Below are 72,089 nucleotides of genomic sequence, written 5' to 3'. Positions count from 1 at the left end.
ATGAAGAACCAAAAATCAGTTCAGATGTCACTTTTCTGTTTTCAGGCCAAAAAAAAAAGTGAAGCTATATTGCCTCTTCAATGTATATTGTGATAATAGGAAATGTAATTAAGAAAGTCAACCATAAACTTCACATACCATCAGAAGCAGCAGGCATTAAACTCAGAAGTTTGTTCTTTATTAAGAACAGGAGCCTCCATTCAGTCTTGTCATAATCTGGTAGTACCTATCTGATAGTCTAATTACTAAAATTATGAGCTTGCAAATCACACTTTTTAGTTACTTTTCTCTCCTGACACCTGTATTAAGTAACCTATCCCACATGTTTATAATTTATTGCTCTTTTCCATGTTTCATGACTGTATTTGATCAATACTGCTGCACAGAGAAGCCAGAAAATGCTACATAAATTAAACCTGGAAGAGAAATTAATGTGCCTGCTTATCTATCTTCACAGGCAAAAGGGCATATACTGAACAAAAACAGTGAGACACTGTGGCAGGTAATGTTGTAGTGCTCCAAAGTTAAGAGCACACTCCTAGTTACTGAATTCCTAATGCCAAGGAAGGAGCTGAAGATGCTGTACAGCAATCAGACAGAGGTTAGGCTCCTGCATCACATATCACAAGCAATCTGAGCCCTGAAACATTTTCACCAGACCACAAGAACAAATAAGGAGGAGAATATGTCTGAAATCCTTTTCCATAAATGAAAATAAAAAAAAACCTCCTGTGGCAGCAAGTTCTAAAACTTTGATTCCTGCTGTGTAAAGAAGCACTTCCTCCTCTCTATTTTAAGCTCCCTCGTACTAGTGCATGCTCTCTGGTTCCAGTAGTGTGAGACTGGCAAATAACAGTTCTACCTTCACCTTACCCGCTGCGTTCAGGAATTTTAAACCTCAGTCTGTCATCCTTCAGACTTCTCTCCCCAGAAAGAAATCCCATCCCTTTAGTCTCTTCTCAGAAGACGGCAGCTCCATCTACTATCATGCCTTGTCACTGGCCTTGAGTTTCTGGGTCATCTCCTGGATCTCTCAGTCTTGATTTTTCTGACCCCTCAAAGGACTAAGTTTTGGAAAGCCCCCATAAGCTGTTGGTTGTGCTACTGTTTTGTAAATAGCTGACTAGGAATAGTTCCTAGGAGCCTCTGGCTTCCTCATGGATGTTCTCATTTGAAAGCCACACAGCAGCAATGGCAATCCATTTTTCATCTCTCTCAAGACAATCGCAGGATGCCTACTCTGTACATTTGAAAGCACCTTCATGGGGACCTGAGCTAGCTTAACATCGTCAGGACTATTATTAAGCCATGTCAAACAGCACACGAATTTTTTTGTGTCATTTTGGGTTTTTACCTTGCCTCAAACAGTCAAATACCTTTCTTTGAGCCTTTCTCCTGAATTTAATGATGAACATGCATTTTAGGCAACATGATGCTTTCTTGAATGCTTGCCAGCATGCTCAGAGCCTTTCTTATTTTGCATAAAATAACCACAATGATGTCATATACTTGAATCCTAAGAATAAATATACTTTTTTTTCTTCTTCTTCTTCTCCAAGCCCCCTCTATGTATAGATTTAGTGTGTTTCATAATGCTCTCAGCTTTTTTTTGGCAGCTGTGCTCCGGAACATTTTTGGCATGAACACTTACTTCTTGGCACTAATGCAAGCTTTTATTACACTATATATATTATTTCTTTTCAATTGTTCTGGTTTACTATATAAATGTGTCTCTTACAGTTTTCTTTCATTGGAGTACAGTCAAAAGGCTTAAGTTCTTGCATTAATAGGCAAGGAATTTCCATGCATATGCTTTTCTTGCATTCAAAGTCTACACATTTATCTGCTCCAAGTGCTTTTGTTCATAAAATGTGGAAAATACAACCATGAGAACAGGATTTTTTTTCTGAAATAAATCAGTTCAATAAGCTTTCTCTCTTTGATTTTGTCAATGTATTTGGGAGCATATATTATGGTGGGGGATAAAGTCCTATTTCCTGTCATCTACTGATGGGCAATTGATTAAGATAATCAAAAAGATGCTCCATAGTGTCAGGTTTGCTGATAGTATAGAGAAGTAGATCAGTAAATATTAGGAAATTAGGAAACCCTTAATTCACATGTATAAATACACTGTCACTATTAGTGTGTTTTGTGTTAATATGCCATATTGTCCAGTGGCAGATGTATATAGTGCATTTCTGGACACTGTATGTAATATCTGTGCACTAGCAGATTGCAGTAAGTCAAAACTAGTACCTCTCCTTATCAAAACACTGAGAGTAACATTTTTTGATGAATGCATATTGGAAGTTACTCATCTTCCTTTGAGATTATATCTGCTTACACATTCTATTAGTTTATTTACAGTTTACTTAATTATTTGTTGCAGCATTTTCCATGAATTACAGTTTAGCTGACTGTATAATTTTTTCCAGCTCATCCTCAAAAAGAAAAAGGTGGATCTGTTTTCTCTATCTTTTGAACTCTCAGTCATGCCCTCCCAAGATCTGAAAAATACCCATCTTCAACTCTGGAAGTGCTCAATCCAGTTCCTAAAACATAACATGGAATTATGCTTAATATTATGTCCTTAAGAGATGGTCAGCATTCCTCTACATGTTTTTTTTTTCCCTTGGACATTCTCTGAGGAGAATGTTAGTTCACAATTCCCTAGAGTTTATTGAAAACTATCTCAAATCTTCTGGGTCTGTTACACCTTTCTCCTTATTTTTCTTCCTATCATTGTGACTTTGGATCACCATTGCCCAAGTTGCATTCAGTTATTAGTAACTCTGTAGTGTAGAGAATAAATCTCTTCTGTTGAATCCTTTACTTTCTCTATCAAATCCTCAGCTCATTCCATGAATCTACTGAATAGCTTCAAAATTCCTCTGCCAGCAAAAGTTCATTTAATGCCCTGGTAAAACCACTCAGTTCCCTGATTCAGAGAATTTTGTTTCTTCTTTATCCAAAGTTACATCCACCTTGCCTCACTTGGCTGTCTGGGGTGACTCAATGGCTCACTATAACCCTTAGTCTGATATACTTTTCAGCTTTTGCTGTCATGCCTCAGATATCTTTGGGTTCAGCAGCATTCTGGACTTCAGAGTAGATATATCTTTGAGTGAGATCAGCACTCCTTCCCTTTTCAGCTTCTGACCTCTCACATTAATATAACTATTGATGTTATTGTTTTAGTTGGTATGGTTTAATATTTTATATTCATATTACCTATTAAAGATGATGTAAAATAACACATATTTAGCATTTATTATTGTATTTTATTAAATTTGTTAGTACTAATATCATATGACTTGTGTATCATGAACTTTATCTTTCCATTATATCATTAAATGTTTATTATACCATATAAGTCATACTGTTGATCAAATAATAAGGCTTCCAGGTCTATTTATACTCCACATTTCTTGTCTTTAGACAGCTAACATAATCAGAAAACTGATTCTTCTATTGTTTGGGGGTTTCATTTATTTAGTTTTTGTCATGTCTAGAACAACTAGATGCCATTTATTATTTTTTTTTCAAGTTTAAAAAACTGTAAGTTCTTATAAGCCTCTTACATTAATAATGAACATATTTCATTCCCAGTCAGCAACTGTGTATTCAAACCTGAAGTAAAACCATCCTTATTACGAGACAGACACACCTTTCAACCATCCTAGCCATCAGTCCAATAACAAAAGTGAAAAGTCAAAGATAATACAACAAGAAAGTATTTTCAATAACGTACAAATTTAAAAAATAGACAGTCAACTATATTGTCAGAAAGAGAGTTTTAATCTTGAGAAATTAAACATTATTTAAATTAGATATTAATTTAATAATTTAGAAATTGAAAATATTAGTTTATACAGGCCTCTGTGGAATATGTCTGAGAGATTATAAGGGGAAATGTTAGGGGTTGAAATTACAATAGAATATGTATTGGAGGGATTAATTTTAACCATTAAAAAATACTTTTGTAATAAAATCTATTTGTGTAAACCCCTCCGATAATCAATATAGAAAAATAATCACCTCTACAAACTATGTCTTCCCATCCTGAGACATGAAAGCATCATGATTTAGTCTCTCAAATTGCCTTTCTTCCTTAACTTCAGAAGTAAAAATGTAGGATGAGCAGCTCAGGCTGCATCCTAGCTTTTAGACAGCTAAAATTGGGTAAGATTAGTCTGGCCTAATTAATAGCAACTTAGAACAAAGGAAACTAAAAGACTCTGGTGTTCTTCAATGGGAGAAGTAATAAATAATAGGGATAGAAATTGGAGGCTATACGAAGAAAAATTGATAAACAAAGCAGCATAATAAAAATACTACTTTCCATAAGAGAAAACAAGTGCAGATTCAGTGCCAGATGGGGAAAAAATATCAAGATCAGGTCAGAAATCACGAGCCAAGAGGCGGCGAGAGCAAGGCACTTTGTGCATGTGTGAAATGAAGGACATGGCAAGAAAAGCTGAGGAATCAGCACTGGCTAAATCAGTGGTGGGTTGGAGGCTTCTGTGCAGAAGTGAGAAGCAGGATAGGGACAGCAGTCTGTCTGCAAGGGAACCATGGCATGGTTCGGTTTTAGAGAAGGGACAGAAGAGATGGTAGAAGAAGTAAGGAGGAGGGATAAGAAAGCAGTAGTGAGGAACTATGGAAGAATTTTAAAAGTTTGAAAAAATGAAAGCTAAGGAAGGACTAATAACAGGAACGATCAATGGCATGAAGCGATTAGATGTTTTGTATAGATGGACAACCCTATGTACATACAGAGAGACTGGAAAATACTATGAGAACAGTGTGTGGGACAGACAGGACCCATTTATACCTTGGGTAACTGAGAAACATCGTCTTAGGGAAAAAAAGATGTCCATGTTTCAGTATCAAGGGGATACTAGTAGTTAAAGCCATCAGAAAAGACATGCCACCCTTTTCAGAAAAATAAAATTGCTTATTTTTCAGTTGAAATCTACAGTGTTTTAGCAAAGAGATTTTGTTGTGCAAGACTTCCACAGTCCTCACAAAATAACTGCAAATGATATCATGTTTTGATTATAAAATGTAATCCAGAGTGATTTGTTATTGAAAAACAGTAATAAAGAGATGGTTGTCAAAACAAACACTCTTATCTGCTTCTATAATTTTATTCATTATCCTTATAGTACAGTACTAATTAATTAACAGTATTTCCCTTCCCCTCATCTCTTCTGCTAAAAAATGGTATGACAACTGACACAACAGTCATATTTTTGCCCTCAATTGTCTTTTATTACATGTTTTAAAATGTGTTACTGCAATTAGGGAAAACTTATGAGAAGCTAAATAACATAACAATAAAGAACCTCAGTGATACAGACATTATTATAACCTGTAGAAAAGATAAAATACAGCAAATGGAATACAATATGTTTCTTTTCCAATAAGGAGAAGGAGTTTTCTAACATAAGTGCCAAAGTAGAAGTTAAGCCTTTTTTCTTTCTATTAATGAGACTACAGGGTTAATCTGTTGGATATTAACTCTGAAAATAATCTGTATGGAGAAGATTTTTCAAAGGTACAAATTGGATTTCAGAAGTTTTATTGATTTTAGTAGAAAATGAGTACAAAGACAAACACTTCACTTTGAAAAATCTTCCCATCTCTGTAGGTGTATGTCTATATGCAGATGCATGTATTCTAGTGTGTGGATATACACATGTATGTGTGAATATGTGTGTGAATATATATAGATATATATTTATATACTAATGCTACCTTCAAATGGCTATGGAAGAATCAATGTCTCCGTCAATCAGGAAAATTATTGTTAGATTTACAGTGGAACAGAAGATTCACTTTTTCCTTTTAACCTTGAGTTGAAGTAATATAGATCTAAAAGCAAGAACAAGGACATTTAAAGCCATAAACTTCAAAAGACTTAATTAATAGTAATAAAAGTAATAGGTAAATGACTGCCATCTATCAAGAGCAGAAGATCAAGTTTGCACCCTAGATCATATCCATTTGGAAAGCAACTTGGAACAGAATCAGTTTAGGTTACAAGAAATTTAGCCAGACAACTACTTGCATAACTAATTTGGCATGCATTTCTTGTAATTTTGTACATATTGAGATTGGATTTTCAGTACTTCTTGGCAATATGCCATTGAAGTCTCTGTATAATAAATCTTAATACCTGGGCAGGAAATGGAGACAGATATTAGCATTTTTCTAGCTAGTGCAATGCTGTTTCTGGACAAAGTTTGCAAAAATCTTCCGGGTAATAATTTGTTCCTATTCAGAGGTATATGACATGAAGATATTTCCTCTCAACTTCAGCATGTAAAAGTTATTAATTAACATTTATATCTAGTCTAAGATGACATTTATTTCTCTGCTTAGCTTGCAGCTCTTTTAAATATTTTGAGGTAGAGTGATGTGATTTCACAATTATTGCACTTTAAGAAGCCTATTTAACTAAGAGTATAAATCTTTTACACAGACACCTGACATTCATACTACTGCATTAAATAAAGAGCAAACAAAAAACACTGAATGCAGGAATTAGGAAATTGGGGTTCAGAATGTGTAACAGAAGTAACTTCAGGTCCCTCAGCCACTGATGTCTTCGAAATGTACTGAGAGAACAGTCCTAAAAGAAAAATGTTTCTGTTGTCTGCTGTCCTAGTTTTTACCAAGCATAATTGAACATAATGGTCTGAAATGAAAACCAACTATTCCTAGAGAGCAGAGGGGAAGCCTATTAGACTGCCATCAGGAAAGGACTTTGATGACTTTAAAAGAACTTTTAATATCACAAGTAGTGATACAGTAGCCATTAAATGTTCCACACCCAACCTCCCCTCCAGTGGACTGTCAGGATTTGAATGATGACTTCAAGTTCCTGAAAACTTGCCATTTCCTAGTTTTTATTGCTACAATTTAAATAAGAAAGAAAAATTCAAGCTGGGTGAACTCAGTGACTTATTAACCTGAAAAGAATTATATATTTATGGCATTTGTATGTGTTTTGATCAACAGATTTTTATGCTGCTCTCCTTGGACTCTGTTACATATTGTGTTTTAGAAAGTATTGAGAAGTTTGTTACCATCAGAAACCAGAGACATTAATCTAAACTGCTTGTGTTCTATTAAACAAACATTTGATAAAATTACTCCAAGATTAATAAATGCACCTTCAATGACCTGTGGTGGTATAAGACCAAAATTACAGATGTTACAAAAATACATATTTTGCAAGAATGATGAAGGATATCACTCAATGAATTTTTAGTTGCTTGGAATACTCCTGTCCAAATGGCACGAAAAATTTTAGGCAAAGACACTTAAATATACAGGCTTTCTAATGATAAAGACTGATGACAATTTTGTTCAGAAAAACAAAAACTTTATATGATCAAAGTGGCATTGTGTAATCCCTGCTTTAAATATAACCACTTAACACTGACAGATTTGTGAACTGTAATATCTAAGGTTAATATCTACCAAGTAATATCTAGCTTTCTGTTTTTAACAGAGCAATACATATGGACATATGAATATCTAAAAGCCATAAATTTGTCCCATCCTTATCAATCCTATTTCAAGCAATTACATGCACAAAAAATCAGAGAATACAAAAAAGGAATTATTAGGACTGGAAATTCCTCTGGCTTTGAATAACTCAGGTCTCAGGCACAGTTACAAGCTTTGTTTGTTCACATTAGTGTAGTGAAATAAAAGTACTGGATACTCTTGTTTATTATAAATGTTTGCTTTGGAATATTCTAAAAAAGGATACCAAGGTTGCCAGTATAGAAGATGGAAATCCCTGAGGAAAACAGTATTGATAAATAAAAAGACCATTCATATAATACACATTTTTCCTCAAGTCAGAAACAGAGATTAATCAAGATGAAGTTATACCTAAGAGAAAGAAAACTGCATTGTGAAAATTCAAAGAGTGAGAAATGAGAACAGACAAGGTCAAGAGATTGCCTGTGTCAGGAATTTTGAACACCTCAACAGCCTCTGAAGTCTCCCCCAGTGTCCAGGAGGCTGGCAGCCTGTGCCCTGAGCTGGTGCCTCCAGGCAGCCCTGCACCATCTCCTGGGACAGAGAGCCACAAGGATGCCAGCCTGTCCCCAGCCGCTGCCCCCATTCCTGCCCTGCTCACCCCGTGCAGGTGCTGCAGATTCACCCTTCCTGGTGGCAGCGTGGCACTGCCTGCCCTGCCAGCCCCCAGCCCTAGCACAGCCCTCTAGCCCTCCTCTGCCCAACTGCTCCCTGACAGTCAGGAATATGCTAAGAGAGATGAAAAAAAACAGTAACCATTTTCATGATTGCTATTCGTAAAGAATGGCTTAAAATGCAGATGTACTAGTCTGCCTGTCTTTCTATAAATAAAGCCTAATATCTGCCACATCACTCAGAATTGCCTGCAGGGTAAGCACAGTACGCCACAATAAGAAAGTCTATCAACACTTCTGGCAGCAGTTTTTATTTGAAATCTTGGTATTCATTAGAATACATTTCCACGTTCACTAACACATCAGCAGAATCCTGTTGTTTTCACAAATGAGTTATTTCTTTCTCTTCAGTCGTATTTCTCTGAAATTCATATTCAGGTCTTCTGCTAACATTCCTATTTCATATTTTATTTCATGCTTAACATACTGTAATGACAGATATGCAAAAATGTATCAGTCACTCACCATAGTGTACATATAATTCTCTTAAATTTGCTTTAAAAGTAAGTTCTGTTCCCTTACAGAAACACATAAAATACTTTCTACCAATTGATAGATTAAATTGTTAAAATGAGTTATTACAACTTCATTTGTTATAATAAGGCTCTCTGTGGGAAGCTAATTCAGATATAAAATTATGAATTCTAATTTAATTTGTGGAGAAACAAAAAAGATGTATTACTGAGTGAATAAAGTGGGATGAAAAAGGCCACTGGCAACTACCATTTTACAAACCCATCAACTGCAGAACTGTGAAAGATCCTCTACTTTGCAAAAAAATCTCAAACACAAGGGCTACCTTACAGCCTCATCCTCCAAAAATAAGAACAAGTAATTTTTTCAGTTAGTGTTTGAAAACATAAAGATAGTTAAACTCTTAAAATAGTTATCTATCTATTCATGATACATACAAAATAATATGTTTAACAAGAGGTGTGATTCCAAGCCGGGAACTTGTTTTCATCTCTGTTGCTATGTTACTTTTTAGTTCAAGATTCAGTTCTGCTATTTAGCAAGTGGCATTTCTCTGTATCTAGAGAAAAAAGCAAACCAACAAGTCTAATGGTTAAACCATCATTTCAGTTGTTCTGGTCATGAAAAAATTCCATTGAAAGCAAAACCCCTTTTAAAACCTACTGTATTACTATGGTTGGAAACTCTGAAGCACAAAAGACCGTGCTTGGTGAGACATAAGCACCACTGCTAATGAATTTTTAGTCTACTGATATTTGTGAATTACCTGATATCTCATCCTACTTCTTGTTCCCCTTATAATTCCTTTTGTACTTAAATTTTATCAAACTACCATAAGTTATTTTTCCAGGTAAGTAATTCCCAAACCTATCTTACAAAACTCCAACTATATCTGTGCTTATTGAATTTTTTTTTAATGTTTGCAATAGCATGACTGGTTCTTTCAAAACTGCTGTTCATTCAGATCCACTTTTTTACCTCTCATCCCTTATTCTTTCAATGCATTCTTCATCAAATAATTATTTAAAACTTTTTCACTCTTTTAATCTTTTTCCTCAGTGGAGAAATGTAAGCATCCGCTTTTATTTTTCTTTGTCTTCTTCTCTGAACGCTTTATTCACAATAATTATTTTTAGATAACAAGCAAGCTTTTAATTTGTTTCGCTGACCAAGATCCCCCAAAGCCTGGAGGCACCAATTCCTTGACATAGTCCGGCCAAAAATTAGGAAGTTTTTAAGGCTTGCAAAATTGCATATAATAAAAAGTTTCTCAACACTATCACATATATCGCTCTTTGCTTTCTGAAAAACAATCACCACAAACACCCTTTCAGTTTGAGATGACAGAATTGAAGCAGTTTTTCCACTGTCCCTGGTTTGGGTTCTATTTCTGTTAATTATCTCATTTCCTATCATATGACTCATATGACTCTGAAGTGCAGATTTGTTTTGCTGCTAAATGCACTCGTTTGCCTTGTTGTCATTTTCACCAACTTTCCTCCTTGTCACCATGGTTCATACATGCTGGCTAGTGACACAAAAGGCCTGTGTGCTTCTAAGAAAAACAGACTTTCTATTCCTTGTTTACAAGGATGTTCTAACTACTGCTAGTGGATTTCTGAGCACCTGGGGGAAGCTTCCATCCAAGCTTTTTTCTGCAAGTTGCTTACAAACTGCTACAAACAGTTTCAACTAACCCAAAGGGAGACTTCAGAGCTTGCTCTATGTGCTTGGCTCCACCAAAGGTTAATACAAAATGAGCAACACCATTTCCCTGCAGAAATGGTGTAGTCTGAGAAGGAAACAGACAGCATTTTCCTAACTGTGTTAGATCATCAAGGAGTGAACTATGTTATGTGGTAAGATAGCTCACCACGGAGCTTCAGTTAAAGGCTGCCAAAAGTGCTCATTATTATCATCTTTAATTGAATCTGGTATCAAGAAGGAGACAAATTTGACTGAATCTTCCATGCAGCAGATGACTTCTTAGGGCATTTTCCTGGTTTAATTCTTTGGTTCATAACCAGATATAAATTCATATGGTAATTTTACTTTCATTAGGACACATAATCCTCTACCCAACCAGATTTTTTGAAAGATGTACCCAGGAATTCTTCATGAAAGTTCCACCTCTGCATCGAATTAGTCTGAAATCAGCTGACAGACTCAAAAGTTATTAGAACTTCAGGAACACACATGGCTGACAAACCTGCTATGATGACACGAATAGGAAAGTCTTCTTAAGTACACATAGGAAAGTCTTCTTAAAGAAACACAAACTTAAAAGAGAATAAAGAACATGTATGCATTTATCAAAATTCCTGGGCAAAGTTTGATTTTTTTTTTTTTTATGATTCATGAATAAGTAAATATTCCTTATCAATATCCTTATCCTTCTTGTTTCTGTAATATGGATAAAAATTCTAACATTAGTCATAACTAAAAGTAGTTGGAATTTTGAGGAAAATCTAATACTGGGGTAAGTGTTAGAGGGCAAAATATGAATATTAGAGTGATAAGATCAAATTATAGAAATGATAAATGTTGTTGTCTCATATCTGCACAAAATACAATGGGAAACTGTAGAAAATGCCCAAAGTTTCTTTGGTTCTGTTATACAATTAATTCCTTTGTGGCTACACTAGAGAACTGTCTACTTGGCAATTTGATTGTATTTATGTATTCCATGTACTACTCAGTAAATGCTGGTGTGGGATTTCTGTTTGAATAATTCCATAATGAGCTTTGGAAACATTACCCCTTGGGTAATGGCAGTAACTTATGACAACTATTCATACTGAAGACAACTGTTTAATTAAAAGTATTTTTTTCCTTTAAAGACGATGCCTGGCAACCACAAGTTTCTGTATATTAGCATAAGACACTTACTGTTTAATATAATATATCAAGTGTAATGAAGGTACATGCTGTAATTGAAGAAATGAGCCACTGGTAGAGTGAGAATTAGCCTGCATGGATAGCGAGAGGCAGTGAAATGAAAAACATATTTCTTACTCCTTTTATTAAATTGAAAAGTCAAACATTGGCACAATGAATGTTTGTACAATTCCTTTTAAAGATCAGCTAGCGATATCTAATTTTCATTATTTAAATTTTGCACAGTGTTCTTGGTGACATAGTTTTATTTTGTAGTATAGAAATAATTCATTACATCTTTCATGATTTTTTAATATATGTGCTCCCAGCTCCTGTAATATTTCTGAGGCCTTCATTTCTTTGAGGCATTTTCTAAGACATCAACTCTTGGAGGTGAGGAGCAAAAACATAATTCCAGTTTTATAAAAACCTAAATAAAAATATTCCTGCCTGAAAAAAATACTTTGAAAGTATGCTATAAGCACAGCTACAGCCTCAAAATCCAAGAGCAAAAACAAAAAAATGTGCTGTTGGGATTTCTTAGTTATTATCTTATATGTGTTGAGAATGGATTTAACTCATGATTTCTGACTGTCTGGAGTTGGGGAAACCATAATATCACCCCCTATCAGAAGGGATCTCTCTGTCAAAGAATGACTGTGGTTGCCCCTTAGACTGTACTGTGAAATAATGCTTTACTGTAATAGCATGTTGTCTCTGAAAAGCAATTTTATCTTTTTATAAAAAGCAATATAAGATTCAAGAAAGAGAATTATCCTCTGCTTGTGTATTTGGTTTATGCATTTGTGTCCACCAGTTTAGGCAGGGAAGTGTAATGGGAATAACCAAGGCAGCTATTTTCAGAATCAGTGTGAAAACCAGTGCAGATGAACCCATGCAACAGACAGGAAAATTATTATGTATATGTAGATACACCAGACAAGTCCCAAAAAGTTGTAGTGATTGGCCTAGGAATATATTATTTTTTGGCTTTTGATAATTATCTCATATCATCTTGAGATGATGGAAAGACACATCAAGGACTTTGTAGCCTATTTTTAAGTGCTTTATTTTAATGCTTATTTCCCTTCTGTTTTTGCATAATGCTTCTGAAGAGAACATTTCCTTCTATTGTAGATAAGACTTTTCTATTGTCACTTTGCCAGTTGAGGTAAAAGCATTTCTAATAAGTGCTCAAATTTAGAAGCTGGAGAGCAGTTGCTTGTCAGGTGTGGTACAGCAGGAGAAAAAGCCTTCTGGACCTCAAGAGAAGTTTATTTTACATAATTCTTATACACAATATTTGAGTGGGAATCGTGACATCTTATCCAGAAGAACATAAATAAAATAGACATAGAAACAAAAAGAAGCACAGAGAAATTTGCTAAAGGGAAAGTGAATGAATATCACACATCTCTGCTGCCATGATTTGCTATGGAAAAGATAGGTACTAATCTTTTTTAAGAAGTGCAAGTTTTCATGTTCAAAAACCTTACTGCAGGACCATCTCCCATATATTTGCCCCACCAGGACTGTTGTTCCTAAGAGTTTTCAGATGGAGATGGTCAGCTTGTTCTAGGGAAGAAAAAGCATCAGAGATGCCATTTATTCAAATTTGTCTCTACTTTGCCTTTGATCAAGATTGGAGGTGAAAAGCCAGAAAAGCTTTTAACCGTTTTGGAATAGAGGCAGATTTTACATAAATGTCACTCATTATATCCCCAAGTTTTCAAGATAAGATTTTTTTAGTCATGTGCAAAAAATCAATCACTGTAAGGTTCTTTCTTTTGTAAGAAATAAAATGAGGTAAAAAGATAGTACATCAAGAGAAGTTTTTAATTTAAAAAGGTCTTGACATCAGTTGCTGAAGAGCCATACTGAGCCTCTAAATATCTCACCTATTCCCAAAAGCCTGAATATATGAAGTGAATGACCATACCTAACTTATTTACACCCTAATATCCAAGAAGCAATGGTGAAGACAATATGAAATTAATAGCAATATCTAGGTCTTCTTTTCACATCCTTTTCATAATAAGTGTTTTCTGCACAGGTGGCAATTTTGGTATAGACTATGCTTCACTATAATCACAACAAACATAGACTGAAACTTTCAAATAAAGAAACTTATACTGTGTCATAATCATTTGTTTCAGAAATACAACATTCTTGAGATCAAAAAAAAGCTAATTACCAATTTAAAATCAAGGGTTCAAACTCTGAGTCAAGACAATTGCATTTATTCTCATTATCTTTGCTCTCAGATGGATGTATTTTTTACAATAGCTTCCTTTGCTTCACAAGAAGGTGCTGAAGACAGAATCAATATTTTTAGCAGAAGAGATGAGCTTCTGAAGTTTTTAAAGCTTTACTTGTTCATGTTTATTAAAGATGCCAGTCAAATGCTGAAGACATTCAAATGTCAGTCAAATATTTAAAATTCATTCCCAGTTTAGACAAATAATTCAGGAAAACAACTTCACAATGCCTTGTTTTGAAGTTCTGGGAACTTACAAGGTTATTATCTGTTGTAATCTGCATTTACTACACAACACCAAGTGTCTACATACAGATAATGAACCTAGATGGGCAGGATTCACATCACTAATTTTAGTCATCTAAAATGTGAGTCCAGTCAAATTCAGTCTTGTACTTGCCTCTATATTTTATATAGAAGTGTTTGGGCAGCTCCTGAGAGATTCTTCTGGTCTTGGAGAGAAATGAAGGCAGAAGGCATCAGCTGTCCTCCAGAAATGACCAGTGACCACGGAAAAAAATTATGACTTTGATTCTTGAAATAAATGAAGATACTCAACTTAGGGTGGCCTTTTCATCTTTTAGATTCATAAAGGACAAGATCACCCTAACACCTTGGGGCTAATTGAATAATATAGGAGCTGCACAGACATGTGACTGAATTTCTTTCCTTTTAAAAGGGCATATATCCATACACATGCATATAAATGTGTGAGTATATATCTGCTTCTAAATAGCAAGATAGATATAGTATTTTTAAATAATATTTAAACATACATTGTTTTGTTGTGTTTTTTTTTTTTTTTTTTTTCTCAGTTAAAAGCAAAATAAAAGGACTTTAATTTGGATCTTAACTGCAAAGATAGTCTCCCATTTTTTACCTCTCTGATCATTCTTTGCTTTGGCACCTTCCTAGAATTGTGGATCCATTGTAACCTATGGATCTGTGCAGTTTAGCAGGTACAAGAATGACATAATGAGACTTTCAGCAAGATGGCATAACAGCTGATACTTATGCCATAGTCTGAATTAAACTTTTGGGTGGAACCTGTTGTCTTGGCATTGTCTTACAACATCATCAACATGCTTTCAGATGTCTCAAATATCTAATCAGCCAGAGCAGAGAGGCTGTTGTCCTATACCTATCATGGCTTCTTATGAACTGTGTTGTCTATAATTATCTTAAACATTTGCTGAATGAGGGCTAACGTTACAACCCTGCCACAGAGGTACATTCAAGTGTAAATAAGGCTTCTGTTTAAAAAAATTAGGAGAAACATTTGGACAAAATGGAAACAGTAATAATCACTATCAGAAATTTTCATGTCATAATTGATGGGAATTCTAAAGACAAAATTTCCATGTAGCTTTGGATAATGGCATTCTGAGATTGTAATTCTACTGAATTTAATAGAATTGCTTCTATTTAGAAAACTTCTGGTTTTAATGAATGTACTATTTGTTTTCATATTTTCAGAGTCCTTTTCTCCCCTGGCATTTATGAACCATCTTCCTTTAGAAACAAACAGTACAACCACGTCCATATTGATGAGTAGTGATTCTCTGAGTTGCTCACTGGTTATGATGGGACCACATACCCAAATGACAGCAAGGCCCTGTGTAGCCATAGTTCATCATTAAACAGAAGCAATGCAATGGGAAAGCTCCAGGCTGGCCTTCCAACAAGTGTTCACAGAGTTAATTATTTTTAAAAGGGCGATTGCTCAAACTAGCTAATTTAGTAATGGCACTTGTTTTGTGTAAAGTACAAATAATGTCTCCAAAAACTAAATACAGAAGCTTGCATCATTTACAATGACTGATACCATAAACAAAACATTAGGTCTTGAAATGCCATTGCTTTTCAGTCAGTATTACTTACATGAGATTTTCAAGCCAGTTTTCCACAATCTCATTTTTGGAGGTGCTGAGGCATAAAATGGCTCTTTCGGAAGCCATTGGATGTTCTGAGTACACAATACCAGCAAAGATCTGACATAACAGTAACAAAATGAGGTTTCATATGTTTAAGTTCTATTGTTTGATCTAAGACTTAAGGTCTAAGGTTCCAACATCAGAAAGCGATTTCTGATAAAATATTCTTCTGATCATTAGTGAATGCAGACAACTCATTACAATGACAGTGTTTGCCCAGTAGCTTCCATCAGCAGAATCTGAAGCATGCATATCTGATGCATCCCACAGGTAGCTGAGAGTTTTTCAAAGGCATTTTCTTAGCTTTCTGGTGAAAATAAGTTATACAAAGTTCCCAAAGTGTAATACTTTTCTCTGAAGAAAAATTATTACCAAATCCTCTTTCCTATACACAAATGGATAATCACTATGCACTAGTAAAAAGCCATTCTCTCAAGTCATTACAGCTGTTTACACAGGAATCACATGGCTGAAACTATTGTGAAAGTGTATAGAATTAATCTATTTAAATATGGGGGGTTATAATACCATGGTGTTTTATTTTTATGTTTTCTTCTTACTTTCTAAAATGAGAGTTTGCATTTTACATGTGGTGGTGGTCCTAAATAACAAGAATGTTTTTGTAAATGAGTTTACCAAATACACTACAAAAAAACACACAGTAAATTAATGCTGAAATAATTTTCATTAGGAAGCACCATTTTTACAAAATTAGGCAGATAAGGATGAACCAGTTGAGACATTTTTAAAGAATAGTAAGTGTACTTGTTTTTTCTTAACTGAATTCAGTTTCCCATAATTTATCACCTTTATTGTCCCCCTAATTTGCCCTGTTGTCCTGGACTATCTTTTGTTCCTTACAGACAAATTTTTTCTTTTATTTCTTCTATTGCCTATAGCCTTTGAGGTGAGGATGGAGGGTAATGTGGATCACTAGTCTGCCTAGGGAACAGAGCAAAGAATGAGAGCTGTTATCTTCCCTTGAGGAGAATGATAATTTCCCTGATTATTCAGCCTTCTTTCCTGCATTGTTGACTTGTTTCACATGAAGCCATATTGCAAAGTATTATAGTAGCAAAAGATTTTGGTAGCTAACTTATTTTGCATTTCTTCTATATTATAATTAATGTTGGAATTTCTTGTAAGTTCTTGAGTCCATAAAAGTTCTTAAGTTCATATTGTGCCATATAAGTTCTTCAGTCCATATTGTGTCATATAAATTTTTACGTGATTTTACATGCAATTTACCTCATCAAGCTTTAATCATCTAAAAGTTAGATGTGACATCAAATCTAGGATGGTCATCTAGGCACCAGCTGTCTTTAATGGAGAGGCAGGCATCTCGAGAGGGTCATTCATCCTGCTGGTCCAAGACACGTGCATTAAGGTGGGATGGAGGTGTCTCAAATGAAGCCTGCTTGATTAGTTTAGATTAAATGCATGCATATTTCATGGGCAAAATCTGGGGAGATGAATACGACCTCATGCCAAAGGCTTGAGTTTTTCCTTCATGAGAATGGATGCAGTGTGTTATATATTAAGAACTCAAAAACTGTACAATTGAATGTTAAAAAAAAATTATAAAAGCAAGCAAGAAAAAACCTCTTAATTATGATTTTAGTGTGGCACTCATTTGTTCTTGTTCAAATAAAAGGTTTAGGATACTATGATATTTTTTGTCTTTCCCTGTTGGAAAACTTCTGTTTCAAAAGGCAGTTTTTAAAATGTCAAACAGCATACATGACAACAGGGACATTTTACCTACAGCTGAAAAGAAACTTGTCAATTTATCACTCAGTTACTGCATCCAAGCTATTTCCACTGGGTTTTTTTAAAAAAGATTCAGGCATGAATATATTATTAAACTAAGTAGCCAATAGCATAAAAAAAAAATGTTGCTTAAAGAATGTATGTTTAGCATTTCAAAGTGAGTTCAAATGTTAATTGTCTCCTTTATCAAGTAGGGCTCCCAATTAGCAAACTATCAGTGGTTGGAAACTATACTGCATACTACACTACCCCAGAAGCAAAAGGAATAATTTACCAGGAATTATTTGAAATGAATGTCAAGACATGGATTTCATACAGAACATTCTGTATGAGACATGGACATCAGTCTTCTCATCTCAGTTCTTACAGTGGTTTCTGCAATTTGTCAGCCACCCTTCCTTTCACCTCTCACAAATACAGCCTGACCCAGTAAATCAGTGATACCAAAGAGAGTGGAGGAAGTAAGGCAGCTTGTGCCACATTGCTTGGAAGAAAAATACATGACCTTACACTAGGGCCTAATATACTTCAGTCACAGTCTAACCTTTAGCCATCTGCCCTTGGAATAGCTCTGCCACCTTGCATGACATTCAAAATTTGGCATATCTTCAGTGATACCGTGCACAGGTTCTCATACATAGCAACCAGAGGCAGCAGGAAAAGGTGTTTGAAAGTGCATAGAGAAGTAGTACTATAAAATGCTTAAGCTCTCCTGACATATGCCACATAAAATGTAGGTCAGGAAAAAAACAAAAATGAAGCAAACCACAAAAAAGGCCATACATTTTTTCATGTAATCCCCTACATGCATTCTTTATGAAATGCTCTCAGTGAGGTAAGAGAATAAACAGATCTCTATAGTTCTGTTTGCAAAGCAACTTGCACAGAGTGGTCACAGTGGTAACTGATACTAAATGAACATGACTGAGTTCTGCCATCACTGTGCAATGACTGGGTAAACCATCCAAACAAACACCACACACTGTATTTTTTTTTCCTACGTGGTCTTGGAAATTACCACTGTAAGCATCAACAAAACACAGTATACTAATATGCTCTGGGAGAAAAAAAAAAAAAAAGCCATGCAAAGTAATTTCTGAGCAGAAGGGAGAAGAAAAAGATCATATTTTCCAGAACCATAAATAGCATATGGCCTGATTTATACCAATTCAGAGAGCAACAGTACTGATTTTTTTCTGCAAATGGTGCTTATCCAGAAAAAAAAAAAAAAAAAAAAAAAAAAAAAGTGGTACTTGGGAGCTGCTACTGGAACTTCTGCAAAAAAGATATGAATTGAGATCTTGTATAGAATTATATAATCATATTTATCTTATTCTTTCAAAGGAATAGTTTAACAAAGTTATTTCAATACACCCAGCAAAAGGGCCATGCATGCAGTGTTTCAGGCTGGGGATACTGCAGCAATGGTGTATAAAAAAGGAAGCACAGTAATCACTTCCTTTTTATCAGGTTCAGTATTCTGATATAAATAAAATAAGAAATTATGAAAGAAAAAGAACCCAAAAACAAAAAACCAAAAGAACCCAAACAAGAAACCTGGACTCATTTATGACCAGAGTATTGTGGGTGTATTTTTAACAAATAACTCACCTAAATAATAGACAGCAGAGAAAAAGGACAATAAACTGACACATGACTCATGATGATGAGGTAGGTTTTAGGGAGTGCCAATTTACTGTGTCTGTCTAGAGCTGGTAGTGGGTGAGACAGGGTAGAGAAAGAGAGAGAAAGAGATTTGTATCTCTCTGCCTCCAGACATTTAAAATTAATGACCCATAGTTTGATGCATGAGTTTATGCAGAGATACCTGAAGGATGTGTTACTTCTATAAAGCTCTGTATCTGTGCAGTAATCCTTTATGTGCAGCAGATTGCAGCTAAACTAGTCATAAGCAGCAGCAGAAAATGTGCAAATGAATACATAACGCCCACTTAAAGCTTATGTTAATTCAACTGCTGCTTTGAAGAAGAATTAGCAATGGGTAGTATGTGCTCTGTCTTGCTGAACAGCTAGTGTCACCCTACAGTTGTTTGAAAGCCTAAAAAAAGAAGAAACACCTGATGTGCAAATTGTGCAGCAGGCTGCAATGTTACCAATAGAAGAAACATTATGAAGCATAAATTAATTAACTTCTGGAGGAAAAAAAAAATGTACTTTATGCAGAAAGAAGGAACCAGGATTTTCTACATGAAAAACACATCATTTCATAAACTCCATTGGCACTGTTATCTGAACAGGTGTGTGTCACAGCTCTGCTTCCCTCTCTGAAGTTCATTTATTCCAAAGAGGTAAGGAACTGCTGTTAAAAATAATTGGCCCTTGAGTGGGCCAAATGAGTGGGCCAAATGTATTATTAGGAATTGGAAAGAGTCTGTCCCTTCCCAGCTCACAGTCTGGGTCAAGGATTATAAGCACAACAGTGCACAGCCTATATTGAAGGCAGTTCCTGGTGATGTTGATATTCAAAAACTGTTGTCTTCCTTAGCCAAGAAGATGAAATCTGCAAGAAGAAATGAGAAATGGCCCGATAACTGGATTAGTAACTTTGGTTGCTGGATTTCCACTCTGTTCCACAACAGAGACAACTCACAGGTACAATCCATGCAGTTTTCTGAATTCAAGAAAATACACACAGCAAAATAGTTAATTTCAGGCAGGAGGTGAACCTGGACTCCTGCTTTCTAGGCAAAGATGGTACATTGAGCTAAAGTAGCTGCGTTACCTTAGGTGAACTTCCAATAACTCTCATCATCAACTCTCCTGTTTCAAGCAGCAGGAAAACTTGGTTCACTTTCTCCAAGACTGTAGTATTTCTCCATACAATGGGATAACTCTTTTTTTCTAGCACAAACATCAGAATTAAACCAGAATGGATTAAACAGGGCCTGTTGTATAGCTTGAGTTTCTAGCTGTCAAATGGATATTTCTGTCCCTGCCTTGTGCTGGCACAGGATTGCCTAAGATTATATACAACAGTATATTGGTAACACAGCATTCTGATTAAAAATCTGGCAACAGGTGCACACTTTCCACAGATCAGCCATAAGGGAGAGCTATCCTATCTGGTAGGTTACACTATCTGCTTCTTTTTTTACTGTTGATGTTCAAAATTTTAATTTGCAAAGACTCCACAAACTGTAATCAAATAGTATAGATGTCTGAATTTTGCAAATGTATCCTCTTCTACAAGTTATACTTCCAGTTTTTAACAGCAGAATTGCTACCAGTTACCCTTAAAAGTTAATATAAGCAAAGCTGTATATCCAGGTTCCTACTGTGAAGAGAAATAGAAACCTTCAAGAACAACTTAGTTGTTGCTCACATCAAGATGTGAGCCTAAGATACGTAGGATGAATGACCTTCTGACAGTGCCTTTATTGACTAAAGAGGGGAATTCAAGATCAGTCCCAGTTTGACCTCAAATATCTACTTATGTGCATGTGAAAAACCACTCAAACCATACCTGTGTGAACTAAATATCCACTGAACTAAAAATCCAACTAAATGTTCCCTCAAGGTCTGGGAGTTCTCACAACACTTCTACTGGATCTGTCATCATACACAAAGAAAACTTGCTGAAAGAGGTGCTTATGCCATGTTCACTGTTGCCATTAGAGCGCTTAGAAAAGGTTTTGAAAGTCTTCAACTCACATTCTTCATCACCCTCAGAGGTCTTGAACTCACCTTCTGCAAGCATGGCCTTGGTTTTAACACGTTTTGTAACAGAGAATCTGGTCTACCTCTCCAGCAGAAACAGATCTATTCATATGCAGTCATCTAAATGTTGGGTTAAACACAGAGAATAAAACCATCTTTTAGCTTAATCACTTGTCAGAATATTATGTGTATTAAACATCTTCATCTAATTTGTATTTTTTTTACTGAAAGGTGAATAGCTTCAGCTAAATTGGCCAAAACTCTCTTCCTTCCCACTCCCAAACTATGCTGAAATGCAGTTATTAGGGTAGTCTTAGGGAATCTAAAGGATTGCTGCTCAAGTCTCCTAAGGCAGGAAAAAAATACTCTGTGGAAAAGGGCGAGACTTAATAACTGTGAGAAATAGACACTCACTTTTCATAGTTTAGGAAGGTTTATTAAACCTTGTCAAAAGTACACTAGAAGACTGAACAGAAACAAAAGGTTATGTCATCTGGACCAAAACATTTTGCCCACCATGTGCTCTCCCTCACCATGGAGGTTTCTCCTTTTAACTCTTTAACCCCTCCCAAAGTTCTGTCCATCAACCCCTTCTTCACGGTCCAGTGGTGGAGATCTCTTCCTCAAATACTGATTGGAGGTCAGGTGTCACCATAGTGACAAGCCAGCCCTCTCAGATGTCCCATCTCCAGCTGTCCCTTGATAACCACGCGAGGGGGTACAACATAACTATAAATCCATGAAACTTTTCTTAACCTATATACATGATATGTGTCTATTAATTGTGAGAGTCAATCATCACATTACTCATCTATCACATAATTAACCTAAGGAAAGTTCCCTCCAATCCCTTAACCATTTCCTTTCTCTTTTACAGAAAAAGAGACAATTAACATATGTGAAAACAACAGTCCTTTTTAGAACTATTGGCTGGAGTCACAGCCTGTGACAGCAATTAGAAGTGAAGGCACTCCTGGTTTACAAATAGCCATTTTTTTAAATAAAACAAACAACAGAATAAAACAGAAATCAAGCCTAAGCCAAACAAACAACAAAAAAAAGAAAACCACAAACAAACAAAACCACAAAAATGCCTGGCATTTACAAAACAAGCCCCCACACAGGCTTTAAGGAAGAAATACAAAAGAAACCTTAATGCATGTTTGGAAATGAACTTATGTTGAACCCTTCATGAGCAGAATTAATTTGGCACCTCTGATTTCCACCAGGGACTAGAGCTGGAAATGACCATGGCCTAACAGAAAGGCTTTTCTTCTGGTATTTCCAGCTGAGATGCCAAGTGGAAGTGCTAGAATCTGATAAGAAATCTTGTTTTCATAGATGTTTGTCCAAACATGACCCTAACGGTAAAATTTTGGTTATCTGGCTGTCTTTGCAGACTGAAAGAGTTAGCAGAACAGTTTTAATTATTTATAATGAAGCTCACATTTGATGTTTTAACAGAAAACTTCTGTCTTTCCAAAGAAACCAAAGCAATGAAAGTATAATGAAAGTCCTACAGGTTAATACAATAATGAAAGACAATGCCTAACTAACAGATGGCTAAAATACAGGCACTAGATACAAGGATTTCCGAACAAAATTCATACATTTGAAAAGTCTATGTTGCCTGCTTACTCTCTTAAATTACAGTGAGAAAATATTTTATTCTGAAGATCTCTTGTAAAATCCCAGAAAACACTGTGAAACTACAGAAAAGACCACTATTGAATTGGCTCATCTTCGGAACAGACTTCTGTAAAATCTGTATTCATTCATACTGCCATCCACTTTGTTAATCTCTTGAGATGTACTTTAACTGAAATTGTTACAAGAAATAAGATCTTGGACAGTTTCTCAGTGGAAGTCTCAGTCCTCATCTTGCCCTAGCAGCACCAGGTGGTAATAGGCTGTAAAAAGAGACAAGCTCTGCTACCTGTTTTCTGAATGCATTAATAAAACATTTATGATGCTACGTGCTATGTTCAGAAAAACTAATAAAGAGATTATAATGCACCCTTAATGGTGAACTAAAAATAAAAACTCTCTGACCTGGTAACAGCCGTGTGCAGTGCAGTAATAGTGAGGGACTGAACCCAATAAACTATTTCAGCTACCTGCTTCTGTTTGCATCAACCTGTGAAATAGCTTCATTCCTCTGTGCTGGGCAATGAAGTCATCTTATCTTCTCTAATAGCAAAAACTATTAAAGAGAAGCCTTCAGATAAGTCTGACAAACCACAATTGTGCCTCAGTTTCTGTACTAGCAATTTTATGGCATTTTCTAGCAAATTCTTGCTTTTAATATCTTCAACAGCTATGTAATTAATGCAATCATCTGATCAATTTATATGATGCACCTGTCCCAAATATTCTGGATAAATATATATATTCACATATATATGCGAAACCTCACTTAATTGATTAAATTAAGATGGCACAATTTAAAATAAATGCCTTCCAACCTTCAAAACCTAGACAAGTTTCCTCTTAATAAAATCCCAAGTTATTATAACTTCATTATAATAGTTATATTGTAATATCATATAACATATAGTTATTACAATAAGTTATTATATCAGTAGTATTCAATGACAATCAGCACACTAGACCAGAAAATAAAGATAACACTGGGGTAGAAGTTCATCCATCCAGAACTCCAGATGTGAAGACCATGAGCACATATTCCACTTGTGATCTTATCTGTTGCTTTGTAAGTGACTGTGTCCTTCAGATACAATGAACTAAAACGACAGTAATTAGTGCATGTCCAGAATGGAAATGGTAATGGAAGTGAGGATAGCAATTAAGCAGCAATGCACAAAAGACCTGGAGTAGAAAACAAAGTGTATTTTGCTCCTGATGAGGTTTGCAATGCTTTTAAAACCTAGAGCACATGATTGCTTACCCTGGATAGACAAAGCATTGGAAAATCTTCATTTAGACATGTGCTTGTAAACAAGAAAATAAAACAGAACAATTCCCTGGCTACTGCTGTTGCCAATGCATCAAGATGCACCTAAAGATCCTAAAAGGTTCTCTCATTCCCCAAGCTTGGCTAAAAGGAAGGAAATTGCTCCTTCAGACTCAGACAGTGCCTCTCTCAGACAGTCTGCCAGCATCTCTCAGATGTGCTTCAGGTAATTGCCTCTCACCCAAGCAATGATCTCAACCCAGCATGAAGAAAAATGAGGAACTGTGTCACCTGGACAGTACGAAGCTATGTGACATCACCAACTGCACTCACAGGGGTCACAGTTTTCCCTTTAATGACTACCTATCACCTATATGATTTTAAATAAGATGTATGAAGTAGAAGTCTGCCATCCAACAAACTGCTTGTCTTCTTTGGTAAAAGAATCATTCTGAGGTTCTCCTTTCTCAGAGGAAAATAGTGGCTCTTTGGGTGTGTCTGTACTGGCTTTTGCCAGGAACTGTAAATGTCATATAAATGATGATTCATGTAAAAAGTCACTTTTGACAGTTTTGAAATAATTTGTTTGGAGTCAAAATGTGTTTGCTAGTGTCTTATGTAGCCAGAAGGTATTGATTCAAAGATCAAGAAAGGCAAATACACTGTTGCTGACATTTTTGAAAGGGTCATATGCAAAACACATCTCTCCCAGAATCAGAGTTTCTAAAACCATTTTCTGATTTCCATCTCTCTTTGTGTTTGAGACCAGGGATCTATCAGAAGACCATGGATGACTTAGCAGAAGCTTTCATCACCTCACTTACATACTCTGTCTAACTGAATTCTCAAAATATCTGCTTTAAATCAAATCTAGTTTGGTCATTTCTGCAGAGATCATGGATTTCCCATAAGTGCCATTCCAAAGAGGGAGAGCCAGCTGCTCCTGGGAATGAGAGGATAGGCAGTGCCTGTTTTATTTTTGCTTTTGCAATAGTAGAAAGCTACAGTAGCTTTGATGGATTTAGAGCAGATATAACCCATGCATGAAAAAATTCTAGATATAACTAGGTTTAGAGGTAACTAGAAATAATTTAGTTTGAAGTAGGAGCACCTATTAAGTTGTTCCAGAGGGGAACTACTTTTGAACCAGAGAATGCATTTGGATCATCTCTACTATGAAGTGATAAGCTGTGTAAGTTCAAAGTACAATGGAAAGCCCTGACATTATCCATCATTATCCATGCCTATTAGTAAGCAGTGCTGCTCTTGTACCAGTAACTTTTTATGTCTTATTATTCAGTGAAGAAAGATCTAGCAGATTTTTATAAAAAGTCACTATAATGATGATAATCTATAACCATGGGTTAAACTCTAGTCTAGTAAGCCTCAAAATTTTCTGGAATTATCTATCACATTCCTTCTAGACAGCAAACCAAGAGTATCAAAACTGAGATAGATAATGCTTCTGTCTTCCCTGGAAAAAAATGTAAAGTGACAGAAACTCCTCTCTACACTTCTTCTGTTCCTACAAAAGAAGAACCAAGATTTGGGATTATTGGTACATGCTACACACTGCCTGTCTTCAATTTTATGCTGTGAATGTTAGTAAGCACTGCAACAGACCAGACAGAGCCCAAGAACAACACCTGCTTGTTATGTCTCCTCAAAGATAATTTCATTCCTAAAAGAAGAAAGTGGGTTGCAGTCCATAACTCTATATCCATGTAGTAAATATGGATATGGTCTGTGCTTAACATCAGTGTAACTCTAGTTTACACACACACACAGACCAAAAAAATAAAAAATCCAGACCAAAACTACAACAGTTGTATATACCAGTGCTTGCTTCAGTTCTTTAGAAGAATACTAGATTCATGACTGGACCAGTTTAAGGGTAACTCCAGCCACATTCAAAGAATTATACTGTTTAATGCTTGATCAGAGTTTGGACATAGATGTAACAACTAATAGTCTGAGGGCTAAGGAAAATGGTAAAATAGAAAACTGATAGGAATGTGGACTTACCATGCACTTACTGAGTGTTTCACTGGAGAATGAAATTCGTCTATACAGAAGGATATTCTTAAAAGTGCACCCTGTCTGAATTTAATAAGATGTGGGGGGAAAAAAGAGAAATTGCAGGGGCTGTTCTAATTCCCTGTTTACTGAAATAAAACATCATAATATATCACTGCTGGTGTATCCACACTTCTGAGTACTCTCTAGCTAACGAGGTTAAATATTTAACTTTGCACTAACAACCACCTTCATGAATTTTCCAGTTCTGGACATTGAGTTTGCACTGAACACCTTGCACAGAGTATTTTCTGTATTTGCCTGATTGTAATGATTCTCATTCGTGATTCTTGCATGCAGACAGACTTTTTGAGAGCTCATCAGTTCCAGAGGGCTATTTTCCACTTGATGTCAATAATTCTTTATTCAGCTATTTATCAGAATTCTTTCCACTGCATCTAATGGGTGATGTCACCCAGAAAGAGTTATAATTGCAGGTGGGAAATGAAAAGGAGATCAAAAGGCTTTCAAGAAACAAAAATCCTCTATTTATACAAGTTCTAAAAAACAAAGAATGCAATAAGAAACAAGCTGACAACAAAATAAAATTCAAATGGGAGCAAAATTATGGCTAAACACACTAATCTTCAAAGTTTAACATGGATTGTCAGCAGTTCTTTGAAGAAATCATGTTTCTGAAATTGCAAATGTAGAGCCATTAGTCAGCTATATATGAATGAATATTTCCCTTTTCCAAATCAGATTTATGGAATATTTTGCCTTCTGTCAGATTACAATATTTTTGCATCTAATAGTCTAATTTAGAATGCTGGAGTTATAAATAGATGGGAAATGTGGCATAAATTAACATTGATACCAAAGACTAATGTGTTTTCTTTACAAACTGTAAGCTGCCGCCATGTCAAAGGAAAGTGAAACTGCTCTGCACTTGAGGTTTTCTGAGGTAAGAATGCATTGGTATGTTCGAGCAGGCACAGCACTCTCGGATTGTGAGATGTGCTGTCCAAATTCCTTTCCATGTTAACTATTACTGACCTTCAGCCATGGAAAGCAGCTAGTAGGGTGACTTAATTTGGCACCTGTTGTGGGGATTTCTGGATAGCTGAAGCCAAAAGCACTCCAAATTTAGGTGCCCCAGCCTGTTCTCAGCACATACTGTATTTTACGGTGGATTTCCTCAGGAGATTGTAAGGGCAATGCCATGTGGGAATTCCTAAGTGTTGCCTTTCACTCCTTCAAGTGCAAATGTGAGGCTGTTTTTTACTGACATCTTTTTTTTCTGGTGGCATCCATAGGCGAGATTCCTCCAGTCGAATAACACATTTTCCAAAATCACCTCATGGGAACACACATTTCTTGTGAACTAGAAAGGAAAGCAAACTATTAATCCAGTGAAACTAGGCTTGCAATCCTATTGGGTATGGACAGTGTGTGGAATTTTCTTCTTATTTCTTGAGAATAATCACAGGAAGAGTGTGGGTGGATTGGCTCACATATGAAAAGTCACCTCTCAGATAAAGGAAAAACAACGTTTGGAAACACAGGATTTCAACACTACCCTAGACAAAGGACAAAAGCAAAGAAACTGGAGTCAAGTCTTCTCTGTCACTCTAGTCTATGCTGAAAAAATTTTTCCACTTCCAGTAATGAGGGTAGGGCAGCTTTTCAGTTTCTGATTCTGGAACTACACTAACCTATATGTATAATTTTATTACTTTAGATTTTTTAGAAATAATGCTTATAAATATTTATAAAACTTTTAGTTTTCCAGACTTAAAAAATAACTACAAAGACCTGAATGATGTAGTTAGATTCTGATAATCATTATGAAAGAAAAGAAAAAAATTATAGAGCTTCAAGTAAAATTCCCCCACAAACAAGTTCTTTTCAAGTTGCCTCACATTCTTACATGAGTTTACTATTTTCAATGACTGTAACAGTACACAGAGGATGAAAATACCTTTACGTCTTTTCACTTTCACAGATATATGGAGGCTATAAGAATATGCATTAAAGATGGGCATGATTTTCAGAGGAATGAAAGGGGACGGTTCTGAAGCTTGTTTCCTCCCCTACCATAGCATTTTTATGCTAGTGCGAAATATTCTTGAGCCAGCTGGTTGTTTTGTTCACACTGGCTTTCATTGCCTAATCTAGTGAATTCATTATAGCTGCCTGCCTGAGGGCTCAATTTTCAGCTGCGCTGAGCGTGACCCATATCAGCTGTGGGAAAAGGAAGGCAAGGGCTCTGCGGGCCCCTCACACCTCCCGGCACTCTCAGGAAGCTGTGGGGTGACCCCGCTGCTGCACCAGCCCAGACCACCATGGCTAGGTGACATTGTCTTGCCTGGGCCCTGGAAATTACTCTCCTAGCTGGAGTTTGCCTGTCAAAACGTGAATTCGGTGTCAGGGACTTGCAGAGTAGGAGAAGCCGCCATGAAATAATGCTGGGTCAGGAGGGGACTTTCCCATACCTGGCATTCCTTGATTAATTCACCCTGGGAAGTGCTTCAGGCCTGATTTTGCAATGTAGAGAGAACTTTCTGGAGTCAGAATCTAGAATCAAGTGTGTTGTTTCTGAGGTAACCAGACTCTGATATCATCGCAATAAGTAGTATAATTTTGTTTCTTGGTTACATGCTAGAGATGTGACATTGCAGAGAAGCTCTGTGTCAAATGCACTCTATTTGCTCATGTGCTACCAAAGGACAAACAGTACTCTGTTTTTAAAGTATTTTGGCTTAGATTAGTGGTTGCAGAGAGGGAGCTGTGTCCATTTTGTCCTCGCTAGCAAGTGGGTGTTTGCCTCCCACACTCACGTCACTGCCACATTTGGCAGTGGTGACACTTTGGCAGCAATAATTTATCTAAGCGGTCCCAGCACTGTAAAGTAGTCCCACTACTCCCTAAAAATTTTCTTGAGTAGTTTAGCCCTTTACTTCCAGTTCACTGACCTATGGTCACTTACATGCACACAAAAACACACGTGAATGCCCATCTCCGAAGTACTGCAAGGAACCTAAAACTTACAAATCAACAAGACAGAATGGTCCTAGCCAAGAAGGAAGAACAAGCAAGATGAAAACATCATAAAGACCCCATGCTGGCACAGCATACTGACTCATACTTTCCACTTATAAATGTCATCCATTAGGTTAAAAAAATAATAATAAAAATCAGTCTGCATTCTGGGTTGTGGGTTTTTTTATTGCTTGCTTTAATAGCTCTGCTCTTCATCAGCTCCAGTATTCGGCAGCTGATCCCTCTTTCCTTCGGTAAGGACATGTGATAATTTTGCTGAATAGCTGCAAACATGCTCTCTGCTGGGTACTAATAGCTGGCACATTAGGCTGCTTGGTGAGCTGTGGCAGCCAAACAGAAATGCTTTCAACAGAATGATTTCAGTAAAGAAGTGGAGAGTTGGGATTTTTTTTTCCCTTTCTCCTCTCTGCTTGGTGCCAGAGTTCTTAAAATAGTACTCTCAGAGTTTTCTTGTTACCCATTTTGGAACCCAGATGTAGGAAGCCAGCCAGCACAGCTGGTGGAGCCTAAGTGTCTCACAGATAGGGAAAGATTATGTGGCCTTCATTTTTCTCTTAACTGTTAGTGTAACACTTTATTCCTAACTGTTATTGATGTTATTGCTATTGGAGTGTCAGGAAAAAAATGCTCAGGGTTGCTGAGTTGAAGTCCTAGGAGCTGAAGACCTTCCTCTCCCTCCTGTTGTCATTGTCTTGCCGCCGTACTTTGTTACCTTCCCTGATTCCTTCATCAGGAATCTGGATTTAATTAGTTGTTCCCTTCTGAACTCACACTGATACCTGTGCTGAGCTATTACAACCGATGTGCCATGATGATGTGAACTCATTCTCACAGCAGGCTATGCATAAAATCACCTGTCTTCTTATACTCAGGAGTATATGCTGGATTTCTGAGGAGAATAAAGTATATGAAGTGCCAGTACCAAGCACCAAGCTTTTTGACAGCAAGCCAAAATGTACACAACAAATTGGAAAGAAGTGATATGACAACCAGTAGAGTTGTCATATCTATAAACTTCCTTATAAGTCATAAGTCATCTAGTAGGTACTGGGCCATCTAGTGGGCTGGCCACTTTTAGAGACATGGGAATTTTCTTCTCCTAATCATGCAAATCAGATTGCTGGAAACCTTCAGTGAAATTTTGCTTCTGTGAAATTTTTGTCCTGTTAAAGCTTTGCTATCACCTGAGCAGCCTCATGGGATCCTTCCTCATGTAATGTGTGGTAACTCCTACCAGCCTTGAGTTACTTATAATCATATAGTTTCTGAAGGGTGGCTTTTGAGAGCAGCCCAGTCTGGGGTATTACAGTTACAGACCACAGAACTCCATGTTCCCAGTACATCTGTGAAAGCATTTGGGGGAATGGCAGTACCGATGGAAGCAACACTGATTCATTCTATCTTCATATGGAAACAGAGGGAACAGTTGGCCTCTCCAAACTGGAATGATACAGAGATCTGAATATGCAAAAATAGCACAGCAATTTCTAGGCAAAAACTAAATGCTTCTCAGAAATGCATTGAAAAACAGTGCATTGAGGTCCGCTGTGAAATACTTGAAAGGTAGAGAGGGCAACACTTTGTTACAGTAAGCTTCTTGATTTATAACATAGGTCATGCTGAAAATCAGGAGGAGTCAGGTATTTAATCCTTGCTTATACTTTTATACCTCCTCTAGCACTAAGCATATTTTCTACCATAAAAAATTTCTGATTGTGGCACACATGAAGGAATGATAGAGGTTTTTGGAGGTAGTGGAAAATAAACTTCACCAATTTAGGTTTTTGAGAAACCATTTCTGGTGGATGTCTGGCTATTAATTTACAGCTTTCCATTGCTCACCATTTTCTTCTCCCTCCTCATCACAGAATCAGAATAATTTAGTTTCTGCTTGTATCTCCCTGATGGGACCATAAGGTCCAGAGTCTTCGCTAACACAGGTAATAAAAGTGGTCTTGCATGAAGATGTGGGTCTGTGAGTGGGAGCCTCTGATTCATACATATTCCTTCCTACCAGCAGAGTTGCAGGAACAGTAGCCTCCAGTAAGCAAACAGCTGAGAAGGTATTTCTTTAAACAGCTTCTGCTGTTTGCACAGAGAGTGTCTACACTCTCCACTGAGTCATGCATGTGACCGTGTTTGAGCTTATGCCTACCTCCATTTCCTTCCCTTGTGTCAGCAACTCACTGCTTCTGTTGCTTCTGAAGTTCACTGTAATTATATATACAAGCAACACATGACTAGAGAGCTTTAAATGAGATCAGAATTTTTGCGTGTAGGCTTTTGTTGCCACATGCTTCCTCTTCTAGGGAAGAGGGGCAGCCTAATGCCTGAGACTGGAGTTTTATCTGTACCTGCTTTGTCTATACCTAGCTTCCACTAGGACTTTACAAGACCTGAATGTTTCTCTCTCCTTGGAGGGCTTCTCAGAGAGTTTAACCTGAGCAGAGAGGTTTCTGTTGTATCCCAAAAGTGAGTTTTATGTTATGTCACTGGAAGTGTCTCACCTAAGATACTATTTAGGCTCTGTATAGTAATTGCTGAGGGATAAGAGTTCTCCACATCACAGGACAGGTGTATAAGACAACAGATGAATTTCCATGTAACAGATAGAGAGGGTCATCACAACTGCATGAAATGCTACGCTAAAGCTTATGTGGCTAAATCTGTATAAAGTAAACATTTTTTTAAATTCTTCTGCCATGACTGAGTACACAAAAGAGAAACCACATTGAAATCTCTATGTACCTTCTTTCCAGATGATTTGCTACCAAGATCCTCACTAACTCAATTATCCATAAAACTACCCAAAAGAAATATGATCTTGAAATAGATAACAGATGCACTTAGGAGTTACATCTTGTGATGAATGAATACAAAATCCCAGCTTCATTATAGCCAGCCCACACAGTCACATTTTTTATTGCTCATATATAACGATCAGAAATCATTTGGGACCAAAAGAAGATAAACTCCAGCAAAAATTCTACCACTATCTAAAATAAAATGAAATAAGAATAAAATTAAAAAATAAAATAAAATAAAAAATAAAAAAATAACATAAAATAAAATAAAAATATTTTAAAATAACATGAAAATATTAAAATAAAATATAAATAATGAAAATAAAATAAAAATAAAAATAAAATAAAAATTAAAAGTAAAAAATTTAAAAATTAAAAAAAATTTAAAAATAGAAAAATTAAAATGAAAAAAATATAAATGCAATAAATAAAAAAATAAAACACTATTTTCTTATAATCTATCCCCCTATAGCCCTGATTACAACACATCATTCTCAACAATCTGTTCTTTCTATTTACAATATCTTTAACTGGAGCTTCACCCATGAAATTTAGCTTCCTGTTTATTCCTAATTCTGAGTACAAACTCTATGATAGGTAATATTACTTTGTTCTGTTTAAATATGCCCATGATTTATAGCAAGATTTTTGGCAAGTTGCCTTTAAATATTTGAATTGTTCTATAAATTCTTGTGTTAAGGGGTACATTCAGAGCAGGTAGCCCAGTGTGCAGGTTCACTGTGAGTAGCAGGAGGCAAGGGGCTGTGAACCGCTGACCCCTTGCATAAGAAAGGGCCCGGGGGCCTGTGAGCCAGGGACCAGACACTCAAAGGCACTCAGGAGCTGAGGACTGAAGAGGAGGAATGAGACTTTTGTGCCCTTGGACTGGGGGTATAACAGCCCAGGGGTTCCTTTGTTGGGAGTCCCTCCTTGGAGGGAGCAGCTCAAGTTCTTTCTATTTCACTGCACTGTGAGTAAATGGCTTCAAGGAACCAGAACTCTGACCCTTCTACGGGAAACCAGGAGGTGAACTGGCCATGAAACCTGGTCCTACTGTGGAATGGGGTGTGTGGGGAGCCAAGCAGGACAGCTGTGGGTTCAATGGAGCTGCCCTCTGTGAAGGGACTTTGGTCCCAGCAGTGAAAGTCTCTGGCGCTGGGAGTATGAATGGTCAGACAGGGCAGTTTGCTTAATAGTTATGTGTCCTTTGTATCTGAACCTTCTTTCTCTCAAAATGGCATTTCCTTTACCTACATAATCTATGAAATGCACGCTACATGGATTTCACTTGCTTCAGAATTTGCAAGTAAACAAATGTAGGACAGACAGGTTCAGACTGTTACATACCCATTCTGCCTGAACTCCAATCTGGCTGAATACAGTGTAGTGCAAACCATTTGTCCTGCTAAGATTAAAGTGTTCATTGCATTCTAGGCTCTGGGAATGGAGTGAGGGTGCAACTATCTGGACCCATTCACATGATCACATTATTTGCATGGCCAAAATCAGAACTGAACTGCAGTTTATGCAGAAGGTATATGATATTTCCCTACCCAGAGTACTTCTCAAGATTCACAGGAATGTTTTTCCTGTGCTCTGACTCATTATACCAGTGCTGAAATCATCTGAAGTGAAAGCTTCTTTTGTGAGGAAGTTCAAGGCTTTTAAGGCTTGAGCTGAGCAATCTCCTAGTGTAATTGCAGCACTTCATTTTCTTGCAGAAGTAACATATCACCAATGCAAGTGATTCCCAGGCAGGTGATGGGAAAGAAAATTCTATGCAGTTTTGCTCAGTCTTGCAAGGAACAGTAGTAGAAGGCTGATAAGTACCTCTTAGTACTTTTTGGACAGATAAACTGGCAGATTTCTTCAACAGTGATGATATCAATCTCCGAGCACTGAGGTAAAGCTATCTGCTGCTCTATAAGAAGCCAGCTATATGCTGCACTAGAATGCTGGACTACCATAGTGTTAAAAATTTTATCTCTGTAAAGCTAATGCACTATTGTGAAGATATTATCTTCCTTTTCTTCTCTATTTCCAGTTTACTATTTCTTGCAATTCCTACATCTTGACATTAAAAGTCGCTAAGATCGATCAAGTCAAAATGTGACCAGATATCACATTTTGATGGTAATTATAAAAGAGTGTTTTATCTTCTACCTTTTCTAGAGCTAACATTGCACAACAAAGACAGACTAGTTAAAAGCAACACTTTAAACATGACATGGAAATGAAGAAGGGGTGGTGTCGATCTCTGAGCACTGAGGTAAAGCTTTCTGCTGCTCTATAAGAGGCCAGATATATGCTGCACTAGAACATTCACCAGAACATCTTGGCAGAAGGTTCCCATGCAACATTATGCTAGATTAATTTAAGGCATAAAAGGCATGGAAAATTATTACAAGTTCTGCGTACAACAATATAATAAGAGACACAGGATTCCAGAGAACAGCAAAGAGAAAAATGGTTAGAAGATGAAGCACTTGGCTGCAACAGCTGCTTACTTAATTAGCAATATCCCTAATCTAATAAAATCATCATACTATGAATCATCTTGCCCAAGTTCATTCACCAGAGGTGTCAAGTATTCAATCAGTGGACATTTGTTCATTTTTTCCTGCTACGTCCTAACTTTATTTCTTTTTTCTATTTTTTTTTTCTTTTTGACCCGGTCAATCACGCTTAGGATGACAAGGTCTTAGTCAAATCCTTGTCTCACATGGGACATGGGTTAGAATACAGGATCTTCTTAGCTCCCAGTAGGTTGCATTGTTTTCATCAGTGGAAAAAACATCAGTGGAAAAAAATCATCATTACACAAAAAGCAAATAACTTGAAGCATTTTAACAATTGCGTATTAGTGGTGGCATGCTTCAAAAATAAGTGCCGAACATTGCTGAGAGAAATGCAGGACTATATAATTATTTATGACAGGCTTTCATCATATCTTTCTTCCCCTAAATGATTGGTGTTAGTTGAAGACCAAAGGAATACTATGAAAATGAAGGAAGGAAAGTGTGGGATGTTTTTATATGGCCACTGCCCTCCATCTTCACTCACACATGAGCAACCATTCTAAGCATCTCCTGCAAGGACCAGTATTCAAAGGTGTTTGGACTTCATAATCTGAAATCTGTGGAAAGAATGAAGAACCATTAATAGAAATAAGCAGGAAACTGTTTATTCCCATTCCAGGAATATGTTCAATTTGAGAAACGGTTTTCCATTCCATATTGGGATGAAATGGAGACCTTGCAGACCTTTCTACTTTTCTTGGAAAAATATAAAGAGCAAGTGAAAGCTTTGCTTTCCCTACTCCTGCTGCTCACCTTCATGTCCTCTAAAAGAGCCAGGCAAATAGGGTGCCAGCATACAAGAAAAAGAAACTGGATCTGAAGCCCAGCTTTGCTGAACTGATGCGTTCATGTGCCTGTTCTGAGTACTTGACAAGCCTGTCACACATTATAAAAGAGTGTCCAACCTGCAGACTTTTCTGAGGTCAGCTACAATTAATTCTTCTTACTTAAAATAGCCCACCCTAGAGCTCAGATGCATTTCCAGCCATCACTTTTCTGATGCTGATGTATTCCCACTAAATCGCTCAGTTTGAGCACACTGACTCAGCTCCCGGGCTCGCCCCCAGCCTCCCTCTGCCACAGGGTTCAGCAGAGCTTGTTTGTTTGAGCACTCGCTGCCACTAGCATGGCCCCGGTTCACTCCCAACACACACACAACACACAAATAAAAATGGAATGGAAAATGTACAGAAAAGGGAGCCATACATCCCACAGAAACATGAATTTTACCTCTGCTCTTGGATTTTTTCCAGATAACTGAAAGATGGCCAGCTTCTGACGTATGCCTAGGATTTATGTTCTTACAACAACAATGTCATTACTAGCCCACATCCCTGGGCAGTAACTCAGAGAGTTGTGTTTATTTGCCTTTTTTATCTCTAAATATCAGCATCATTTTTTGCTTGCGTATTACTGTCCTTGTTGAATTTCACTGGACTTGCTTATCTAAAATTCAGCATCCCCATAAGTATTTGCAACATTCTGGCCATGGTTGCGACATTCATGGTTATGTCTTTTTAATGCTGGAATACCAGAAGATATAGTTTGTAATGGTGTGCTACTCCTTGTGCTCCACAATTGAAAGAAAATCTTCCTATCTCTAACATAAATAGCAGAACCAACTCTTTTCCCCCAGTGAGGAATTTGCTGCTCCACCTAAACTAAGCAGTCTGATTTCTTCTGAGATGAAGGGCTGTTTGTGAATGATGATATTGAAATCTGGTCAGTAACAATGAAAGATATCAACAATAATAAAAAGATACTTTAGAAAGAAAGATGATCACCCTATATAATCATTAACAATCTGTCACACGCTGTGTCTTTCTGGGCACAAAGTCATTAACATCAGCACTAACAGCTGCTGCCACCCTGAATGTCAGGGAAAAAAAAGGTTGGAAAAAATTCCATTCCAAGTTTTTAGTTTCTCAAACTGGACCCAGGGATGTAAATGTCTCTGACCTCAGTATGAAGGATTTCCTGGATCTTCAATTAAAATCTGGACAACACCCCCACCCCCGTAAGAATTTGATCACAATAACAAAAGCTTACAATGACCTAGCAGCAGCTGCATTTGAACATATCTGGGTGTTGCTGGGAGAAATCAAACCATGGCAATGCCATGAACATTGTAAATCATCACTTTATTCCTCTTGCTCTTCAAATCAACTTTCTGGAGCATTTTAACTCAGACAGTAGAGACAATTGCATGAATCTGAATTCATAAACTATTTTGCTCTGATGGGATAAGGGGCTATGTAACTGAAGTAAACTGGAGTCTGTGAAATGGGACAAAAGAAAGCTGTTGCTTTTCTTCCACATCCTGCAGATGGAAACGAAACAGAATAAATCCACTGAATGAAGTTCTGGACCTTAAAATATTTCAGGAGCCCAGTGCCAAATTCTCACCAAATGGGATTTGTAGGTATGCCTTAGTCCCTATTTCCTACTGAATTAGACAAGTCCTATATGTCTTTGCAAATGTGTTCTGTGACATAGCATTTTGTATTTTGCTGCAAGATAGAACCTGCTCTGTGGAAAGTGTGTTTTAGCTCATGCTGCTTGATGCTAGGTTTCCTCAAAAGTGTATTTGAAGGAGGCTGTGAGTGGGTCAGAAGTGTTGCAAATGTGTAGGTCCTTCTTTTAGGTAAAATTAATGCTGACTGGGGAAGAATAAGGGCAAAAACAACTAACGCAATCTCATTTTACAGCAAGGTGACCTCCTTAGTGGATGACTATTCTACCCAGATGTTAGTAAAACCTTTGACACTGCCTCCCTCAACATGCTTCTGGAAAAGCTTCATGGCTTGGCCACATGCACGCCTAGCAGGATTGCAAACTGTCTGGGTGGCTGGACCCAGAAGATGGTGGCGAATGGAGCTACATCCAGTTTGTGGCCAGTCACAAATTGTGTTCCCAGGAACACAGTTTTGGGGTCATCGCTGTTCAATACTTCTATCAATGGTCTGGATAAGAGGATTGAGGGCACCCTTGGTAAGTTTGCAGATGACACTAAGCTGGGCAGGAATGTTCATGGTGAGGAAGGTCCTGCAGGGAAATCTGGATAGGCTGGATCAGTGGGTCAAGGACAATCGTATGAGGCTCAAAAAGGCAAAGTGCCAGGTCCTGCCCTTCTGCCACAATGCCTGCATGCAGCACAACAAGCTGGGGTGGCTGGGAAGCTAGTCAGTAGAAAAGGACCTATCAGTCCTGATCAACAGCCGGCTGAACATGAGCCAGGAAGGTGCCTAAGTGGCCAAAAAGGCCAATGACATCCTGATGATAAAGTTTCCAATTTAAATGATTGTATGATTCTGTGAAATGTTGAATGGCCATTTTCTATTTAGTTCAATCAGTCGTTTGTACCTCATGCAACAGTTGCCAGGGAGCCAAGAAATAGTTTTGAGTATGAACATGCAGTTCTTGGTGGTCTCTGGCACGTGGATGGTAGGACCTGGCTTTCTTTGGCTGATGAATTCCCCTGTGGCTGCAATGATCATGTAAGGTAGGGTGACCAAGACTAGATTTGTCGCTAAAACAAAAGCTTGAAATGCTTTCTCCTCATATAAATTAAAATGCTATTATGTGTAGTCATAACAACAATCTGGAATGGAGTCACTGACGGCCAAAACCCTTAGAAGTCCCTTGAGACTTGTAGCAGATGTGCACAGTGAACAGGAACAGTTGTTATTGAGGTTGTCAGATTTTCTGGGCCATTGTTGTATCTGATCAGACCAGAAAGTGAAATGGGAATGCACAAGGGAACATTATCCTACTGTGCCTTCAAAGAGTATAAATCACAGAGGACTGTGCCCATCAGAGGCATCAGTGGTGATGGCTTTAATATTTCCAGCATTTCTCACAATGAGTAGAAGAGATGTCAGAGTACATGACCTTTCAAGTAGTCTCCTGTGTAACATAATCCCAATGTTCCTCAGGTTTTACATCAAGTTCCCAGACCTATAAAATCACGTTGCTATGCTCTTAGCACAATCACAGTAAGATAGTTAATACAGGTCAAAAATCAGAACTGACCATCCTCTACATTGAGGATATCTCTGCAAATCCTCAGCTGGTTTCTGCTCTAGAAAAGGTATAGAGGAACAGACATCACTCTATGCTGTCACTGAGTTTACCAGCTCCTTTCCATACCGTCCATTACTTCCCAGAGGAGGGACCAAGAGTGATAAACAACTCAGATCAAATTAAACTGATCACCATTTCTCCAGGTGACTCTGTGTGCATAAGCACCTGTTCTGTCACCTCTTCTGTCCCTGCACAGTCAATGAGCAAGGCAAATCGTGGTTATTGCTGACAGGCATTCTGCTCAGCACTGATAGAAGACAGTGAGGGCTGTGCTTGGCTCTCTCTGACCCTAGCTGGCCAGCTGGCTATGCAGAAAATACTCTCAGTTTCCCAAAAAAGCATCTCAACCATAATTTTTTGCATATGGGGATCCTTAGGGAAGAGCCCCTCCCAGATTCTTCCCTGAGACAATAGGTCTCTGCACCATTCCCCCTCTGTGCTTTCCCTAATTTCCATAATAGTCTAGTGTGATTAATAACCCTTGCTTCTACAGCCAAATAGAAAGGGAAGTAGCATTATGCTATGTTTCCAAACAATACCAAATATCGCATTAAGACTGTAGATAGTAGTGCCGTATTTTAAAGAACAGCAACTTAATTTTTTTTGATGTTTATTAAAGTGGAATCTGGAGTTTATGTGTTTGTTGTTGTTGTTATTTTTTATTTCTACAAGGTACAGCAGCTGCTTAAAAGAACATTTCACCATAAGGAACAGGCTGATTCACTGCATTTCTCCTGAGTACAGATTGTTGTCTTCTCCCACACAGTCTTCATAAATTAGGAAGACAACTTGAGAAGCATCACAATATATGGTTTTGATTGTCCCTGGCTTACAGTAGTTGAACTAAACCTCAAATATCCAGTCTTCTTCTATGAAAAATAAAAAGTTTAATAAGATATAAAAGATGAATTTAAAGTTTAACTCTGAAATGTCTCAAGGTAACTGAGGAGGCTTAGCATGATTTAAACAGGAGGTTCGGTGATTTCTGTACCAGAGACCCAACCTTCCCTTTGTCAGGTCTGGGGACATTGAGTACCTCCAGGTCTTGGGACATGTTCCTCAGCTCTTGCACAGAGGCACAGGAAGGTGGGACTCTGTTACACTGTTCAAATGTTCAAATGCACTAAGTCTGACCTGCTTTAGCTCACTACACCAAACCTCGTTCAAATGGGAGTTTAAATGTCTGAAATGGAAAGAAGTCACCCACAAAACCATCCAGACTCCTGAGTGCAATCTATGAGAACAAGACCAGCAGAAGGCTAAGCCTTCATATCAGTAGAAAGGTTTGGTTTTCACTGCCCAACCTTTTCTTTTTTCATGCAATTTAAATTTAGTCCATTGAAACAATTAGTAAAACTTGCCTGAAATGAGACTTGGTTCCATGTTTCAGATTACAAGTGAGATGTCAGAAGTAATTCACTCAGAAAGGAAAGTGGCAGGATCTCTTCAGGATGGTACAGTCTTCTAATAGAATGATAAATAAATAAACCCAAAAGCTTTTTGTTGTTTCTGTTTGTTTTTTTAATTATAAGCAACATGAGAAGGTTATCAGAAAGTTGCCACCATAGAACAAAGAGCTTCCTTCCCTGGTTAGCAAACTGCAATATATCACATTGTGATTCCTTAACAATAATTTTGAATTTGTTGAGATTCTTAGACATTGAAGAATATCTTTCTCCTACAGAAAAATAAAGATAGCTGAAAAAATTTCATAGCAAAATGCAACTCTATTAGTCATATATAGGAAGGTGGTCTCCACTTGAGTGATGTATAGCATTCAATTCAAGTAAGATTTTCCTACTAGGGAACAGCTGAAACGTCATAAAGTATTCCAATTGTAATGGCACACATGTCAGAGCAAGGAATACCATAGACCTTTAAATATTTTTATACTGTCATGGCAGCATGAGCTGAGAGTGGAACAGCAAAGATAAATTATCTCCTGTTTAGCTCTGCTTCTGCCATGAGCTGGGGACATATGGGCAGTACAGTTTCCAGGCAATAAAGAAACAGAGATTTGAGATTACTGTGTTCAGTACCAAGAGACAGAGAGGAACATGAATCAATATTTGCCAACTCTCCTCTCCTTTCCTTCCAGATTGTCAGTTCTTCCAGTACAGCTCCACACTTTTTTATTAAATCTCTTCCTCTCCACACTTGACCCAGGGAAACTTTCCTCCTGTAACCTATGTAGGAGGATTGGCAGTGAGAGAAGTGTTGGAAAGACAGTCTTTTTGTTTGCAGTTTTAGTGCCAGGGAAGCAACTGAAAGGAAAGTTATTTCAAGGGTGACTGTGTGCTTGTTGCTGTGTGAGAATAGTTCAGTGAGTCTGGGAGCTGGTGGAGAACAGTCAGTATAGGCATTAACCATGGCTCACAGGTGGTCAAGTCTGCTTAAATCAATTGTTGACCATGTACTCCCTGATGAAGTAATGCCTTAACACACAGGTGCATTCCAAGTAGTGTTAAATATACTTTATCTCTTCCTCTTTCATAGAATCACAGAATATCTCAGGTTGGATAGGCCTTGAAAGGTCATGTGGTCCAATCTTGCATGGGAAAGAGAACCAAGACAAGGTTTTATAGCACCCTATCCAACTGTGTACTGAAAACCTTCAACAATGAGGGCTCTACCACATCCAAGGGGAGATTGTTCCAATGATCAGTTGTTCTCACTGAAAAAAAATTCCTTCTGATAGGGACATGAAACTGCAACTTGTAATAGTTGCTCCCTGTCTTCTCCTCATGTCTCCTCTTTGTACTTGCCCTTTAACTACCATAGTACTGTGATGAAGTCCCCCCTAGGCCTTTTCTTCTCCCAGCAAAGCAAATCCTTCAGTCTTTCCTCACAGTGCATGTTCTTCAGCCTTTTGACCAACTGTGAGAGCCTCATTCGGACTCTATCTAGTCTGTCCACATCTTTCTCAAACTGTAAGCACCAAGCTGCACTCTGCATTCCAGGCATGGCCTCACAAGTTCTGAGCAGAGTGGGACGATTCGATCTCTGCTCCTTCCAGCAATGCCCCTGCAGATGCAGCCCAGGATCTAATTTACCCTTGTTGCTGCAGCAGTGCACTGCTGACTCCTGTTCATCCTGCACCAGGTCCCCTTCAGCAAGGTTGGCTGTGCACCACGCAAATCTTGACCCATACTGGACTCTTTCAATTTTTCTTTCCAGCTGCAGGACTTCCCACTTGTCTTTGTTAAATTCTTGCCAGTCCACTCTTCCAACCAGCCCAGGACACTCTGTAAGATGTTTCTTCCTTCTGTCTACCTTACCATGCAGTTTAGTGTGATCAGCAAACTAGGTGAGGGTGCTTTCTGTCTCATTGTCCAGACCATTTTGGAAGATGTTGAACAGTGTGCGGCCTCATATCGACCCCTGGGGAATCCTACTTGTGATAGGCTGGTAAAAACCTTTGATCATCTTCTTATGTGTGAGTCCTGGGAGAAAATTTCCTACCCATCCAATTTGTATCTTGTCAGTTTGTCCCAGAGAAGGCACCAGGAAAATGTCAAATTGTATTACTGAAGTCAAGTCCTTATTGTACCTCTGCCTTAATCAGCATTCAAACCTTATGGCATCCCAGAAACAATGCAGCTCTTAATATTTTTCACTTTCATCTTTCTTCTGCATGGAAAACCTGCAACTGCAACTGCTGCTGTTTTCTCATCTACCTTTAGCTTAAAGGTAAAGCATTGAGTCTATTTTGGTGTCTTTTATTTATTAGCATAACTTTAAGTAAGTAGTGAATGTCTCAAACTTAAAGTGGAAATCTACCTTTGACCTGAAGGTAAGGGCTTACAGCTTTTGGGAGAAATAATTTCAAAAATAAACTTCTTCGTTCTGTGACATATTCTGCCTGCAGAAATCTGTCTTGCTTTTCACTCTGATTTTTACCCTGAAGTTGATGTTTTTTTGCCTTAGGTGTACAGTCAATGCCCAACCTTTCTAATCATAGAAAAAATGAGGCTGAAAGGGATGTCTACTGGGCATCTAGTCCAAACTCTGCTTGAAGGAGGCCATTTCCACCAGGCTGGTAAAAGATTTACTGAGTTTTTAATATTTCCATGGTTGGAAATTCTCTGCCCTACTTCTTTAAATATTTTACCATGCTCACATGGTAAGAAAGTTTTTCCTTGCTTGTAATTCATGGTCAAATATATGTAAGCTGCAGCAGCTGAACATAGAATACTGATTTTCACTTATATTTTAGTTTCCTCCTTGGCTACACTGTTTGCTTGGAAAAAATCTCAAAGGAAAAGATCTTATAGCTCACTAGCATCCACTCCATTGAAGCATTTCAATTCATGTGTGGGCTTTTCCCAATCCAATATGAGATACTGCAACTGCCTTCAGAAGTATTTCTGTCTTGTGAAATAGCTACTGGCTACTTTTTGTCATGATGGAAAGAACTGGATTTTTTAATATTCAAGAATCCATGCATTCACATGGATTCTAGCATCACAATGTAGTCTGTTGAAATTAGTCCAGGATATCCTGTTCAGAACATACATCTGTAAAAGTAAAAGAATAATCTGAATATACACATAGCTTTGCAGGGCAAAAGAGAACAAGTTTTTATTTGTTATTTTCATGGTTTATGCTGAGGATAAGTATCATCATGCAGACAGTCCACCCAGATCTGAGGTAATTAGGTTTCTTACTCTCTAGTCATCTTAGCACCTCAAACCCCAAGCTGTGTTCCAATATCCTCAGTATTTTCCTTTCAATGGAAGTGGAATTTAACCTGAGATCACCACTGTAAACAAATTTTCAAAAGGAGATTGTGGTCTCTTTTTATTGCTGACATTGGGAAGCCCTAGTTACACTCAAGGCATCTCATAAGTGAGGAAAGTTATTACTTTCCAAAATCATGATAGAGGAAGTTTCCTTTGCTTCAATTTGTGCCATGCTCCATCATGTCATGCCACAGATGAGGCACTGCCTTGGCTCCACTTCTTCCTTTCCTTCAAGTCAGTCTATGATCTCTCTTAACCCTTTCTTAAGCCTCTTATAAAACCTTTATCAGATATTAAACAGGACTCTCTAGAACATGAAGTCAAAAATATTTCCATCCCTTTTTTCTATCCTCTATGCACACTCACAGTACTTTCTACTTTGACGTCTACTGCTTTGACAAAAAGAAATGTTTCATTTTTTAAAAGATATATCTGGTATATCATTTTATGTCCTAAAAATGAGATCTACTAGAGGAAGATGAAATTTAAAAATAGGTAGATCTCTAAAACCTCCCAGTGCTCTGCATTTTTACTGCATTTGTTTTTCAGATAGAATCCTTTCCTGAATAGACTTCAGCAACCACAGATGGACAGTATTTAAGGTAAACTTGAATGCAGTCCTATACTTTTGAATGTATTTTAAATGTTCAAAATTGCTGAAATTTGCAATCAAAGAATTAGCTGATTATCAACTTTGTTCATTTGTAGACTCTTCTATAGATCCCACCACCATATAAACTCTGATCATCTCTCAGAAGTCATAAATACACTTGAGGTTATGAAATGGTTACAGAGTTTATCAACTATTAAAATAGTTTTGTGGCTGAGTTAAGATCTAAATCTTCATTTTTGTCACTTCCTCTGTACCATATTTCTGGTAACAGATCAGAGTGCTTTTCCAGCCTGGCCACAGAAGAATCATTGCAAATTATGTATGTCAGAAATGGACTCTGGTTTTCAGTAGTGCTGAATGTCTGCAGCTTCCATTAGCTCCAGCTGACAGTGAGGATGATATCTGCCTGAACATCAGGTTTTAAGACTAGACTTCCTCCAAACCCATGCAGATAACTGCAAGTTGGACAATCAGTGAACATCCATCTCATACAAAGCCTGTGAGTCTCACCCGACTGTGTCTACGTGCCTGTAAAGGGGGCCTGGGGTGACCAGCTTGGTTCTGGCATCTTCACTGGAGTGGTCTAAAGTTAGATGAGATTCATTTCATTTTCTGTCCAAATTTAGCACTGAACAAGCATAATCTGTAGCACACTTTTAGTTGCAGAGCGATGGTGAAAGAGTTAGAATATGTCTTTCCTGACTTTTTGTCCAATGAGAAGTAACATATTGACCACAACTCCACCTCATTTATAATACGAAATCTTGAATTCTAATTCATCTCTGGTCCCTGATTGCTAACTTCTGTTACCCTTTTATAAGTACATCAGATCTGCATTGTCCTTTGAGGCAAATAGAAGGCCTTTTCAAGGTCAAACTGATGAGACCCACAGCCATTAGTTATAAGAAACCAAAAATAAAGATGGGCTGAATATAGCAAATAGGATTTATTTGGGTATCAACTATCACCTCAAAATAGCTGAAGGCGTGGTTGCTGAGAGAAAGAGATACAAATATAGTTTAGAAACCTTATATAGTTTTATAAATAACTGGATAAACTTATATATAGACAGACATTAAAGAAGTTTGTCACTATAAGGACTTATCTCTGCTTCTCTCCATGTAGAGAGGAACATCTGTGAGACAGCACACTAGTAGAGGGTAGTCATAAAATTTTTAGTGTCTATCTGAAGCACTTTTATTGCTCATTAGAGTCCTGTGTATTAGTGATTAAAGTGGCCTTTCCAAATGAGGCACACTAGCTCTCCAAATTTCCACTGTCACAATGTGGTCAAGCAGCACTTCCCATACAGTACCTGTAGTCTGTGTGTGCATTGTCTCTACTTATCAGCACAATCTGATAGGTATTCCCATTTTGTAAACACATCTGAAATTTTGTGGTTTCCAAAAATAAAATTTATTTTATCTTTCTAGGTCAATGTTTTAAATGTAGATTTCAGCTACAGAAGCTACACGAGGAACAACAACTTGGGTATAATGACAAGCCTGTAATAGCATGGTTGACATCAATAGTTGTATTTATAGAAGGGAGTAGTGTGCACCAAAATGAGCAAAGATTATTTGGAAAAATTTTTAAGCAAAATATATTCTTGTCTATTATGTGACATCTTACTTTTTCTGAATTTAAGTAAAACCTACATGGTTTTATAGAGTGTAATAATATAACATGACAACCTTCAAGGTTAGGCCTCAGAGAAATTTGCTTTAATAAAACTTTTTAAGACTCCAATATTTAAAACATGCCCTATTTTGCTAGAAATGTATTCAAAATGCCTAACAACATTGCTAATGCCGTGTTTTTTCTCCATGGAGTTCCCTTATGGTAACCATAACTACTATTGTTAAATCTTTCAAACCATATTTGCAAACATAGACACCAATCATTCATTTTCATTCCTTTCATGCTCTGTTTATCAGAGAAAGTTTTTGTGACTTTTGTTTACTCGCTATTCTTGAGTAATTCTTGAGTAATGGTTTCTGTTTGTACTAAGTGAAAGCACACAACCATATTTATAAGTGAATAAAAATATTTTGGCCATCTAAGATAAACTCATAAAAGTGTTTAATCCCACTAAAATGAGTCAAAAATTACAGTCCTCAAATACCTTCTTTGGGATACCATTTAGAAAACAACAAAAACAACAGGCTACAAGGAGGAGGACTGACTAAACAATGTAAATACAGACTCTGAAATGTGACTAATTTTTTATTTCAGGGAGAAAAAGCACAACCAGGAGGCCACATAAAATATTCACTGAAAAGCAAAGAATTAAGAAAATATTTTTTTAAGGCATTCCAGAAGCAAAGAGTGCTAAAGAAGCAGATAATCAAATGTGAATATTAACACCTCTCTATATATTGAACGTTCATAATGTACTTTCTATTAGGAAGAATAATCACCACACAATTCCTCTTCACAAAATTTGTTATTTTACTGAAGGCTGATACCAAGAAGGGTTGTACTGCTCCTAGAAATTTTTATAAACTGTTCAAAATAATAAACAAAACATGGAAAGAGAGGACGTGGATGACTCGTTTCCATGTTTGTAAATGCATCTGCTTACAGCATAGACAACAAAAACAATAGCTAACTTGACTTAGTGAAAACTGAAGGTCTATTTTCATGAATAAATATTTATCCACTATTGATGCTTCTGGCAAAAAATGTTTTCTTTTTTTGCTCAACTCAGAGCAGATCTAACCATCTTGGAGCTCACTAATACAGCTGATATCCTGAAGGAAGTGAAACCAACACCAGCCTAAGGCCCTAAAATTTTTGTTGAATAGGGCTCCAAATGATTCTAGAAAGCAAATCTCAGATTAAAGCAAAATACACAAATGTCAGCCTTCCTGTTTTTGTCTAGCTGTGAAAACAATGATGAGGACAATATTTTGTAATTTTAAATTAACAGGGATATCACTGTGCATTTGCACAAGTCATGCAAAGCTGACATGAGTGACTGGGACAACACTTGTAACAGGTGAATTACAGAATTACACTTTTTCTTCAGATTAATTTTTCCAAACACAAGTGAAGTGAAGTGGGAGTGGAGTATAAGTAGAGTGTGGTTTCCCAAACCCCACAGCCAACACCAGAAATCCTGGTATCCTGTGTAATGTACCCATTGTAAATGCAATACTCTTAAACTGTGATTTCAGTTCTTTCTAGGCCCCTTAGAGAAACTGGACAGTATCTAAAGGTTGACATCACAAATTTTATTTCCTGTTCTCATAAACTATTTAATCATATAGTGCTTTCCATTAAACTTAGGAAAGGAAAAAAGGAAAAAGTCACTCTCCTGGCCCTATGACAAGTGCAGCTGTGAATCTTTCCCTTTGCATTTATTTAGGAAATAGAAAAACCAGGAGAGAATATCCTGACATTTTTAAATGTTAAAATATACTTTCATTTCACTTCCAAATAGATATGAAATATTTCCATGTGCAGCATATGTATTTTAAAAGTGAGGCCACAGTCTGAAAGTCAAAAGAAGATTATTATGTGGGAAGCCTTACAGAGAATTTGTCTAACAAATCTCCATATCCAAAATGGTACTCATCCCATTTTTACTTCTAGAAAAAGGACAGATTATAAAAATAACACATTACAACATGATAGCATCCACAGTATATGTTAAGAGGAAGTTCAAGAGATATGTTAATTAGGTGGAAGATGATCTCTTGTAGTAATTAATGTATTATTCTTTCTACAGTTTATTTACATAGCATAGGATCATATTTAATATTTTATAAAAAACAGTACATTTTTAGAGGATGACTTAACTCTTTCATTATACATCAGTGAAAAAAATATTCAAATTTCTGTTATGAATAACCACTGAGACAGTTCAAGCTCATGGTTGGTCTAAGAGCATTGCTTTTATTATGATTACCTAAGGTTTTTTTGAGTAATCTGTTTTTCAAAAGGCCTGAAGATACATTCTACATCTCATGTGTGGAAAACTTAGTTTCTGAATAGATTGACTCAAAAAAATCCAAGGTCTCAAATTCAGTCCGATGTTTCTTTTTCTGTGCAAGATTATTCTTTTCTCTTTATCCTGTGAAGAAAACATTGAAGTGGTTCTTCTAGGTCACTCTATGAAGGGTATGATGTCAGTTATGTAAAGTTTACTCCTTTTTCTTGCAGGACAAGGATATAAGCTTTGGAAGCATAGAGGCATGGATGAGGGGAACATGCCACTTCTTGAATACAGGGCTAACAGGAATAAAAGGGAATTACCTCTGTTAAATGATGTGGTTTGTGAAGATATTATTTCCCATATTTAGCTGTTCCATGTTTAGCAGGGTAAGACACAACCTTTTGGGATTTTTCACTCCTTTATTTTACTGATTACAATGCTGTTGCATTGCATGGAACAGGAACTACCCTGAGTTAGAATTGTATCACCTGATGCAGGTGCAGGTGACAGAGGAAATATTAGGCTCAATGAGATAGTAAAAGCCAAAAAAGCAAAGTAAATAACTGAGATACTAGTAGTTCTGAGCCCCATACTGCTGCCATTCCAATGATCTCAAGCTCTGTCACTTACAGCTAACTTTCCTGTATTTGAAACATATTCACATTGCAGTATAAGGGTATAGGTGAGTGATTTTTAGAGTTACATTCTGGGCCAAGGAAAAGTAAATTAATTCTTTTAAAATGAAATACCATATGTTCAGAGCCAAGATATGTAGGCCACTCCAAAGATTTTATCCCTTGTCAAGGCAAGAATGGGAAATTGTAATGGATTTTTGTTCAGATGAGAGCTGATTTTATAACCTATCCCATGAAATGGCATTACATTCACATGACCTGACTTTACATAACAGAGTTATCATAACACAACTGACTGAACACAGAACCTGCATTTTGCAGTAGCAGATGATATTTAGACCATCATTATTAACTGTTCTGTGCAGAATGTTTTTCCTGCTTCAGTGCAATGGAGTCTTCTTTCCTTTTAAATCACATTAGAATAACCTGATTGCTTATTTGTATAGCTATGTACCAAAATTACCCTTTAATTAAAATCATGCTGAGACTGTCACCTAAAGAGCACTGTTACAATCCTACTTTCAGCTGGGTTTTTAGTAAATAAGGTCTTTGAATTCATCTGTCAGTACCACCTAATAACTGCCTAATGAGTTAGCCAGTTACAACAAGATAGGACAAACATAGAGGTCTTGGATATATCATGTTCCTGCATATTTTGTTAAGACTGTGACTAGAAAGGAGAGAAGGACCTGAAGCAGCCAGTGAGATTTGCCCTGCTAAAGCCTTGTCAGCTTTCCATCACAAGACAAGTCAGTCTGTTTATGGTGGGTCTAAACCTGCCATTGCTAGTTGTGCTCTGGCCTAATGTGATTTATGAGAAGCCTGATTTTTTCCATCCTGCTGCTCTAACTGAATCTCCTAACATGTTCTTTCATTTTAAGGTTTCATTTAGGGAGGAAAAGAAGCTTTTGTCTAATTTTTTCAATTTTTTTTTCTAAAGTATGTTTTTAGATTTTGAATTGTTCAGAGCCCCCCAGACTCTGCTCCAACTGATAGATGGCAGTGGCAGAATATCTTGTGATGCCCGTGGGAGCTGAACTGGACCAGGCTTGTATCTTTTCCACATGCTTAAAGGATTTTAGGTTTCTCTGGCCAAGAAGAATTACTCTGTATTATTCTGCACATATTAGTTCTGTTAGTATAGAAAGTAAATATATGTGGCTATTTAAAATTAGGAATAAAATGGATTTTTCCTACCTCACTTTTTTGAGGCAATGCCAAGGCTAATATTTCATTCTGAATGTCTAAACAGTTCTGTGCAGGATCCATACAGTGAGCTGGACAGTACAAGATGTTAATTTCTTATCACTGAAGCATAACATTATTAATATGTGCTGAACATGATGGCTGACAGAGAACACTGGCCACAGCCAGAGAGCATGAAAGTCGTTTCAGAGACAAAATGTTTTAGCAAATATCCTTACTAAGCATGAAAGAATATTGAAGTGAAATAGAGTCTGTGTTGTGTTGTGCTGTGAAGTTAGTGGGAAACTGACATTTTGGTGCAAAGAAGACTAAATCTACTGTTTTTCTCATGTTATATGCCTAAACACGTATCAGTTTGAAGGTTTGCTTAATCTATACATTAATATAAATTGCCAATAGCCACTTTGATCAAGTAAACTGCTTTTGTTTTTCATAGTTGGTTTTGGATTAACATCCACTGACTTGGAAATAGCCACTTAAAGTCTTGAAAGAACAAGTCAGACCAAGAGATTGCATTCATGTGCTGCTTCTCCCTATTGTTTAAAAAGCCCTACAAGACAACACATTAAAAACAACAAAAAACAAAACAAACAAAAACACCAAAACAAAACATTAAAAGGGACCAAAACAAAAAACAAGCAAGCAAGCAAACAAACAAAAAATCAAACAAAACAAAAAAAAAAAAAAACAAAAAACAAACCAGAAACAACAGAACGACATTGTAAACGCCAGTCAGGTCATTTGATACTACATGCTATCATTTCTCCCTTTTCTGACCAAGCATAAATAATCTTGTGAATTTGGAGTTTAGACAGCCCAAGTTGTCTAACAACAGCACAGTTACTCATGAATAATTTGGATTTCAATGTGTACGTGAAGAAAATGGCTCAACACAAAGCTTTTTGTATTAAAGTCATCTGTGATTCAACATCATCACACATGATATGGGGTCATTGTGTGAGAGCAGTAGTGCATGAACAGCCATGGAAATGGTGTATGAAAAGCCACTTAATGCCATACACAGTTCCTGGAAATGGTAATTTGGGGTTTGAGGAACAGTGATGCACTTACAAATCTTGCTGGTTTTAAAATTAGCTGTTTTTTCCATGCTCAATATAGTTGTATGTGAAATTTTGATGCATGGAAATGACGTTATTAGCACGAGTTTTTTACTTGGGTATGTGAGTCATGCAGCTTTTCCAAAGAGAGCAATGAAATGCTGATAACACACTAATGTGCATTCTGTATGTGTGATATGCATTCCAGAAAAGCATTTCTTTGAGGTATGGTAGAGTGCCCTTAAGAATTATGCTGTATAATCTTTTCTTACCTGTGTCTGCCCATCAGATTTTTTTAAATGAATATTGGAGTCCATTATAATCACATAAAAAACTCATTGATTTCAAAAGCTCCACATTTTATCCTGCAAATTCCCAAGCATTGCGAAGTGGAGATATACACACATTTGAAACCTAAAATAGATTTTATGCACAAAAAGAATGATTTACATATAAATAAATATTGTCTTCTTCTCCCATAGCCTTTTACACATGAATTTTAAGAACTTTGCAAGTCTGAATAAATATATTCATGAAAGTTTGACTGCAGATTATATAAAGATTCCTCCATTTTGACATAAATCAAATTAATCCTCTTTGAATCTTCACTGAAATGATGATGCTAGGCTAAATAAATCTCTTTGAATTCTCATTAACTGTTAGTACAGCTGATTCTTTGACTGGTTCATTAGCATGCTTGGTGGCATATGCTCAAAAAGAAGAAGAAGAAAAAAGAACCCTACAATTTAATGCAAAATAGAACAAAGCTGTAGATTTCAGTCTTTGTCTTGTACACACTGTAAGGTACATGGAGCAATGATCTAACTTAAGCATTGCATGAGATTCTTCTGAATTGCCATTCAAATCTTTTCCTAACTTTGACAAATTATAAATTAATTATGCAGCTGCATATAGATTTTCATCTGTGAAACTCATCTAAGACTATGGAGACAAAAAGTGGTGATATATCCACAGTATAACACTGACAAATAGATATCAGTAACTTAAGTTTTCTACTTTGCAAGAGAAGCGCATAATTCAGCTTTAATGATTTTAGAAACAAAAGAAAAAGTCATGTGTTTATCCCATGAACATCTAAGTGAGATAATTTCACATTGCAACTCTCAAGACTGGGAAGTTCTCATCCAATTCCCTGTCAGTCATACAGCTCAAACTACTACCTACTAAAGAAAACACATAATGTGCATAAAATGCTACTATATGTAATAATCAATTACCCACTGAGAAGCTATATAATTTAGATTAATTGTCCTGGTACTTGGCAGAATTCAGAAGAAAGGAATGCGCAAGATCACAAGGAAAATGGAGCGATCAGCAGCCATTTTCCACATTGCATGTCGGCAGCAGATCTGCACAAAGGTTTCTGCATTCTGTTTCCATGATCTAATACTGCACCACAGAATGAGTGCAGTTCCTTGGCTTGTGGCAAAGGTGGGTGGGATTTCCAAGAGGTCTCTATTTACATAAAGTCCCTGCACAGCCGCACTGAGCACCTGTGATTGAATGTGATGGGGTGCACCACACCAGGCATAGCCACAGGCATCAAACTGCCTGAATAGCCTTTTAGAAGAACAGGATACTGCATTATTTAATCTATCATTAATAAGTTCCACTTTAAGCATAATGCCTGCTGTCATGTTTCTTGACTTTCATGAGCTAATCCAAGTTGCTGCTTCTTATTATATAACTGTACTTCAATGCAATCCTAAAGACTGCTTCAGGAAGCCTCTTGCAGATTCCCATTATTTATGTATTGTCACAGAAAACCACTTCAAAGGCATGTCTAGGTGTAGGGATGACCTAAGATTTATCAGGTCCTCCCAGCTCAAATAGAGGAAAACTATTCATTGTTGCGATTCCTTCATTGTAAAGGCAAACCCTTTAAAATCCACATGGCAAATAACCTTGTGTTATTCCTATTAACAGGATCTTGGAGAACAGCTATGGCTTTATGTTATTTACACTTTGTGATAACCAGAATCTCCTTGTTCTCCCTGCTCCTAGAGCGATGCCCAGAGTGATCTCTGCCAGAGATGGAGTTCAGCTCCCTTTCCTTGTGGGTGCCCACGTTCTTGCCCGGTTCCCTCTGTCCATTCAGATCAGTGCTCATACTTCAAATACTTTTCATGCAAGCAAGAATGCTAACTGAGACGAAAAGCCCAGGATAATGGAATAAAAGCTTTATTTCACAGACTTTTCCAATCTAAACACACTCTGAAAGTTATGCACTGAGAAGTTGACATTTTTTCCTCTTTCCTTCATATCCTTACCTCAGGAAGAAGTGAAGAACAGCAGCCACACAGAAGAGAAGTGAGAACAGTGTACCAAGCCCTGTGGAAACAGAAAGGAAGCAGTAGATCTTTTCAACGAGAGCAGTATGTCTTGGCGTTGTTCCTTGACACCACCCCCGCCATCCCAGCCTCCTCTGCCCCTCCCACACTCACACATCTAAAAAGCAGATGGAAAATATTCTGCCAGGAGACATTGAAATACAGTGTTATAAAGTTACTCTCATAAGGCTGGAGAAAGTGATGGAGAGCTCTGGCAGGCAAATTAAATTATTCATAGTCAGTGGCATTTTGGAAGGAAAAGCAGGAAGGGAATAGGAGACTGAAGGATGTTATAGGGATTGTACAAGAACCATCTGGGATATAGGAAAAAGATGCACTTCATCTTGCTAAACTTCAGAGAGAGACCAGTGAGGCTAATTCTGAGTTCAGGAGACATTACCAGTCTTCCCAGTTTGTTTTTAGAGCTGAGCATACTCTAGTGCTGCCACGATTTTATGGATATGAGTCCATGCTACCAAATTTCACCCCTCAAACTTCACTCTAATGGCACTGAGCAATGACACTCAGATCCTGAAGTTACTGTAATTTCCTCATCTACTGTGTCACTTGGTACTCATACTAGTCTCATTTGGATTTTAAAGGTGTGACATGGAGATGAGATGATTATTGGAGTCATTCTCAGTGTTTCAATGATTAAACTTTTATTTAAATTTTATTTCCCAATTAAATGTTCTCTTATGTCTCTGAAAGACTGCAGAACATGTTCTCAAAAGAACTAAGGTACTCTACGTTCAAATTAAACAGGTGCCTTTTTTGATATGTCTCACTGAGAAAATGTGTATGGCATATCACAGAGTAACAACAATTGGAAAGTAACTTGCTTCAACCCCCAGATTCTTGCATGGGGATAGAAGGAAGGAGAGGAAGAAAGAACCATGTGTGAGAGCAGACATTGCAATCAATGTTTTTATGAACATGTTAAGATGATGTGATGAACACAGGGGGTCAACTTAGAGAAGATATTTTTTCTTTCTGTTTCGTCTTCTGAGTTTAGGCATATGATGTTGACAAACATCATCTAATTCATTTTCCCTTCATAGGTCTATCCCACCATGTCTTTATACCAAAGGTAATAGAAACCAGATGGAATTGCCCACTTGAATATATAGATGTGCATAAGTACATGCATGTATACACACAGACACATTAATTCAACTTAAATAAAAATAATCTTATCAACTTCCAGAACATCATCAAGATAATCTTGTATCTAGATTTGAATGTATATATCAAGCTCTTCAGAAATGTTGGCAAGCACTTTGTCCTCTCTGTTCCCCAAAACAATATATTACTGTCTGCCATGGGGTCTGCGCTTGTTCAACCCATGAAAATGAAGAAGCTGACATATATTGCAGAAATATTCCAAGCATTGTAATTTTCCTATCCTCACAAACTTGTATTGCTGGAAACCAGCTTTTTTTGTTGGAATTTGCAAATAAACCAGCACCTGCCACAGCAATCTAATGACCTGAAGGAATTCTTACACAATCAATCCTTTTGACTTTTATTGTAGCAATCAGTGAAGTGTTTCAGTATCCTGTGGCATATTAGTCTAATGTTCTTTTCAGCATGCAGATTATTTTAACCAGAGATCATGGTTTTGGTTATAAATCACATAATAAACTTGGGATACAACTGGAAAAATATAATGAAAAAAAAAAAAACTAACATGAAGCACCAGAAAGAATCAGTAGGGAAAAGATAAATGGTTGTCAGTAGGAATATTAGGCATGTGTGCCCATGTATAGATAAACATCAAGCAGATTGCTTGTTTAAACATTCTTTATTTTTCTTGAGTTTTTGCCTGACGGGGGCTGAATTTCTCTCAAGAGGGATTGTAATAAATGTATTTGGCATAGCTGTGATACCTGCTTGGGGTAGTTCTTCCACAGGAAAACCATTCAAATTATCATTCCAAAAATGATATTCCTTTAAAACAAGTATGAATAGTATTTTCATTGTGAATTCAAACAAATCTTTTCAAAAAGAAATCTGAGCAGAATCTCTTAATAAAAAAGAAAAAAAAAACAAAAAAAACACCCTAGTTATTTCACAAGAATAATGATTTCTTAATATAAAAACTCCCTTTTCTTTATCCCAAAACTGTAGTTTCTTGAGGTGGAGAAAAACAAACAAACAAAAAACATTTAACACTGAAAAACCACAAAGGATTGCAAGGATTTCAAGAAAAAGTAACTTTATGAAGTGAATGCATCTAGAAAGTAATATTGAGACCTAAATTGCCCAATAATCTTTTTGGATGAGTACCTGGGGAATTAAAATTAGTCATTGCTTAATTTACTACCAAAATATGAAATGCACGCCTGTCCATTCTACTAAAACAGCTTTAGCACTCACAAATATAAAAAGACATGTGTAGCATGCAAACCCATTTTGCAGTTGAAATTAAAGATAATATTGTTTGACTGGCAGAATATATTTATAAACCCTATTAATTCTTAATCTGTGTGCACATCTAGTGTCCTTATCCGGCATTCCATGCAGTCTGCCCATGGTGTCTTTGTGCCAGGGCTATTCACCTGCCATTCATTCCTGCAGAGAACATTGCAGAGTCAATCTTTCAACAAGTTTATTTTATTTTCTTGTCCCCAAAATGTAATTTTCAGCTAAATAACACAAGTTGCTTACTATGTTTGCAGTAGCATTATCTTGCACGGAGCAAATAGAAACTCTGGGGTAGATTGCCTAGCTGGAATTCTTCCATGGAAGTTAAAAATGTCATTTAAAAGGGAAAAGTTGGACTTTTGCTTTCTGCTTGCCAAATCTAGGTCTTTGCCAAATTTTCTCCAGGTGGAGTAAGATGAGAATATTCTGCCAATTTGTTTCAGGGAGACAGGCCTCCCTGATGACCCCTGGTCAAGACAAATCAAGACCTTGGGTTGAAGGAAAAAGCTTTCTTGGGTAAAAAATAAAGACAGGATATCCACAGCAGGTGTTTGCATTAGATGCTGAGACAGTGTCTCTGCGTCAACATCTCCTCTCATTCCAAGAGGTCTCACAAGCACAAAGCAAGGGAACAGTGTTGGAGTTGGTTTTGTGTCCTGTGTGCAGTGTAGCCATCAGAGCAGCACTGCTCTGCCAAGAAAACAACCCCAGAGCCAACCTGACAACCTTCATTTTGATGATAGCAGCTGTGATAGAAGGGCAAAAGAGTGAGAACTTTGGGCTCGTCTGGATGCCTTTCTGCCTTGTAGGAGTGGAGGCTGAGAGAGAAAATTTTCCTGGTCTTTATAAGAATTATTACTTCCTCTCTCATTCAAGTGTTTCCTCTGTTGAAAGAACTGTGAGGTGAGAAATAGTTGAGACCACAACAGGGTGTGATTCTGGATGCTGAAGCATGTTGCTGCTGCCTCTCATGGTAAAGATTTTGTTTGGGCATTTGAATGATGTTGAGGCTGATTGCCTGCAGCAGGATTTAGGTTCCTCCAGGCTGGACATACAGGGTGAAGCTTGTAGGGGTTTTTGTCATTAATGTGAGTGAGGCTCAGCAGCTTCCTGATGAGGGAATATAAATCTTCTGTTTCTAGAGTCAGAGGAAAGTAATAATATGGAGGCAATGCTGAAGAAAGCAAGGAACCTAAATCCCAGAACATGTTTGCAAGAATGGATTTCAAACTATCACTGTCACATGCAGTTCTGAGATTCATATGACACAAAACTCAGCTTTCCCAGGTTAATGCATATATATTTGTAGAGAAAGAGTTTTAAGTAGTTTATTTGCTAAAAATATAGACAAACATTTAAATATTTCCTTCTAAATATGATGAAAAAACCCTCTAAGTTTGATTAGGCAATCCTGCCTAAGCTCAGCAGTGCTTAAGATTCTCTATGGATAAAACAAATCACAAAATAATCAAGGCTGAAGAGGACCACTGGAGTACTCTAGTTCAAGATCTCACTCAAAGCAGGGTGAGTTCTGAGATCACGACAGGTTGCTGAGGCCTTGCATCAGCTGGATCTTGAAACCTCCAGTGTGAATGAGGAGCTTCCCTCAGACACTGTCCACCTGGAAAAATAGCTTCTGAAACTCTTCTGTTTCTATTTATGCCTCTTCCTCTGCCTTGCAAGTCTGTGAAGGGCCCAGCTCCACCTTCTTGATTACCTGCTTACAGATATACAGGGGAGACATTCTTCTCCAGCCTAATCAAGCCCAAGTCCTTCAGCCTCCCCTCTGTATTTTTTTCCAGTAAGTATTTCTGAGACATCTGTGCCCTAATAAACATCATCAGAATTAACCAGTGTGCTCAGAAATCATTAAAGGGAAGCAACGAAGAAAACTTCAGATGAGCAGGATGGGACAATCCTTTTAGAAATCTAGCTTGCAGATAAAAAAAGAGGGAATAAAAAGGATCTTCTCTAGCTAACATTGCAAGGCTATTCAAAAGAGATGAATCAGATCAGATCTGAAGCTTCTAAAAATTCTGGGCAGTGCTTAAGAAGCACCATGAAGAGAGAAATAAAGCAAAACAGCATGTCAAAACAGAGCTATGGGAATATAATCTGCTCAACCCTAAAGCAGTCATTTTGATAAAAGCCCAACTAAAAACGTTTTCATGGAAGCTAACTTTAGCGTAGTGAGGATAATCACCTCTGCAGTCACCAGAGAGAAACAGGATCACATCATGGTCCTGCATGCTTCACTGCTCCTGCCCATGCTGTAGAGGCAGTCTGGTGACACGAGCCTGAGCAGGCTAAGTCAGCCTTCATGAATGCCCTACAAAAAGTCTGCCTGCACAGTTATGATGTTAGGTAAGCTGCATCCACTGACAGCAGATTTTCCTGGCAGCCCAGTGGGCTGAAAACCATTGGCAGCAGAAGACTTTGCTTTAGCAGAGCTCCTTCCTTTCACAAGTGCTGAGTTCGGGTGCCTGTGACTGCCCCATTTCTCTTCCCCGTCTCAAACATGTGTGAAGCGGATTGCGGGTAGGAGAAGCTGTGTTGCAGGTATCTCCTCCCACATGCAGCTATTTGGAGCAGACTGTGGAGAGAGCATAGGCACCATTTTGAGATGGGGAAGAAAGCAAATGAAAAGCAGATTGCCCAGACCAGTTATATCACACACCAGGCAAATGAGGCAGTGCCCAGGTACCATTTGAGAAACCCCTGGCTCCTTGTCAGATGTGCTCTTTTTTCATGGTACTGCAGCTTCATATACAAGCTCTGACAGTACAGGCAAAGCAACTTGATGTCAAATAAAAACTAAATGGACTCGCAGCAGCACCAGCAGCAGGTCTTTCATCAGTGTCAGCGTACAAACAGTACTTTAATGAGTTCAGACATGCCTTGGTTTTTCTACAGCAGTATTGACTGAACTTCTCTTTTAATCAAATAAATGCAATATACAGAGAGAATTAGTTTCATGTAAAGCCTTGAACAAACACCAAAGAAATCCTCCTACCTTAGCCCGCACAATCATTCTGATAAACTAGCTGTTCTTTTCTTATTAAACAGATAAAGCTTTCAAACACTTCACAGTCATTCTTCCTTTAGTGGCAAAGGATTTCATGTGCCACTGTTACTTCAATGATGATAATACAGCAGAGTTAACCTTATTTACCAGCTTTGACATTCAGTTACTTTCTCCTGGCTGTCTTTGGAAGACCTGAGTGCGCTTCCAGGAGGTAGGCAGGTGCATATAGGCAAGTAGATATATACAGTGAATATATACAGAGATTAGTCAAAGGATTTCAGTTTTTAGAGCGGAAAGGAAGATTATCCATGACAAATGCAAATACACATGTATACATCTGAGTGTGGTTTGTGCATCACAGATTTGATTCAGTCACGCCTCCTGTTCTTGAAATAGTTTCTTTCCTGATGGGTTACTTACAACTGTTTATATGCCTAAAACGCTCTTTTGCAAGTTGCTTGGGTTTTTTTAAGTGCAGCTTGGGGCATATTTGGATTGTTTTTGTGGCATTGAAACAACATCCTTCAGCTGAATCAGTCCATACCCGTGGAGGGCTTTGCCGGTTCACTCATACACTTGTACACCCCGCTCTTCTGAGTCGCTCGGTTGTGTGACGTCAACTCCCTGGAGGCTAGCAATGTCATTATCATTACCAGACAAAGACAGTTAGGTAATTTTGTCTGATGGGAGTGCAGATATTGACCTGAACTAATGTATTCTTATTTCCCAGAGAGAGATGCTTGTTGTAGCAATGTGACATAGCAGGGTTTGCTAATATTAATCTAAAGGCTGTGTTCTTTTTTAGCAGAGAAAAGCTTTTACATTCACATTCAATTTCATCACTTGACATATCTCTAGTCTACTTGCTAGACTTGAGATTCTTTGGCTGTTTAAAGACAAGTACACGGTCTTTGTATGTGCCTGTGAAATATTTTTGGCAACTTCTAATTTGCACATCTCTTGACCCTGCAGAGAAAATTGCCAAGCCTGTTCAAAAGGCTTGCTTTCTTCAGGACAGCCTAAGAAAAAATACCTTTAGGGGAAGGAGACTTGTAACAGTGATCACATCTGATGTATCTTGTGACAACACACTATACATATCTTACTCTGTTTTTCATTGTTGGCTGCTGGCAATGCGCTTGGAATAAAAAGTCTTTGCCTTAAAGAAATTGTTATTTGCACATTTTATTGCAATTTCCTTGAAAAGCAGATATATGTTGTGCATATAATAAGCATTACATAAACAGATTGTAGAAACAGGCACACTTTATAGTCCTTCTGGGGCATTTTGTGATTATTATAACAAAAACAAATATATGCCAGAAGAACAACTCCTCCTTAAGAATGTATGATGAAATTGCTGTCAGTAGAAAACTGGTTAATAAATAATAGAGTGCAACCATTTAGTGATGCAGTAAGGGATTTTGTGCAATATGCTAAAATATAAACTTTGGTACATAAATACAAATTAATACTTGCACACTGCAATGATTCTGATTTGTGTTGGAGTTCAAATCATATAACACTCCCTCCAGATGTTAAGAAAGCAAAACTAGACAGCCCTGAAAAGGCAATCAGCCTTCCCTGAGACATGTGGTTTGACAGTGCTATCATCCTCTACTAGCTATGGTGGAAAAATAACCACAGCAACTGCTCCAGACAAGCAGGCATTGCTGTAACTGGAAAACATGAGTTTCCAAACACCAATAAACTTGTTATGATTCCATGACAGTCTTCAATACCAAAACATTTTAGTTGTAATGCCGTATTCTCTATTTGCAGTGTCAAGCCTTGAAAAAGCCAAGGGTTTAAGAAAAAATTCAAACAATTTTATTTCTGTTTCAGCCACTACTAATCTGTGTAAGTGCATAGAAGATATAATCTGGCAGTGAGCATTACAGGCAGAAGATAATTAAAAATAAACTATCTGTAAATAGAATATTGCCTCAAGTCATCGAGCTCTATTTCTTTTATTGAAATGCTGTGTAATGAAAGGTACATGCAAAGTACATTTTCAAAAGAAGGGTTATTGGGTTTACTTTTCTTTGTCCAGGAAACTTCAGAAGTAAAGCTGTAAATCAATAGGTGACCTAACATTTACAAGGTACATGGTATATCCCCCAGAGGCTAGACCACAAATGTCTTTTCATCCCAAGCATAGCAATAAAAACCATGAAGCCACAGACACTTTGTCTGAGCCTGCCTTTCTGCCCAAAAGTAAGCTTTATCCTAGCAAAAAGGGCTAAGGACCCTTGCTGAATTATAGCTGTTCCCAATGGTTGTGCTGCCTCAAATTTAGAGCCCAAATCTGAGGATTTTTCTTAACAAGCTGCTTCCTCCAACTTAACAAAAGGGATGTTTTACATGGCAAAGGGGACTAACACATTTGATCAACAGAAAAAGTAAAGCCTGCTGCAGCTGCCGACACATAGGTTGCAATAGGTTCACATATCCAAATCAATGTACCCTCATATCACATGGAGTGTTATGTTTAATAATCAAAGCTGAAATAAAAGCATCACTCTGGGTTTGGAACTTTTAAAAAAACTTTCTATAGTCATGATGTTTACCTATTAACTGCATAGCACTTTCCTGAACAACTCTGTCTTTGAACACTACTGTAAATTTTAATACAACACTTCATGCTACTGTATTTCACAGTCTTTTGCCTTAGTTTTTCCCAGCTGTAACAACACTGTACTTTTTGTAACCAACAATGATGCCAACAGCAATGAATCTTCAGTATATTTTCAGTATATTTATTTGCCTTGTACAGGCTTAACTTGATATTTGATAGTAAGAAAGGTTTTACTTTTCGGTGGTTTTTTGTTTTTTTTTTTTTTTGTTTTGTTTTGTTTTGTTTTGTTTGGTTTTTTTTTGTTTTGTAGCTAATAGAGAAACCATAATTGATGATTGTGGAGCCTACAATTGATTTGCTATTAAACTGGCAAAATAAGAAGATAATGTCACCAGCATTTACAGATTTGGCAGCAAAATACTTGGCACTTTGTCCCACTTGGGTTTCATTCGATAGAATTTGCTAAAATGGCTTTGTTTAGGGCAAAAGCTGGTAGAGTGATTTGGTTTAATTAAAACAAATTCACACTCTTTACCTTAGCCTTTAATATGGTTAAAGATAATCATATTCCTCCTTTTCTTTTGCCCCAGAATGTCAGGAAACCCCACAAGATAACACTTTTATCTTTAAATATTTGTATCTAAAGAACAAAGTAGTATATATTGCAGTTAAATTTCCTGTCCTACTAACCAAGTGTGCAAAACTGCCATTGAAAAAAAGAAAAGTCTTTCACTGTTGTGAAATTGATAGACTATTTTATTCTGTTTTTTTCTCAGGTTAGAATAAGAAAAGATGTCAGCATGCTACTATTGCTTTGGAGGTCATATTTCAATAACTGTCAATATAAGATTAAAAAAACATATCCATACATGTGTGTGTATATTCACTCAATAAACCCTGCTGGGTTTTGACCAAAATTGTCATTCACACTGAATTGGAGTCTCACAAAATATGGTGTGTGATTAAACCTCTATAAACCATGCAATAAAAAGTGAGGTTAGTGTTAACTTACATTTTTGAAATCTGTGTATACTGATGCTTCCCTGAAGATGGAAATTGTCACCTAGATCTATGGTCTGGCAGTTAAAAAAGCTCTAACACTGCTCTGCTGGAGTGGCAGACCCTTCCTTGGGGAGTTGGTTCAGGCTACCTCCATCTGTTACCTCTCAGCATCTTTGGATCTCTGGAACCCAGCTGAAAACTGCATTTTGAGCAGAAGCAAAAGTGCAGGGCTGTTATAGAGGGAATGGGGATATAGCTACACGGCCTTTTGCAGGCTGAATCTTCCTACACTCATGCTGACTGACTGGGTACCAGCTTTTTTCCAAAAGCCACACATCCACGGTTGCTGCTGCAGCTGCTGGAGTCAAGGAGACACACAGCTTTGAGTGATCCCAGTGCAGGGACAAGGCATTCTCAAACACCTCAAGGCTTCAATGTGTACTTTCTGGATGAATATTTAAAACGCCTTTGGAACAGCAAGTCAGTGCTGATTCAGCTTTGGGGCACCTAGTTTCCTCTTATTTACCAACACAGCATTTTTGAACCACACCTGTTATCTACATTGACTCCTTTTTGTTGCCTACTTGTGTCTGCCAGCCATTCAGGTCTCTGCATTAGCCCACTTTTCCTCACTGACCACCTATGTGCAGCTCCCAGTTGCTTTTCCTAAGCTCCTTTCCCTAGCTGTCCCCTTTGCTAATGAACAGGTATCACCAGTGTGGCACTTTACAACAGAAAAAAGAGGGGGAGAGGAAAGAAGACCAAAACTGCAATTAAAATAGGTTAGTGGAAATCTTTATTGACAGTGAAAGAATTCAGAGGAGCAAGGATAGGGAATCACAAGAGAAAAACAGCATTGTGCAATAGAGGATTAGGACATGTCTGTGTTATCTTCTTGTTCAGCTACAGTTTCAGGGTCATATCGAAATTTCTGATCCTCTCCAGGCATCATAATCATTCACTATGTTACAAGAGTTTCCAGATGTTTAAATAAATAGTACAGTGGTAGAACCCAACTAGGAGATTACTGTGGGTATGTAAGAAGAATGATGATCTAACAGAAACATCCCCAGGTATGATTCCCTTTCCTCTGTCCTGCATCTGCTTGTACAGTTGAAAACACCCTCTTCACTGTTATCCACCAAACAGCATCTTCTTAGCATTGGCTCCTCCACAAAGCTTTTGGCGGATGTACTAACTCAAACCTTTAAAGAATAATCAGAAGACTAAAAAAAAAATCCTAAAATCAGTGACCCTGAAACTTTTTTAAGCATGTGAACAAGAAATTTCTTTCAAAATTCTTGGCCTGCCCCTTGCTTTTCATTATTATTTTACATTACAGAATTTGTTTGTTGTTCCCAGCTTCCAAAAGCAAACATTTCAATTAACATTCATATTTTTATTTTTGGGTTATTTCCTTATCTCCCTAGTTGTTTTGCTTCCCTTATTTCTGTGCAATGTGATTGTACACAGATTTATATAATTCATTTTTATTTTCTTCTTTTTCTCTTCTATTTTTTGTATTCTTCATTTTGCTGCTTCACTGCACTTTTTGTCTTTCAGTCTTCTAGATTCTTTCCACTACCATTTGTTTTTGGTTTTATTATTTGTCTTCATTGTTGTTACTTTTAAAATTTTTATTCCTCTTTATTGTGAGTCTTTATGTATGTGTTTGTTTTCTGCTTTCTCGCCTTTACTGTCTCTCCTTGTGATACTTGCAACAGGAATTGTTTGTTCATAACATACTTCTATCAAAATATTGTACAAAGTTGCCAACAGCATTTTGTCTGATCAAAGTGTCAAAAAATTAAAAGCAAGCACTCCAGGCTCTATTAGGTGCTTAACTAAGTTCCACAGCTCTTATACAAGAGGGCTGATTTTTTAAAGCCGATGTTCCTTTCCCTGGTTATGGTATCAACAGTGTGGGGAAAAGGGTTGTTGAAAGACTTGCTTCATTTAATTTTATACATTTCAGGACAGTGGTTTTACTTTGGTTCGCTTTTATTTGTTTCAAGAGGCTGATATAGGAGAGACACAGAGTTTTTTATGACTGTGAGAACCAGGTGAATGAAGAGGGTTTAGCATGGTTGGGGTACCAGAAGCACGGATTCCAGAATTTTGGTTCTTAAGATACTGCTGTAGAGTTGCAGAGGAATCCAAAGAGGAGAGGTAATCCAAAGAGGAGGTAGCCACACTGTTTGGAATAAACTTTTCCATTTGTTGCTGAAATGATATATTAGTTTTGCTTGAGCTCAGTGTGCAAGTTGGATTGCTATTCTTCTAGGGTAGAAGCTTATTCTTGTGTACAAGAACAGTCAATACTCACTCTGAGTAAATCAACCACAGTATTTACGACAGTACAGACATTTGACCAGCTCTAATTTTCACACTTGAGGTTTTCAGTTGCTGAATCTGGTTATTATTGTGTTAGCTTTAGTACATTGTGATGCTGTCAACTGAAGTTATAAATGAGTTATAAAAGAGCTTCTGCTTCCTGGGAAACTTATCTTTTCAATATTGGATAATAATTTACCAGAAAAAAGGCAGACAATTTCAAATTTTCTTGAAAGCATCATTTATCTTTTTTCTTTGCTTTATCATTAATCACAATATTTTGTCTCACATCTGATTTTTTTCTACAGTTGTATACTCTATAAACTGGTTTGAGTATAACATTGAGCCCATTATGAGGAGGAGACTGGATTAAATTCCTTTCAATGTGAATTTTTCTGTGATTCTTTGATTTTATGCATTTTTAAAATTCAAAAGCTATTTAAAAATTGAAAAAAAACCAAAATATTACAGACCTGGAAAGAGAATATTTTTAAGTTACGAAATAGCTTTTCTGAAGCTTCAGTGAAATAAGCAAATTCATCTAACCAGTTTTGATCTCATTAAAATCATATTTTCCAACAGGAAGATATCATTAGGAGCAAACACATATACTGTTAACCAGAGCATTCCGGTTTTGTTGCAGCATAAGTAACCTGGGAAGCTGGAACCATTACCTCTTCAGTTCAAGGACTGTTAGTCTTGCTGAGTTTGTGCTGTCTTCACATTCACAGCTCTTAGCAGTGTCACCTGTTCCTGGCATATCTGACACATAAAGATACGTGTGCACAACAAATAATGCTCATGTATACATACTCAGTTCAGGATTTATTCTGCATTTACCAGCTTCACTAGAAGCAAAATCAGCCACTTCGTTAGCACTTCATAAACAATGTCAGCTGCATATTATGCATGCACAGCTTGATCTAAGTGCAGCTCCCATGGGATTTGCCTCACCAGAACAGGATCTAGCTAAGAGGTAGAAACATAATGAACTAGAGTGCAAAAACCTCAATGAACCAGATTTGCAGGAATTTGTTGTTCTGCACATTAAGAGCCTGAACCAATATAATCAGTGATGAGGAAATTTGAAAAAAATAAAAGCTTATTCTAATCCAAAGATCATCCAAGTGTGTCAATAAATGATTTTGTAAATATCTCACTCTCATTTTCTTGTGAAATTGCTACATTTCTACAAAATGGAGATTTAGTATTTCTAAAGACTGTTCCCCTAATATCAAGATTAATTTAGTTTCCTGGGTGAAAGTTCAGTTCAGTGTTGATCTTATTCAAATCGCCTAACACATATCCTGATAAATTAAAGTGATTGTGCATGAAAAAAATCTCTACTGCAAGGAAAAAGTACTAAAAAAAAGAGTGAAAGAGAGATGCTGCTCAGCATTTGCAGGATCTCTAGGTTTATAATTTATCCGAGTGGCATAGAGGGTGACCTGAAGATTAGCAAATTCATGACACATTCAAAAGAAAGCTGAACATATTTCAGAGTATGGTCCTCATTTTTGATGAGGAGACCTCAGGTCAAAATGATCTATGAAGAATACTTGTTCCACTGACAACTCTAAAACGGAAAACCAAGAATGAAATTATATCATCTCTGAAGAGACTCCACTAAAGTGTCCCACATAATAATAAAAAAGGACAAACTAATATTGAAGATTAAGTGATAAGCCCACATTGCCTTTCAATTTCTAGTGCATATAAGCTTTGCAATCGGTTTAATGGAAGGATATTCTGGAGGGCATGGAATTATGCCAGAATAGGGTCTCTCACATTATGTGAAATTTCCCTGTACTATTTTTATCTTAATTGTATTTTACACCTAAATCACCAGCGTTCTACTGCAGTGTCATGCTGATGTTCAAGTTGACAAACATGTCAAACCAGTCTGCCACAACACAAGTGAAGCCTTGAGGCTCCATAGAGGAGAAACTGAACCATCGGAGTGCTCTTAGTAAAGGCAGAAGTAAAGAAAAAGCTTTTATTTATCTACTTAGGGTTCAGAGGGCAGAAGAACTCCAAAGTTAAACTTGCAATTAATTGTTCAAAGAATCAGATAAGTGCCTCTCTAGGCACTGAAACTTCCAATCAAATTCAAAGGCAGCGTCCTTCTGTCACTTTATTTCGAGTCATATCTCCTTCTCTCATTTTATTTCAAGGCATATCAACTTTGCTAGATGCCTCCCAATTAAGAGTTCTTCTAGGTTCCTGTGTCACCAGCACATGCCCATTGTATGTAGGCTGGTGCCTAGCACACTCTCCTCACCTGCTGAAGACCCCACTCCAGCAGAGGTATCAATGCGCTTGCAAAGTTAGGAAGGGAACCATTCCTTTACAGTTGAGGCAGCAGAAGTAGACGTTTTCTGTGGCAGAACAGGTAGGAAACATTGCACTAAATACTACTGAATCCTTAACTTGAGGGAAGTCCAACCCACATATTCCAAGAGAATAGCATGAATGAGCCTGATAGGATGAACAACTGCCATGGGCAACATGCTGCCTTTCCTGCACTGCATTGCAAGAAACTTGAGTGGCATCATTAAGGGAAAAGAATATGCAGCAAGGAATATTAGGGGTAATTGTTTTTGATAATCCTAGGCAGTAATCCTCAATTTCTCACCCTCGTATTAGCCAATGGGTTAAAAACTCTAAAGAAGTTTTCACAGAAAGAGCTGGGACCAGAAATCTACTTTTCAAGTTGTACACCTAATTTTAGCACCCAAAACTATTTGCTTATATGCTCCTCTCTGGTTTATGGTATCTGGTATTTATTCACACCCACTGTCTGAGTATTTATTCACACCCACTGTCTGTAGCTCAAAGTCTGGTCTTGCCTGACCACCTTGCAGGCTGATGCTCAAGGTAATGTCTGGGGAAAAGGAAGCTGAAGCCAAAGACTTCTCTAATCTCAGGGGAAAAGAAAAAACCAAAAAGACCCTAGCAAAAAGAAAAAAATAAATCTACCTTATCTGTAGCTGGAGAACTGATGAAAACATCCTGAAGGCCTGAATCTGAGGTCAGAAGAATTAACAGTATTTCAGATATTTCTCTTATGATTTTGTTAGTCAACTAGAGTTGACAAACTCTAGGTATTGACAAGTTGCGTGTTGCAAAGCAAAGAGAAGGGCTGGAGTCTCCCATGAAGTCTGTAGCAACCTCAGATTCGTCAACTAAAATTTAGGACTCTTTTATGGGAATGAGAGGTCTGACAACTGAAACTTAGGAGATATCACAATATTGATTGTGAGATAATTTGCCATCTAGTAGATATGTCTCTTTTAGGATTCTGCCCAAGCAGAAGACACCAATTAAAATTTGGTGCCTGCAACATTTAGGTGCTTTGCAAATCCCACTAGGTCCACCATCTATCAGCACCAAAGATGCCATTGTAACTTTGAACATGGGTCTGCATTAGAAGACAAAAACTTTGCTGATGTCCAGACCTTGATAGATTAAAAATCAGAATTGTTCATAGTAAGTCCCAGTTAAACTCACTAAAGAAGACACACACGTTAACTGGTTTTATTTGGTTGAAAACACAAAGTGTCTTTTTGTCCAGAAAAATGCATGAGACTCTCCATATAAATAAACACAGCTTCTGGAACATTGTCTTTTGGCTGTGCTTTTACACCACCCTGAAGCAAGCACTGGTGTGGAAAAGCAAGGATGCCTGGGACTTCCTTTGCAGAAGTTTCTGATCAGCTGTTCCACCTGCCCACCAGCAATTACCCTAATTTAAAGAAGCCTTCGGGGGTTTAAGACTCTCCTATTTTCCCACCGAGCTCAACATCTTGCTGTGAGACCTAAGGCACCACAAGAAGGGCAAATGGCACAAAATTATTCCAGCAGCTGGCAGTATGTGCACCATGGGGTATTCTCTCAGGAGCTGATAGCTTCTTCATGCCATAAGGTGGCAGAAAGAGATGCATTCCCTAGCAGCTGTAAACACTTATATATGAGTATAAAGAGATCTGTTTGTGGATGTTTGTGTCATTAAAGGGAAATCTCTGAAAAGTCTACAGTGTGAACTTCAAGGCAATATATGCACGACCAGATGAACATTTAAATTATGGCAACGAAGAATATGTAATATCTGTCATCTTTTTAGATTGAAAATTTCTGCAACTGAAAATTGAGATCTATCCCAAGTCAGTGAAAATACAGAGCTCCACATTTCTTACCTGGTGTTATCCATTCCAGTTCTGAAACCCTGTGTGTTTCACTAGCTGGACTATAACACAGCTTTGAGTTTTGGGTGTTCTGTTTGAGTGCAGAAAGGGAGAAAGTTGTGAGTTCTTGCTTTAATGACAATTTACCTCTTAGCCTTCTGCACTATCCTCTGCTGGTTTGCTGTTTCAGTAATTTATCTCCCTTGTCATCTTGCAAGCTCACCAGTGCAGGATTGATGTCATAAAATTTAAGGGCACCAGTTCACTTGCTCAGCTGGAGCACAGATTTTACAGGAAGAGTAAAGCTAGTGTAGATATCTAAAAGCTGAATAATAAAATGTCCCTTCATCTGTGTATTTAATTAGCTTCTTTCCTCATGATTACAAAGATCAGTACCAGGAAGAGAGGAGCTTTTAGGTCTCAGCAGGTTAACTCCACGCCAGAGGATTAGACAGGACCCAAACTGTGATGCTTAGTGTTCTCAATTCCAGGACAGAACTGGCATTCAGTATTCATCTAGTCTGCTCTGCAGTGAGGTGAGACATTTGGGGAACTGAAAGCTCTGAGTAATTAAAAAACACACAAACAGAAACAAAACAAACAAAAAACATGGAATAATTTTGGATACATTTTCACATATTGCTGTGTTAAAAAAAGGCAAATATGAATATGTAATAAATGATAAATTCTTTCCTCCTCCTTGTTATCACTGGCAACTATATTGCTTTGTCATACAACTGCTGCAAAGGCTAATCCTCCACACTTGGAAAATCTTCTTATTCCAACTGCCATGGCCCTGCTGAAGCCAGGGCTTATGTCCCTAAAAATAGGAGCAGGATTACTTAGGTTGCAGTTCACTGAAGTAGTTTAAAGGTTTTCAGATGTGGAGCAAGGAGAGAAAAAATTATTATTCTAAACTATCAAGGCTCAAAATTACCATTTTAATCAACTTTAATTAAAGACTTCATACAGTCCCTGTACAAAGGCTTCCAGCACGAATGAATTACTATCCCACCATGAAAAGGAACCACCAGTAGGAACTTATTTAAACTCCTTACCTCAAACTTTTCATATCTGCCTCAGAACCTCCTGGCTTTAGCTTATTGATTTCAACCTTACAGTGCTGAGTAGGGGCTTTAAGAAGGATTTAGGCACTTGCACCCACAATTGCAATTCCAGCAATCCCTACTTACCTATGGCCTAACCCTGGGCCTTTTGGGAAAAATCAGGTCAAGGTGATGCTAAGGGCAGCCAAAGTCCAAGACTCACCTTTGTTCTGAGCAGGCAGTCAGGAAATTGAGTCTCAGCTGTATGCTAGGGAAAAAGAACAAACTAGAGGCAGAAGTGAGTCCAAAAGTTCAATACAAGATATCTGAACATGAAAACAGAGCAAAAAATCCAAGCATTTGGAAATGTTTAAGAAGTTAAAAGATGTTACTGGGTATATTCTACTTTGAGAAGTGAAGGGGGAAGAGATTAAAATTTGTATGGGACTAAACCATCACCAGACTTTAGGCCAGGTCTCTGCCACCCATGCCTAAGCCCTGCTTAGATTCAGAAACTGGGCCTTCCTCTACCTAGCATTCTTCTTCTACTTAATATTCGCTGTTTAATGTGAGGTCTATTCTGGGAGGATGGGCTGGAGTGTTTCTAAAACAGGAAACAATTCCTTCCAAGAAGTAGTAGGAACCACTCTTTCTTGCACAGGACGCAGGAGAACACAGGCAGAAGAGCCTGTAGTTCAATTCAGTCTTCAGATCCAGGAAAGATGGATCTGAGAATAATGTCCCAACTATGGGAGCACACCCTGGTGCAAAGGGCAAGTTATAGTCTTTGACACTGACCCTTCTCGCCACATCCTCTCTCCTCTTTCTCTCCATCCAAGCTGTGTCACTCTCTAAAGGGGATTGCTGAATCAAAAGAAGAGAAGACAATAGGACAAAGAAATATTCTAGTCCAATGTTAAGATATCAGCTTAAGATGAAAAAACTTAGCGTTTTGGTGTCTGTGTTTCTGGGACAGTTTTTCTTTAGTATAAAACACAGCAACTGCTCTTTGACACAGAATAGTGTGGCTCAGGACATCTCCTGAGGACCCTGAACCTGGGTGCTCAAATTGGGCTCTACTTCTTTGTCTCCTTTATTCCCCCCAGTAAACTTTTATTTATTTTCACTCACCTGAATGTTTCAGCTAAGGATGTGAAAGATGTCTCTTCCCATTCACACCTCAGTGTTCAGGAAACTTACCTTTGAGAGGGGAAACATGATTTTGAATCAAAGAAGATGCAATACAAATTTCTCATTCCTCAGAGAATGTCCTGAAAGTCAAACTTTTAAATGAAAATTTAATTCTGAGAAATTTTCTTGGCTTTGGATGTGCATGAGTACCCAACTTTTAGCCCCTTGGGACAGAGTCAGAAAACCCACATGTGCAGTCTCATGCTCCCTCCACTGTTTAATGCAGTTAGGACATGAAAACATGAGCGAGAAATGCTTTCTTCTCCTCAAACATCCCAGCGGCCCTGACAGGATGTCCTGGCATGGCCAGTGCTCCCTTGTCTGGAGCACTGGCCATGCCAGGACATGTGAGCTGGCCAAGCCAATTCACTTCTCTATTTTCCTTCTTCCTTTTATTTTTCTGTTCCTCTCAGATATTCCTTTCTTACTTAATGCACAGAGTTATTGCACAGCAAAGCAACTCCCCTGCTCAGAGCAGACTGCACTCCCTTCACTGGAAGATAATTCTCAGCTTTGTCTCAGGGAAGGAAGGCTACAGGCCCTGGGCGTCGAGGAGACAGAACACTCCTTGCTTCTCTGCCTGTGTGGGAATCAGTGTCTCCTCAGGTTCATTTGTCAGCTTGGCGCTTCTCTGCTGCATAGCCCAAGGTGTCCCTCAGTTGCAATGAAAGTTCTCATGGCAAGGCTTCCAAGCCCCTGCACACACTGCACAGGAAGGTGAGGCACCAAATCCCCTGCTTCCATCTTCTTTCAGGAGACAGGTGCCTACAAACTGGGCCCTCTCATGCCCACTAAATTACAGGGATTTTGCTTCTATTCTATCACATTCCCTCTCCTTCAATATAGGTAAGAGTAACTTGAAAATATTCCAATGTGCGATAAAATAACTTTTTTTTCTTTTCTATGTTTGGCTGTTGGTTCAGGGTTTCTGCTCAGATACAACTATGAGTGGGACTTCTGAATCTGCTGGATCTCCTTTCTGTTTACCTTGATTAAACACCAGTGTAGACTTTATCCAAAAGAAGCCTTTGGTGGCAGGGAGTAGTGGATGGGGATGCCTCTGTGGAGTGA

Source organism: Ammospiza nelsoni, chromosome 5 (genome assembly GCF_027579445.1).
Source record: "Ammospiza nelsoni isolate bAmmNel1 chromosome 5, bAmmNel1.pri, whole genome shotgun sequence".
NCBI classification, from domain to species: Eukaryota; Metazoa; Chordata; class Aves; order Passeriformes; family Passerellidae; genus Ammospiza; species Ammospiza nelsoni.
Note: the sequence above shows the minus strand (reverse complement) of the source record.